General features: G+C 43.7%; 1 protein-coding gene across 2 annotated transcripts; it reads left to right on the top strand.

Moving 5' to 3' along the window:
* The first annotated feature begins 12,746 nt into the window (after window positions 1-12,746).
* Window positions 12,747-48,048, top strand: LOC120836257 (cytochrome P450 3A41). 2 transcript variants are annotated; one of them, XM_040208486.3, is made up of 14 exons: window positions 12,747-12,896; window positions 25,596-25,692; window positions 30,349-30,401; window positions 30,479-30,572; window positions 32,074-32,190; window positions 33,007-33,095; window positions 35,890-36,035; window positions 40,661-40,776; window positions 40,889-41,030; window positions 41,128-41,288; window positions 42,326-42,417; window positions 43,927-44,070; window positions 46,986-47,148; window positions 47,261-48,048. In XM_040208486.3, exons 1-14 carry the CDS (start codon window positions 12,883-12,885, stop codon window positions 47,339-47,341), a joined length of 1,509 nt encoding a protein of 502 aa, XP_040064420.1. In that variant the 5' UTR covers window positions 12,747-12,882; the 3' UTR covers window positions 47,342-48,048. The 2 variants fall into 2 exon arrangements, with proteins under 2 accessions (XP_040064420.1, XP_040064418.1); XM_040208484.2 differs by lacking the exon at window positions 12,747-12,896 and adding an exon at window positions 23,054-23,195.
* The last annotated feature ends 9,526 nt before the right edge of the window (window positions 48,049-57,574 follow it).

Raw genomic sequence — 57,574 nt, 5'->3', positions numbered from 1 at the left:
GCAAATCTCCATATAACAAATATATATTTCATCTGGCAATATCATAAAATCTTGTTAATGAGTACTTTAGTTTAAAAGAAAATTAGTCGACCTAGGTTGGTCCATTAAAATATTTCTTCAGAACTTAATTTGTTTATTTATTTAAATAAAACAGGCCGAGAAAATAACAGTTTTTTTTTAATATTATCTACGTCATTAATTATAGGAGACTTCCAGTCTGTGAAGTTCGATAGTTGGTGTACGAAACCCAAACTGTAAACTTGCCACTTCATATGTTTTTCGTGATTCAGTACATTTTTAATCGTGTAGTGGACCTGCTTCTTTACTAAGCACTCATGCATTATAGTCTGTTACAATATAAAAGGAGCAGTCGAATCTCTGAGGGGGATCGGTGGCCGAGTGGACTAGCGCACACCAGCTCGGAGCACGTGGGCGAGGGCTCGCGCTGCAGAACCCAGGGATCCTGGGCTCAATCCCCACCCCTGCCCGTTTCGATCTGGATGAGCGTCGTACCGGCGAGCGGTCGTGCATCACTACTGCGTGGTGCACGATAAAGACCCCAGGCCATTGGTTGTACTGCACTGGCTATATTACTCATCTAAGGCGAGTGACTCTTCGCAAGTTTAAATAACTGACCAGCTACACGCTGTATAAATATCCCCACAACCCAATTTTTTTCGAATCTCTGACATGAGCTCGAGCCCTTCCATACCACTCGGTGCACGCGCAGCCAAAGCCGACGGCAGGCAAGAAGCGCGTGCTGGACGCGTAGCTTTTCCAGCTCTTTATTTATTTATTTATTTATTTATTTTTAGCAACTAGCGCCCGGGGTACGGCCACGGTAATCATCTCTGTGCACCAGAGCAGTTGGTGCACCGCCGAACCTGGCCGAAATTGACAATTGGACGTAAACAGACGCGTCTGGTATTCATAAAAGTGCTCGCAATTCAGGCTCGAAACCACCTCGTGGTTCTCCAAGTGACTCAGCACCATTGTGTCATTTGCTGTATTGCACAAGAAAGAAATTTGTGTCAAAAAATTAAGCAAAAATGGCATGAAACAGCAACACAATCGCGTGCACGTTGGAACCAAAACCAACAAAATTGAAGCAACCTCATGGCGGCGAGTGCACCAGCGCCCTCTACCTGACGGTCAGCCAACTACTAAAATGAAAAGGACTATACACGGAAACGGCGCCTAATGGCGCGTTCACTTTGGAAGCGGATCCGCAAACGCGAAGCGCATCCGCGCGTTCTCAACCGCAAATGGGGATCGAGCGGTTGGAGCGCGTTTTTGTCAACCGCTTCGGGACCGATTTCTCCCAACCGCTTTCACGAACCGCAAAGCGGCAACCAATCACAACGCGACACTGACGTGACGTCACCGACTTTCGAAACAAGATTGCACCTGTCGCTGGTGAGGCGTCCAAGGCGCTGTAGTCCTAGCGTTACCGCAGACCAATCAACAGAGAGACGTGATGCTTACGTCCGTCACTTGAACCGGCCACGAAAATATTTGACTCATAATCTTAACGGGCTTCGCACAGGTGATTTGGTTCGGGTAAGAGTTTGTTTATTATTCCGGGTGCCACAGCCCGAAGCTCGCTACATTGTTAGTAGAAACCCGTCGGAACCCGCCCCTGATCGACCGAAATGTCAGCTTTTGTACCCACTCAGATGGTCGCCTGAACTATTGAAAGCTTTCGACACCGTGCATGACCACCACGAAGGCCAATAGAGACGTATTGAGCCTGATTGCGTAGCGGTCGTGCATCACTACTGCGTGGTGCACGATAAAGACCCCAGGCCATTGGTTGTACTGCACTGGCTATATTTCTCATCTAAGGCGAGTGACTCTTCGCAAGTTTAAATAACTGACCAGCTACACGCTGTATAAATATCCCCACAACCCAATTTTTTTCGAATCTCTGACATGAGCTCGAGCCCTTCCATACCACTCGGTGCACGCGCAGCCAAAGCCGACGGCAGGCAAGAAGCGCGTGCTGGACGCGTAGCTTTTCCAGCTCTTTATTTATTTATTTATTTATTTATTTTTAGCAACTAGCGCCCGGGGTACGGCCACGGTAATCATCTCTGTGCACCAGAGCAGTTGGTGCACCGCCGAACCTGGCCGAAATTGACAATTGGACGTAAACAGACGCGTCTGGTATTCATAAAGGTGCTCGCAATTCAGGCTCGAAACCACCTCGTGGTTCTCCAAGTGACTCAGCACCATTGTGTCATTTGCTGTATTGCACAAGAAAGAAATTTGTGTCAAAATATTAAGCAAAAATGGCATGAAACAGCAACACAATCGCGTGCACGTTGGAACCAAAACCAACAAAATTGAAGCAACCTCATGGCGGCGAGTGCACCAGCGCCCTCTACCTGACGGTCAGCCAACTACTAAAATGAAAAGGACTATACACGGAAACGTGTATAGTATTAACTAATAGCAATGAACTCACTACGGCGGAGCGAGCAGGGTACCTGCGCTAGCTCGACCTGTAACGTTTACTACTAACAAAATAAATAAAGGGAACATACTCGAGGAATAATGTGCACGTACGAGACGATGCAAAGGTAATCCCTACGGCGTTTATTTGAGCTTAATATCAAACAAACAGCAGACTCGACTGACGTGCGAGTGACGAGAGGAGAGCCCGCCACCTAGGAAGCCACGACCGGCTAGCAGCGAACACATTCCCCCGCAACAAAGTCCATCCCACCACTATTATCTTCGAAAATGATAAAAGCGTACAACGAGGGGGGAAAACTGGCCCTCTATCCCGAAGGCAAGGTCAGCCTATCCATGCGGGGAGGGTCCACTTCGAAGAAACGGTCGAGGGTATCCTCTTGTGAGTCAGCAAGGCGCGCCTAGCTGGACTTTGCTTGTGGGCGAAGTCAAGGGAATCGAAGTCAAATTTCGCGGGTCCTTGTCTCTTTTATCGCTGCCTGAACTCGTGGTGCGTGCGTACATCCCGAAGAAAAATATTCAGAGTGCCAAATAGCTCAATTCTGGCTTTGGATCGTGGATTAAAGTGGATTTTGAATTGTAAGACGGGGTTGCCAAACGCGAGTCTCAAAAGATCACGCATGGTCGCCGAGAAACCGCCGACCGCCTCTCGCCAACCGCCAACCGCCTCTCGGTGTGCCTGAACGGGGTCGCTCGCGAATTGCATCCGCAACTGCTTCGCGAATGCAAATCCACTTCCAGTGTGAACGCGCTATAAGAGCTGCGCTCTAAAACTACACAAGGTCGTGTCGAAAGGTGTTCTGCTTTTCTGTTTAATTTCTTCTGTGCAACGCAGAACAAAATACTCAACCGTGGGCCACGGGCTCACGGCCCCTGAAAAGGGCCAGTCGACCAGTAGAAGCATCGTCTGTGGCCCCGGTCAGACAGTGTCCCACGGTGGCGACTCGCTTTCGCAGAGAAGGCTTTTGGCGCGATTGCTCCGGCACCGACGACGGAGGCTCTCCTTCGGTGTTAAACAGTTCACCGTCAGGTGTCTACGCGTCGCGTGTTGTCGCGAGGTGGCTCTACCGCTTGGCTGAAGAGGAGGCGGTATTCCATTAGGTCGGGAAGGGTGAAGACAAGGTGAGAGAGCCACGCACAAAGGGTGAACTAAAGCAAATGCTAAATGCGTTTTCCGCGCGATGAAACAGAAAAGACAGAAGTAGAAAAACACCTGCCCTCTGCGCCAGCCCTTTGCTCCGACGAGAAGAGTTTTGAGTTCCTATTTTAATTTGTCGCGTCTAAACGGCCAAACGCACATTCGCGTTAGGACGCAGTGCGTTCAGTAGCGGAAAGGCGTTGTGGTGCGTTGCGCAGCGCGTACGCGCGAAGCTTGTTTGCACAGTTGGGTTGCAACGCAGCCGACCGCAGTCAACAACCAATAGAAGCTTGCTATCGGCGCATTCGCTTAACTAATAGCAATGGACCTCGGTGAGCAACCCAAACAAGCATGGCGGCGCCCCGCGGTAGCACGGGTGTGTCGGCCGTTCTTCAGTCTTCACCAACATTACTAGAACACTCAGTTGAGAAACTCACCGTTGAAACCTGGGCCGCTGGCGTCCACTGAGGCCAAGCTAAATACGATAACAGCGCCACCCTCTAGCGACGAGTTGAAACATGAAGGTTGCCTTATATGGCTACTGCTAGAGTCACTGAATGTTCCCAGGGTACCGAAACTCCCAGGCTCGTTTTGCAAAGATGGCGGCTCAATTTTTTTTTTCGTTCTTCTTAACTGTTGTTACCTTCAGCTTTCAGAAAGCATGTTTAGGCGTAAAACAAACGGAAAGAATTTTTTTTTACTCTTATTGGAGATTAGTACAAAGTAACAGGCGCGGGATGTTTTTAATATCTTGGAGTTAACAAGGTTTTGCGGCACAATTAATATTGATTTTGTGCAACCATGTTTCACCGGTGATTTCAGGTAGCGCGTCCCGACCGGGGCGCGTCCTAATTTTGGAAGTAATTCGCAGCGCGTAGGCAGACGGGGGTTGGCATCCCATCGGTATATGTTTCGACGCTAAAATGGCCGATTAAAGCCAAAATAGAACAGTCAGAGCGGACGCTATCGAATGCGATACTCCCGAACCAACACAAGCAGCCGCACAGTTCTCCGAGTGACCGCTGCGGGAAAAATGGCGGCGTCGTGATCGCCATTAGCCCGGTTCTCGAGTACGGATCGGTGCCACTTCTTCAGGACAGGCTCTATGGCAGTTTCCCAACTGAGTGGTTCTAGTAACGGTGGTCTTCACCGAGGATCACCTCAGCTGTCGAAAGAGAAAAAACTGGAGAATTTGTTCTTCCAGTGTGTTCGCGGGTATGTGGCACGGGCGGGCAGCGAATCCACTTGGCCCCTACTTGCGCGATCCACCGCATCGATTATGCTCCTCCTTCGTCGACATCCTTACCATGAGTGGCTGCGATATCTGCTTCGCTCCTGCTTTGCTGATGGCTCCCTTGACTCCGTTGCCTCCTGGTCTGCACACGCTGCCCTCGACGACGCCGTGCTGGCCATGCTCGCTTGCTGCAAGCTGTGCTCCACAAACCAAACGAAATGAAAAACCGGACGCAGTGGACCCGTGGACTCACGTGGACCCTTCGTTCGTCGACCAGATTTGCTCACGACGGACTTTTGCGCATGCGCTGACCCTTCTGGTTTCCTGGCTTATGATTGGTCGAACGCACCGCAACGCTTCAGAAAGTTGAGCGAGTCTCTACTCGCTTGCGTCACGCCACCGAACATCGCGTCCCGGCGCGCTTCGTACAGCAAGCGACCGCTCCTTACCGCAAGGACGCCGCAACGCACTCAGACACGTTCAAACGTGAATGTCTGTATAAGCCTTGTAAGGTGCGCAACCTTTGTACATGGTCGAACCCGCTGTATCATTTACAAAAAAGGGCCTTTTTTTTTAAATGTATCTTCATTTTTGCAAATACTTTTACTTAATTAAAATAAAAATTAAGTTATTGTTACAGTTACTTCACCAAAATGTATCGAGTTACAGTTAAAATTTACCGGAAAAAGTAAGGAGTTACCGTATCGTGATACTAGACATGAGTGGGTTAAGTTTACCAGGAAGCCGCGAACCGCACATGGGCCCCCGAAGAGCCGCATCAGGCTCGCGAACCGAGGTTTGGTCACCCTGAATGCAAATACGACTCCTTCAGTACAATTTACAAAGCTCTTTTGGTGCTTTTTTGTACAACCAACTTTCCGGTGTTCAAAAAAACACCAAAAGAGCTTTGTAAATTGTGCTGAAGGAGTCGTATATTCTGTCCCACTCTCATGTGGTAGAGAGTATGTAGACCAGACTGGAAGGTGTTTGAATGATCGTTTAAGAGAGCATTTTTATAACACCCACCGAGTCGTAGCTGGACACTTGGGAATCCATTGTCGCGATTGTCGCTGTGTAGCACATTTTGAAAATTGTTCTGTAATAGGTAGGAGTCGAAACGCAATGACAAGAAAAATAATGGAAGCGGAAAGGACAGTACAGCTGAAGGACAAGTGTGTAAGTAGTCCTTCTTTAGCGATGTCGACCAAAGAGCTCCAATTTCTATCTAAATGATAGCGATGAGGGAGAGGGACGATTTGTAAAAGTGTTTCGTTTATATTTTTTTTTTCGTTTCTTTATTTTTCTTCTCTTTTACTGTTCTTTTGCCTTGTCTTTAGAATTTTCCTTGTACTTCTACTTCTACTTATCACGTTCTGAAAAGTCAACCTAGACGTTGAAGCAAAAATGAAGTAGTAGAATACACAAGAGTTGTAAGTTCAGCGCGTGTGCTTGTCTTCCTGAGTGTCTGGTGGGAGATTGGTTTTCCCTGCGCTGTCACCGTCAAGTATGGTTCACCAACTCGCCCAAGCATCTATCGTATCAAGTTACTTCTGTAGGCTGTATATGTCTCGTAGGGCCCATTAACTGTGCTTCAGCCGGCGTTCGGGTTAATCTGAGTGATGTTCACTGTAAATCTGCGATTTCCCGACTATTGAATTCAAAATACCAAGGTTTAAATATCTCAAATTCGGCTTTTTTTAACTGGAATATTGAACTAATTCGCGGTACCTTTGCAGCAGGTGGTTTATGCTAAGGGCGGCGGCAGAAGATGATCGGGCGCTCGCCAAGATGCTGAGTATTCATTTACGGAAATTACAATATTTCGCAAACCAGCGGCCCTTTGCCATTGAAAACACTAATTATTACTAAGAAGCAATCTTGACCCAAGTCACGTCACCGTAATAATTGCTGTTGCTTTGCTTAGGGAAATTACAAAGTACTCCTGGGACTGCAAGGCTTCCATTCAATCGTTATATAAATCCCGTACGTTGTCTACGTGTTATCATCTAGATATTAATGTAATGTACGTCAGACAAATTTCAGCATGCACAGCTCCCTCAGAACATCTGAGTATGCAATATTGTCCACTTAAAGTAATCTTAACAACACGATAAAAACTACCACAATCGACAAGAGCAAGTCAGTGCAAAGACCAGTACAAATGCGTTGCAGCACTGCCGGTGACCGCCCTGGATAAACGTTTCGACGTGGTGCGATAAAATTGTGATCCGAGTGTAAGGAGTACCTGAATTGTGCCTAAATCACATCCTGGCTCTCCAATAAAACCAGCAGTCCCGCAAGTGTCGTTGATCAGCTTTACGCAAAGGCTTTACAAGGTTAACAGCTGCTTCCTTACTTCAAGCTGGCTTTACTACTCTGACAAAACTAAATAAAGAAAAAAATGCCGTCACCTCTATCTCACAAAGGTGGAGATGCGCCGTACATCCACGCGTGATGAGGAGTGTTCGACGCCATAAATTCATATTTTTCTTGCACAGAAATGCCATCTAATGGTGAGATCCGCTCGTAGATTTGGAGCAACCAGCTTTCACTGGAAGATCCAGCTCAAGTTGGTCATCTTCCACTCCAAGATTTGTGGCAGCGCCTGCCCCATGTAGCGCCTCCAACCCCGCCGAACTTGATCCGTGGGATTTCAGGGAGCTTGGCGGAAGTTGACAGAAGCGCGCTACGTCATTTCCTTTAACTCGGCGGTGCGCGTGCGCGGCGAGGTCGCGAAATCGCCGGAGCAGCCGAGCCGTCAAATTGGATCTGTTCGGATGCGTCGGTTGTTTACACACGATTGTGACACTCGAACGCCTCGCGTAGGTCAAAGATGCAAAGCAGGGACTGGAGCGTTGAAAAACGCAAGCGCTGACATCTGTGATCGTGAGAGGGAGAAGGGAGAAGGGTAAACAGGACAGGTAGCGCCTGTCCTGTTTACTTCTTGTCCTTGTTCCTGTTGCGCTATTTTATATGTTTTACTAGGGAGAAGGACGAAAAGAACAACAGAAAATCCGAAGGAGGCCGACGCAAGGTTAGGCCAGCTCATATGGCCGCCACTGATTGTTTACCTTTTTACACTGCATGCCGCAGCGTTTTCTCGAGCAATAGAGCAAGAACAGAAAGCGCAACGACCGTGCAAGTGAGGGTTTATCTTTCTGTGTTCATTAAAGTCTTACCAGCAATATGAACTCAACCGATGCCGATCACTGTGCGTGCCCCGCCGCTTCGAGGTGGCCCAAATGTATCTGATGGTAGCGAACGCGAACGTCTTCCTCGTTATTTGCGACACGTACGGACTCGGTGGTACGGATATTTTCGCCCGGCCTGTGTCGCGCGTTATTTCTGCAGGTAAAGTGACAGTGGTGACTGGTCATCGGAAGGCTCAGCCGGCTGAGGCGTTGGTTGGCTTGTCAAGTTCGGCCGTCTCAGGAGAATAGCGGGATCGCTCCAAAAATACGAATCCATCTTCCGCTTTTCGATTTGGAGCTGGTCCCACTGAAAGGAGTTTTGCCTCCCTCGCGGATTTTGAAAAGCGCTCAGGATCTACCAGTGGAATTTATCATAATGCTCACTCCCCGCGCCCTCCCCCTTTTAACCAAGAAAAACATTTCACCCCCAAATTTTTTTCAAGATTAAAAACATCTGTGAAATTGTTGTGGATTATAGGATGACCACAAAGCCGCTTAATTTCTTAATGTGAGATATTTTTATTTACACTTTGTACGCCTAACGGAAGAAGTTCACCAGGCAGGTAATAATGCTGCACCTGCTCCTGCCCCCGTGACCTTCCTGATTCACCAGCATTCATGGCCGCCTTAAACCATTTAATGAAATAAAGCAAGTTTCGTCTTTAGTTGTTTCTCGGAGTCCTGTTTCTGGTTGTTGTTTCTCGGCGAATTACTAGTGAAACATACCTTGTAGTTACATACATATAATATTTACTTAGCACTATGCAAATGTGTACATGTAAATTATTTTATCTGAAAGCGTATTTACAGCCTAATCGCTCAAGTGCGTTTGGCGACACAGAGTATTCGAAGCCTCATACACGAGAAGGGTGGCTTCTAATCGAGTCTTCTTTAAAGTAAAACGACATATAACACAGGTTCCAGAATTTTGTTTTTTTTATTGGCAGCCTAATGACATCTTCTTATTTGCATAAACTATTATAAAGTATTTCTTCCCACTTACTCACATTAGACTGCGGAGAGAGGAAAATCCCAGACGTAACTGTGGTATCTGAAAGCTGTGTGCCATTGGGTTGTCTTAATATCAAAATTGAAATTTGAATTATTCGCAGCATTTGGCCTGTTAACACCTAATAATATATGAAAAAGAAATTGCTGTCACGCTAACTTGTTTTGTGTGCCTTAACCAAGGCAACGACAAGTGCCCCACTAATAGTGAAGAAATCTGATATCATTTCCCGGCACTGTTATATTTTCTTAAAATTTGCGTTCAAATTATCAAAATTTTGTAAAATACATCAACACTTTGGGGCATCTCAAGCAACATGCCCGATCATTATAAACAATTCATTTTTAGTAGCTGCTTCACTATAACACTACACAAGATATGCCTACGCGGCTACGCCTAGAGCCATACCCTTTCTTGACGTCGGAGGTTTAAGAGTTTCGACCAAAATACATTGTGCCATGTGCAGCAGTCTTGTATGAAGTAAGATTTCCTTCACCTCAGCCGAAGTTTTAGGAGGCCCCGGTGCCGTGCCAACACTGGTAGGAATGCCTTAGTTCTGGTATGGTGCCTGGATCGCGTCTTCGACTGGTGTGTTTAGCGTCCTATCCCGCCCATACATCAAAAGTGGTCCCCAAGTGGCAAGAAATGACGTCACAGAAGCCGGAGTGTCATGCTGTAGCGTGTCGCGATCCTGGCGGTTCGCCGTAGAAATGCTGGCGAAAAGCACGAGCGAACGCGAGTGTCGCTGTCGTCACGGCTTCCCAGGCGTCCCAACTTCCGGCTGCACTAGCTTCCGTGAACTGTCACAGTGGAGAGCGACCTGCAGCAGAACAGGCGTCTGCTATATGTACCACAACTGTTCGGGCGCCGCCAGGTTCGCGACCGGCGACAGCATGACACTTTTATGACGTCATCAGGCGGAAATTGAGGGACCACTTTTTTGGCCGCGGTGAACACACCAGTCGGAGACGCGTTCCAGGCACCATAGTTGTGAAGCCACCACTGGGGGTAAAGATGGCGATGATCAGCTATTTCTCAGTTACAGAATGGGTGCTGGTTGTAGTAGCCGCTGGAGGTTTACTGTATATGCGAGGGTTGTTGCATTCCAACTTCACTTTAGCAGACATAGCAAAGAGGTACTTGTAGCTGAATAAGAAATACCTTACATATTTTAGGATAATGCACACTGTTATCGGTTACGAAAATAAGTCTAGGCTCAAGCATCTCCCACTGTCTAGCAACGTATTTTTTATATATTTTCTCTGGTGGGTCACTTATATATAAATCCGTACGTTCCTGCAACATTATAAACTAAAAGATATAAATAAACTATAGGTTAATAAATATCTTGCACGTTCTTGTGGCTGTCAATAGGTAGTTTTTATAGTAGAAAAAAATTGTCTAGACAGAATGCTTCCGAGACATTTTCAATCGTCCACATATCAGCTTCCTTGTCTATAATATACCCATAGTTGGGATTCAGACCTGAATCCATAGAAAATATAAAAAGAATAGATTATCTTAATGAAGATGTGAAAAGGTTCTTCAGACTCTTTTCCTGGTAATGCGAGAATAAACTGAGGGAGAGGATGAGACGAGAGCGCGCGGGACGTAAGAACATCGAGCTCTAGTTGGGAATCAGTGAGGAGACATTCTGGGAGCCGCTGGTTTCCCTCCCCCGATGAAGGCGTAAGCCGCGGACGTTCCGGCCGGAGCCGTCTGGCTTCGACCCGCTCGCTCCATATCGTATGGAGAGAGTACGCCACCCTGCTGGCCTACTCTCGCGCACTCCTCAGCGGGTCTCCCGTTTTCGGGGGACCAGCGAGATCGCGCGGGACAGCCGGGCGTTTCCCTCCTCCCAGTGGACGGCCGTCTGGTCGAGGAGTCCAGCATTGGACTCCGGGTGACGGGTCGAGTCACGATGACAGCTGTCTCACTGGCCATGACTCCACGCTTTGCGTTTTCCCTGGCTCTGACAGTCGCCGTCCCCTCCTCCGAGTGGACGTCCGTGTGCCGAGAGCTCTGGCCAAAAGTCCTGCGACGACGGGTAGCGGCGTGAGCTCGGCCCACCGGCGATGACTCCGCTCGCGATCCCTTTTGGCTCTCAGGTCGGCGGGCGCCGTGGGCACCCTGTGCCCACGGCTCGCTTGACCGCAGTTTCTTGATGGGGGCTCCTGTTTCCCAATAAACGCTGTAGGATACAGGGATCATCGATGTTGGCATGGTGTTGGCGAACCCGGCGCAGCGACCGCCCTCGCTGGTAGCCGTCGGCCGGGCGGTGGGACGGGCATCGGCTTCCCCTTTGAGCACCGTTTCCCGGACGTAAAGGTACGTAATCTTCCCACAATATGGCCCCCAACGTGGGGCCATGGCACCTATCCTTATTGTGGCACTGCTCCGCCGCGCCATGCCAAGATGGCGGCGCCTCCTCGGGGAGGCCGACTCCCTTTGTGAGCCGCCATAATGGGAATCCCATCGGTGCCCGGATTTTGGAACCACATCTAAGAGCCAGCTCGGAAGCCTGAGTGAGTCATGATTTGTTCATTTTCTATTCATGTCTTGCCACAGGAGACGCTTTGACAACGAATTCTGGAAGCTAGAATTTTTTTCCCTTAGCCTCTGGTGATGGGCTTCGCTAGCAAGAATCACCCCACTGCATGACAGTTGCCGACTCCGCTGCCAACCCTATCCTAGTTAAAGGACATCCGCATCCGGCGGCGTCCTCAAAGCCTTTGCATCATGGAAATTGCGTTGGAATGAGGACCCTTGTGGGCCTTACGATGAATGTTGTTAGCAGCTACGAGTTTCTTACAGGTCAGTGGTGCTGGGACAGCCTGGTTTTGTAAATATGCGCGTTTCTTTGGCACTGAGTTGTCCGACTATCAGGGCGAGTCAAGCGATGTGTCTGCCAGTAACGTCGCCAAGTGGCTCGTAATGCAACCAAAAAGCTCCAGAAGCCGCAGGCCTCGTATCCTCCGGCGTTCAGAGGCAGTTTTCATACAGTGGTCGCGCGCGCTGTACGACCACTTGTAGTGTGGTTGGCGCGAGGGTTTTCTTCGGTATAGATTTGTGTTGCTGACACCTCTGAGCTTCTGCTGATTTCCGAGATTAGCGCATTGTGTTATAAGAGCGGCACAACGCAATAGAGACAGAGCGGCCTTTTAACGGCCTCGTTCCGTGAGCTTTCCTGGGGATGCGTGCAACTCGAAGGCTCTACAGAGTAAGTTGTTTTCGCAGTCCATGGCCCGGCATTTGATGCAGCCACCGCTGGCAGCAAAGAGTCGCCGGCTCAGATTCCGGCGACAAGTGGCACCACGTGGTTTGCCTTCCAACTAGAGCCTCCCACCCTGTGGTTGGCCGGTAAATGTACGCAAGCAGCCCAATCCAGATACTATAAGGACCAGGCCAAGACCTGTTCTCACAAACCGTTGCTTCCCTTCGGTGGCAGTGTATCAACCGAGAACAATAAGCTCTCCCTTCGACCTCGCCGTACAACGGGTAGGTAGAGGGCTAAGAGATGCCTGCAGTATGCTGCGTGGGCATCTTCTTTCCGTCATTCAAGAAGACGTTCATGCCCCCCTGTTCCCTACCCTCCCCCACTACGTGCGACGGCGGGGGTCACGCTGAGCGGCTGGGCGGGGCCTGCCGGATGTGCGTCATCGCTGACGCTGCCAGCAGTTTGCGCACCCGACGGCGGCCAGGAGCAGCGGAAGGGGTAGGCTGACTTACGGTCGAGTCCAAGATGGGCGTCGCTGTCCTTCTGTCGTCGGACGTCACCGAAGCGCCCAGCTGAACCATAGCTTCCTGATGCAGACCTGGTCACGAACGTCACCTGATGCCGGCCCCGAGGTGCGCCTTCGAGTTCAATTCCCGCGTTCTCCTTGCTAGTAGTCTCCTGCAAAAATATTTGAAGTTGTGTGGATATTTACACGTCGTGTAGCTGGTCAGCAAACAAAACGCTCCTGCTCCCATCTTGAGAGTGACAACATGCAGACTTCTACTCGCGTCACCGCGTCCGCTTCGACGGCGGTCGGCCCACGATGGATCGACGACAGGGCAGAGTGAGTCGAGCAACACTGCCGAGCATCCACCTCTATATGTCAGTGGTGCTCGGTACAGTGAAATAGATTCCTGTCTGATCCTTCAATCCTCCGACATCAAGGAACTTTTCTCGGCTTGGTCCTACGGCATCCGGAGTGCATCGCCCAACCAGTGCGTCATGAACTCTGGTACGTTGAATATTCACTGCTGTGGTACACTCCCGGGTGTACCACCGCAGCCGAGCTGCGACCGCTGAGGTCGCTTCTCGATGAGTACGCGTCACATCGCCGTGAGATGCGCCCGTATCGGCGCCCAGTTAGATCTGCGGGGTGCATATAGTCGTCATTGTTGCGGTGTTGTTGGAGGATAACTTCAAAATAACGGGGTGGTGATTCTTTCTATACAACACGTTTAAAAAGAGCCGACATTGAGGGCCAGTCGCTGTGCCAAAGACCCAAACACAGTTGACGGAGCTACTCGTGTTTTCGCAAAACATCTCTGTGAGCTCGACGGCTTTTTGACACTCTTGGAGTCCACGCAAAAATCGTCACGCCATCCGCGTGCGCTAAAATACACCCATCTGTAGCTTCTAACTTAAACCTACGAATGAAATCACTCTGATAATACTTAGACGAGACGGCAAAAAAATGCAAAAAAGCAAAGGCGACAGTGAACAGCCTTGGCGCACCTTGAAAAAGGCGAATACGCTCGCTTACACACTTGTTTACAACAAGACTAGTTGCACAGTCTTGGTAGGCCATGCGTACACCGTCCCACAAAAAAAGACCCCAGGTTTAACAAGCTCTCTTATAGAAAAACGAATTTCGTGTAACACACGGTCGAACGTTGTTTTTCTAAGTCGGCCTGCAACATAGCGACTCTTCAAACAAAAGAGTCACAACGCACCAGAATGCTCGGGGTGACATGCAAATCTGTTACAATGCTCCTCTCTCTTAGTCCACACGTCTGCTGTAGGAGGAGGATAATGTTTATAACACTCTGCAAAGTTTCCGCTAAAACTTTCATTGGTATCTTATAGTCTACGTTAAGTTAGTCTGTTTAGACGGTACCACACAACAAAACAAAGTTTTGAGAGTTCCTCACTTTTTGGTATAAAATAGTACACAAAAAGACGCAGGTAAAGCTTTCAGTCTTTATTCTCTACTGAATACGAAATGCAAAAAAGAAGCAAGTTCGTCCTTAAACGCTTTGTAAAACTGAGCACCCAAACCGCCCGGTCCTAGAGCTCTTCCAAGCTTCAAATTGTCAATCGCATTTTCAAAGCCCGATAATGTGATAGGCTGTTCTAACCTTTTTTTTAAATCTCCTGCATATTGTGGCAATCAAGGCCACTTACCCCTCTGGAAACCTTTTGGAGCGCATGGTAACTGAAATGTTCTCTATAATATTCTACGAAACCGCGTTCGATGATTCCTTTATCGCGCTACCGTACCCCCTGATACACAATCTCACTGACCTCAGTCTTACTCACGTTTTGTTCTTCTTGCCTCTATGGCCCTTTATGTAAATATCTCTCTGGGCGATAACCGCTTCCAGTAACAATAACCTCAAGGCTCTCTTTTATACTGATTATTTCGTCAGAAAACGAACCGGGGGAAGTGCATTCCTCCTTCATCAGGTGCGTTTAAACCGTTCCCCTCTGTCTTTTATTCGTGCTTCAAAAAAAGAACGAGATGTTCAAAAACTATCATCTTAGTTTCGCGTTTAAAAAATTCTCATTTTATTCCGGACGCTTCCCTATTAGCTCTTGCCAAATCATCAAGATGTCGGCGAACCCTGTTTTTAAACCATTATTCATTAAGAAGCTCCGCATTATATTTTCATAAATCTCAAACAAGCATCCTCGGCGTTTTTTTTTCTTAAAGGAAGAAAGCGTAAAGGATACAGGAGCATGATCACTAATGGACACGTGATCAACCTCACACTTCTTGCATCCATTGACAAGGTCGAAGTGAAAGTATGCTCTATCCAAGCGCGCGTTGCTTGCACCTTTAAAATGCGCGCACTGTACACCTCGTCCCCTTGACGTGCATAGTGCAACATTCTCTAACTCACTGCATCATATTATTAAGACAACTCGCTGCTAGAGGCTTTATATCGCGCCCCATTTGCTTTGTACAAAAACGTGCACAAAAGCAATTAATATCATCCAAAAAAAATAACAAGTCGACCAGTTTCAATGTACTTTTCGATGTCTCAAAAATTATTAAACTTTTCTCTACTTTAGTATTAGCGTTCAGGGGTTTCCCTAGGAATTGAAATTAGGGGGGTCTATATTTTTAGGGGGGGGGGGGACCGGGTTAGGGGGGTAATTGAGAATAGAGGAGTCGTTGCGAATTAAGGGGGTGCCTTAAAAAAACAAGGGTTTGTACACCCCCCCCCCCCCCTTAGCGGGTATGTAGGGAAACCACTGGGGGCGTTTATACCCATCAACCCGCCTCGCAGACGGCAATATCGCCCATACTTTGTTTCACCTTTAAGTCCAGAGGCAGCTGACGCCTCGAGCTGATGGAACCATTTATACAACATCAAAGAGCACAGTCATGGCGTTCGTCATGTTTCTTCACGTGTTCTATCATCTACTTAATGTATATAATTTACTTATTATATATAATTTATTACATTTATATCATGTGTATAGACGTTTTCTGTTTTCTGTCGCTTTCAGTCGCGTGGGTTCCGTATGTGGTATGCGGAACGAAAAAAATATTAAAACATCTAACCTGGAATATGCGGGAAAATATAGCTGAGGCAAAACAAGAATGTGTGACAATCGCACATTTTTCGTACACACCTTCCAGTGGCGTGAAAGATTTAAACGATGTTTTACCGCATACCGGAAGTGAAGGCATTCAAGATGGCTGCGCCCTTGTGGAAAAGTTGTATAGGGCGCTTCTTTTAGGCTTTTGCATCGTTTTTTTTTTTTTTTTTTTTTCTTTTAATCCGGTAAGACTACAATATTGAAGTACATTCACGTAAGTTATACAGCCAGGGGGACAATATATTGGGGGCTCATCGTCGCGAGCTAATTTTTTGAGGATTGATACGTAGCGAAGATAAATACATTGTTCAAATTTACGTCAACGAAAATCAATAAATCAGTAAAAATTTAGAAAGAATCGCAGCACATGGAAAAAGCGGTGGTGCGCCAAGGTTAACACTCGTGCAAAAGGCTCAAGGCTGGCGATGCACAAACGCAGATGATAATTTTATAAACTGCGTCCGTCATGCCAAATCATCAAACATCAACGCATACCGAGCAGCATCTTCTCACATGGCGGATGCATTATCCGTTTTTTACGGATTCGTCTTTTTTTTAAGATGGCATTTGCGCGTCGACAGGGAACTATTTGAGGACAACTCAGTCCCCAGCCAAAGTCGGGATATCAAATGTAGAGCACTAGAGCCCATCTTGGTACTGTGCTAAGTACTCCAAAGTGAATACTTTTGAAACAAAAAAGGTAGCAAAGTGGGGATGGTTCCGTTGTTTATACGCATTCGTTCTTCTCCTGAAATTTAATCACCCGCACATCATCCAGGAACTTTTTGAGGTCGGCCGAAAACTTAACTGGTGATGAAATACAAAATTCAGGGCCCTCGACAAGAAGCTGCTACTATGAGAAACACTCTAAAATGAGCCGTATTTGCGGGAATTCGTCTCAAATTGGACATGGTTCGACTTTTTTCAGGCGTTCGTTAGTCATTTCAAATTTGGGCACCCGCGCCTCGTCAGGGAACTTTTTGAGGACAACCCAGTTCCCAGCTAAACGCGGACTAGAAAATGTAGCTCACTGTAGCTCATCCTGGTACTATGACAAATACTCAAAAACGAATTCTTTTTAGAAAAAAAATAAAAAAACACCTCTAACTGGGGATGGTTCGACTGTTTTAGCCATTATTTGTTCATTATTTGAAATTTGGCCGCACGTGCCTCGCCGGGGGACTTTTTAAGGACAACCCAGCTACCAGCTACAGGCGAAGTATAAAATCCAGAGCCCTCGAGCCCGTCATAGTACTGTGGTAAATGCTCGAAAACATATTCTTTTTGAGAAAACTGGTCTCAAAGTGGGTGTGATGATGTGACTCAGTGTGCAAATAAAGAAGTGCAAGTCAACCATGGATCGGCTCAGAGGGACAAGGAAGATGACGAAGAAGAGAAAAGATTGGTAGCGCGTGCACGGAGGGCGTGAAAAGGACTGGCCGGGAGAACGTGCTGGGTCGGAACGACACCATCGGCCAGGGAATCAGCGGCCTCCTACTGCCTGACCAGCAGCCTGTTCCAGCGAGGGCAGCGCATAGAAGCCTACGCTGCCCGGCTTCCTACTGCGCGAGCACTAGTTACGGTGACTCTTGGGTCATCGACGGAAGCCAACGGCTCCCGCCCCTGACTGCCTACCACAACCGTGGGCCGACAACGACAGCTCCAGACTCAGGACCCGCTGCTGCGCATGGTGACTCAAAGACATGGTACTGTTACGTTTTTCCTGTCTTCCATTTTTTTTAACTAAGTTTTCTTTTTGAGTATAAGCATATAAACTCTTTGATTTCTTTTGTAAATACATATTTCAAGAAAAACGAAGGACATTGTATCTTATCAATTATTAACCCCAAAGAACCTCGCAACAGTGGGGATGGTTCGGCAATTTTGACGCATTCGTCCATCATTTAAATTTGGGCGCCCACGCGTCGCCGGGGAACTTTACGAGGACAAACCCTGTTCCCAGCTGAAAACAGGATTGAAAATTTAGGGCCCTCCAGCATCCTGGTACTTTGGAAAGTACTACAAATTAAATTCTTTTGAGAAAACCGGTCCCAAGGTGGGAATCACTCGGCTAATTTTAGGCATTGGTTCATCATTTGAATTTTGGGCACTCGCGCCTCGCCAAGGAACTTTTTGGGGACAACTCAGTTCCCAACTAAATACAGAATATGAATTTTCGAGCGCTTGAACCCGTCTTGGTACTATTGTGAGTACTCGAAAACAAGTACTTCTTGAGAAACCTGGTCTCAAAACGGTCTCAAAGCCTCACCAGGGAACTATTTAAGAACGCCTTAGTTCCAAGCTAAAGAGCAATATAAAGCTTACAGACCTCGAGCCTATCCTGGTACCAAAGAAAATACTCAAAAATTAATTTTTTTTTTAGAAAACTCGTCTCGAATTAAGGATGGTTCGGCGGTTTTTATGCATTTGTTCATCTTTCGAAATTTGAGCACACGCGCCTCGCCAGGGAACGTTTTGAGGACAATTAGCCCACTTCACAGCTATAGGCAGAATATAAAATTCAGAGGCCTCGAACCCATCCTGGTACCATGGAAAATACTCAGAAACGAATACTCTTTGGGAAAACCGGTTCCGAATTGGGGATGGTTCGGCTGTTTATACACATTCGTTCATCTTTCGAAAGTTGGGCACTCGCGCATCATCCAGAAACGTTTTGAGATCGGCCAAGAACTTAACTGGCCATGAAATACAAAATTAAGAGACCTCGACAATAAGCTGCTACTATGGCAAATACTCCAAAATGATTCGTATTTGTGTAATCTTGTCTCGAAGTGGACATGGTTCGACAATTTTCGGGCATTTGTGCATCATTTTGAATTCTGGCAACCGTGCTTCATCCAACAACTTTTTAAGATCAGCTGAGTTCCTAACTGTTGACGAATTATACAATTGAGAGCTCTTCGCTACAAGCTGCCTCTATGGCAAATCCTCAAAATTGAGACATCTCTGAGAAAGCTTGTCTTAAAGTGGATATGGTTCGACTGTTTTTAGGGGTTCGTTCATCATTTCAAATTCTGGCGCCCTTCCCTCATCCATGAACTTTTTTGAGATCGGCCGAATCTCAACTGGTAACAAAATGCAAACCTTAGGGCCGACGAATACAAGCCTATGCTATTTCAAAATATTGGGCTTCATTCCTCTTTGAAGAACGTGATACAAAGAAGGGTATTTCAATAAGCTCTTTTCCAGATTTTTTTAATAATTTTTTGCCGTTTGTCTTTAGGGCGATTGGGATTATTAATTTATATATTTAGTACGTGCCTGAATATTACTTTTGATACCGGAATGTTCACAAGAACGATCAACCCCTTATAAATCGTTTATTCGCCTCAGTGCTTTCATTCCTAACAAGGAAAACATCACTGTTATAATCACATTAAAAAACTAACGAGTGAAAATAATTTGCAAAGCTTTTTATAATTTTATATCGTTATAAATACAGTTGTTTTTCTTTCTAGCTTATTTATGGCAGAACAATGGAAATGAACGGAAACGTCTAAACCAGAACGGAACCACCGGATTTGACAAATTGGTCTCAGGAACCCTAGAAAATAATTTTGAAAACAACAAAATGTACATAGCACATTATCAGTTATTGTGGTTTACTGTAGTCAAATGGCGAATCTTGTGGGTTTTTTTTTTTTTTTTAATTGTGCTCGTTTGAACTTTGTTGTTTCTTAAACATGGTGTCCGATCTCTGAAACATATTTTTCTACAGATGTAATACACATCTTAGATACTACAGACTTTGCAGTAATATTGGGAAGGGACCCTATTAAATTTTGTTTTTAATTTATACGATCATTACGATGTGTTTATACCCAGGAATAAAGTGTACACTTAGATTAACTTGGATACTATCCGTAGTGTTAATACATCAAAAGGCTTATTCGACTCATGAACCTGAAGGTTTCACGTCATCCTCTTGCAATTTTGGCAAAAGAATAGCGGTATGTGATAGAATAGAGAAGTAGCATGTCAAATTGCTCAAATCGTAACGTTTCGGCGTTGTAGCCATATTTGTATATGAAATACAAGGGGCTTCTAAGGGAGCGCTGCCGTAACCCGCCAGGAGATGTCGCAAGCATACCATGGCACAAATTTCTGCCTTTAGGACGTCCGTCAGTCGAGAGCTCTGGCCCAAACTCCTACGACGACAGGAAGCTCGGCCCACCGGCGATGACTCCGCTCGCGATCCCTTCTTTTGGCTCTCAGGTCGGCGGGCTCTGCGGGCCCCCAGTGTTCACGGCTGCCTTGACCACAGCTTCTTGTTGGGAACCCCTAGCTGTTTCCCAATAAACGCTGTTAGATACCGGGATCATCGTTGTTGGCATGGCGTTGGCGAACCCGGCGCGTCGACCACCCTCGCTGGTAGCCGTCGGCCGTGACGTTGCACGGGAATCGGGTTCCCCTTTGAGCACCGGTCCCCGGATGTAAAGGTATGTAAAATATCCACCACACAAAGCTAGCTGCCTTTCTTTCCACTGCACTATTTGAACGAGTTCGAACGCGAACGCCAGCCGCCGGCCGCCGGAGTTTCACGTTCTAACGCGTTCAACGAGTGCAGTGGAGAAAAATTGATAAACACACAATGCATTTCGCCAGCAATAAGCCCCTGGTGGCTTTACCCCCCCCCCCCCCCCCCCCCCGCTTCCCCATGCACCGAGCCTACAGTAACGGTAGAAAAAGACGCATTTACTTTGCAACTAAGATTGTGGTTTAACTGTAAGTAGGAGTAGCTTGTTGGACTTTTGAAATATATTCTGTCAAGACTGCAACCGATTTTGCGCAAGGTCTCTAATCTAGAACTGATACGAGAACCACTCAACTTGTTTTCGGTCCCACTTATCATTGGAGATTGTAAATAACGTCAATGATGTTTTTGTGCATTATCTTAGATAGATAAGAATCCCTCCAGGGGACTCACATTAATGGCGTCTCGTGACAAAGCGAATTGTGCCATAGAGGTACAAGGTTTACAAAAACAAATGTAGCGTTCAAAACAGCTCGTGCATGATGCAAAACATCGTTGAAATGTACTAGAGACCAGGGTCACCTAGGCGATGAATACTTTTTGCCATCTTTAACAAGGACTCCTTATCCAGAAAATAAATTATAGAAAGAGAATGTAATCGTAATTGGACGTACGACATTCAATATCACTTCAGGTATTGTTCTTTGCATTCCGCATATTTTTTCTATGGCTATAAACAAAACGAGCAATTGCGTACTTTATATTCGTGAATTCGTAGAGCGAAATATTTTCTTCGCATTTAAATTCCTCTAGGTTCATTAGGCTCATGCACTTCAGCTCCTACTTTTTTCAACCTGCTTTTCGAACTGTTCCTTGGGTTCACAGAAGACCTGCTAGTGTGAAATCTGCTTTTGAATGGTCTAAGGTGCGTTAAAGAGTAGGCCTAGGCTCCTTTTTTCTCTTAATTCAGAAGCTTTTTCCTACCTTGTCTGGCAGTGCAGCAAAAGCGTACGGATTGCAAATATGACAAAGTTCAATTTCCAGTCAAAACGCCCCGTGGGGCATCCGACCACGCTGGGGTTAGTTGGAGTCACACCCACTGTTGCACTCCAATAAATAATTTTCAAATTTGAATTGTTTACCAAAATTATTACGCGCACCTTGTATTTTAGCGAGCACTTTAGTAATCTGAAGGGAAAAGAATTACAGGAATTGCGGCCTTTCCCAACAGGGATTCTTTATTGTCAAAAACCATATGACTACTTATAATGGCTGTTTGGCTCACATTAACGTTTCTAAATTGAGTTATGTTAAGAAACGGCTTTCAGGAGGTGACTCTGTTTCACGCTCTTAAAGGGCACCTCCGCTCAACTACGAAAATTACGGGATAATTAATTAATTCCCATTAAAAACGCCCTAATAAAAGGCACCACGTAATTTGATTTGCGAAAAATGGGATAGTTATTGTTAAATATTACATTAAAGATAAGCATAAATCGAAAGCGGAACTTCCGTCTGGCAGCATCGGCCTCGAGACGCCTTAAAACATTCGTATCACGTGGTACGAGATGCCACGTCATCCTCGGCGCACGACGGGCGGGTGTGTCACGCCTCTACCACATTATTCACCAATTTTTTGTGTCTACGACATTTTGCGACGTCTGCATAAATGCGGCATCAGTCTGCGCACGTAGTGTGAACGAAACTTAGACAGGCAATAATCACGAACGGCGAGACGACGACAGCTGATATCGGAAACCGCGGGTCGGCCGGACGACTCCGAAGATGCGTGCTGCGCAGCGGTGTTAGCCCAATCACGTGGATACCGCTGAGCGCCGAGAGGAAACGTTGCTGACGTCACCGGTTACACTTGCCTGAGAAGTGAAAACAAACAAGGACGGGTAATGGTGGTGTCCTTTAGCTCAATGTTGGCTCCGCCAGCGCCGTAGCTTCGACTATACGCTGTTGGTTGCGCCGGAAGTCGCCCGCTAGTGTCAGCCGATTTCGGCAACATGGCGCGTTGTAAAGTTTGCCGGTCCGTTTAACAAACATTTAGACAGAACTAGGTAGTAATATTTGAAGTGTGGCCTTCCTAGGTTATACTAAAGAGGGCTGTGTTTTTTCTTCAAAAACAAAAATGAAGCAGAGTTGCTCTTTAAGAAACGAGATGCTGGCGTTACCTGTACCTAGTTACTGAAAAAAGTGCTCAGATACAAGTTACGCGTTTCTTGTAACACGTAATGTACAAGTTATTAGTACTTTGAAATGGGATTATAGTCGCAAGAGTTTTTCTATGGTTGAACACTGTTGGCAAGAGATTATTGTGTGAATCATAAGAAATGACTCCTTTTTTCAGCTCTTTATTTTTTATTTAAATAAATAAATCCATTTTTTTTTGTACAAATATAGTTAACGCAGACATCTCTCAGACCAACGTATAAAGGCATTCTGAAGGTATATAAAGCCTCCGTTGCCTCTATTACTAGCTACTCCACACTGACCTCGCTGAAATTGCCTACACGTGTCATTATGCTCTTTTTCACTTCCTCACTCTGGCACGAGGCATCACAATCTTCGATATCAGTTTGTCTTGTATCACGAGGCGTCATAATCTTAGATGCCACGTCGTCTGAACAAATAGAAAATCTCTTGCCAGATAAGATTTCGTAACTCGGAATTTCCATATAAGCGGGCTCGAGTACGGTCGACGCAATGTCACAACACCCTCAGTTGTGCAGCAGCCATCCGGAGCAATGATGCAAGTGTTCAGCTATTTTTCGATTCCAGAATGGGTGCCATTAATTTTGGCCGCTGGATTTTTGTTGTACCTGTGAGTGTTGTTTTATATTTATCTTCATTTTAAAAAAAATGTCAAAAACATATATTTTTACCTCAATGAAAAACTGCCTCGCAAATTTATGTATGTGCCTACTGTTATTGATTACGAGGATTGCTGTCGTTTTATGTTTCATTTGGTATAACTTTTTATAAAAATGTATATTTTATATATTTGATTATATAAAGATATTTTTCCTAGAAAAATACCAGTGAAGTTTATCATCATGACCGAAAAATAGTTGTCGGTCATCACAATTTACAACATGAAATCCTTAAAAGTGATGATGTTCTCGGGTCGGTGGTTTTTACTGCAATTTATGTTTTTAATGTCCACCCTTAATAAAAATTGATAATAACCATAAAACATTTTTTGCACACGATCCACTGTATAGTTTAAAGGAAATATTAAGTAATGGTGCAGTTGCTTTTGGTCTGTCAATGGTACAATATTTTCCAGTGCGAAAGCATTAATTATATCATGTAACAAAACGAACGGCGTCTGTAACAAAAAAAAACACGAAAGAAAAGCCCATTTCCTCATTATCTGAGCAAGACGTCTCCTAGATAGCCATTGGCGGCCTCTTCACGAGAGCCCGCGCTCGGCCGCCGGCCGCAACCTCGGCAGTAGCGAAACGTGGCCGTCCACGCTAATACACCGCAGACGAATTACGGGAGTGGAAGAAAAACATTCATGCTTTCGGATTCACAACTCATGAGAAGTGCTTAGGTGTCCTCAGATTTTTTTTTTTTCGTGTACACTTTAAGAGATGCCTGCCCATCTACTTACCTGCAAAACACTCAAAGAGCCAATCTCTGGGATCTACGAAATCAGCTAAGCGAATGATGACGCGCAATATTTGTTTCAACCTCAAAATTAAGTCTGCACTGTGGCATTTCGCAATGCAAGCATGACGCTTTACATTGCGTAATGCCACGGCGCAGAGTTCATTTTGAGGTAGCTGAGTTGGTTGTTGATTTCCTCTTTGAGTGCTTTGCAGGTAAGTAGAAGCGCAGGAATTTCTCAGAGTGCAGGTAACTACCCCGAATGCCGTCCAAGTAACATAAAACATTTAATTCGCTATTCCATCAAGATAGTTGACTAAACTAGCGATGCATTGCTCTCGTAACAAACATTACTTAGCCCAAGAGAATGTTTCCACAAAAATATTCACAACGTAAACAAGTTCATGTCTCTTTAGTCCTGAAGAGTGCCAGCGAGGTAACTTGCCTTATAAGACAAATTACACACCCATCAGCATGCGTTCTTAAAGAACTGGCTCCAGTTACTGATTTCGCAGAGCTAACATAGATACGTTTTTTGTTGTTGTTGTTGTTGTTTTTTTTGCGAAACACCGTTACATTGACGCAAAGTGCTTTCTTTTTTTTTTCTGAGGTTACTGAAATAGACAGCAAGTGTGTAATATCAAGTACCACAACATTCTCTCTCAAGGCGCGTTGAGTGGAACAGCGCAATTTTTGCCCATTCCTACTACTCATTTGTGAGGCCTGGAGCGCCCGAGATTGTTTTATATATACCTGTTCGTCTACGAAAGTTCTCGCTCTTTGTGACAATCTCAGTATCTATATAAGCTGCCAATGAATGCAATTTCGCAAACCTGTCATGAAGCGCTTCAGAAACACTGTAAAACCTTTATCAATTTTGTTTTCCTACCATCCAACGTGTATACCTAATTATTATTTTGTGTCGCGAACTTGTTTTTACGAGTCTATTTTTGGCAAATGTCTTAGTCTACTTCTGTCTTATGGGAATTCATATCAATATGATTTCCCGTGTCACTCAAAAGTTGATTCGTCTTATTCTGATATCTTCATCTGATATTAGACAAATTTGGTTTATGTAAGTGATATCACTTATTTTCTTCTATTACACTGAATCACCTTAATATATTTTTCACCAAGTTATCAAAGTTAATAGAAATTTGTTCATCTACACTCAATAAGAAAATTATTAGGCATATTGGGAGATGCTAAGAGAAATTCGAATAGCAATAGAGTCTTTAATACACAGACGTTTCGGAAAGTCATTTCATCTTAAAGTATGTACAGCCGGCAGCTACAACTGCCTGTTGACTTCATTAGAAGGAGGAAAGACCCTCCGAAATGTCTGTGTACTAAAGTCTCTATTGTTACTCAAATTTCTCTTAGCGTTTTCAAATATGCCTAAGAATTTTCTCTTTTAGTGTAGGTACTTTCATTTTAATTCTTTTCATCGTTCAAGTATGAGCGTGCCATAGTGCTTGACCATGCAAAACATATTATTTGCATAACATTGCTTAATCTTGTCTAAGCTATGATGAAGAACATTATTAAGTTTCATGTTTAACATAAACAAGAACCCTATATATTTTTTGCCATTCCTTTTGCTTTAAAGGCATGCAAGTAGGTACCGGAACTACTGGAAAGATCAGAATGTGCCCCATGAAAATTTTTCACTTTTCTTTGGATCTACGTTCCAGTTGATATTCAAGGTGAGCGTCCTGTTTCCTAGTTGTGTTTTTTTTTTTGCTGGTAAACATGATTTACCATGTTTCTATTGTACCTGGAAATTTGTTTTAACCTAATTAAGAATATGCGGGATTAAAAAGGGATACACGTTTTATTGCAATAAACACCGTAACATGCAGTGGAAGGGGAGCGAAGTATCAAAGTGTTTCTGGTTAAAGACATTTGTTCTATTGTAGAAATCAATTTAAAACATAACGCGATGACATGACTCGTGTTACTTTGACAGTTTAGTTTTGTCACTGCCCAATTAAAGTACAAAAATCGTTGTAAAGAAAACAATATTTACAGACAGCCGCTTCTAACTCTTTTTCAATATTAATAGGGCGTTCCTTTAAGATATTAGGTACGAACACCCTTGTTACAAAAACACTTTGAGCTGCTGTTGAGCCAACGACCATTGGCTCAAGTTTCAGTGATCAGGACTACACGGTTGCGCTCTTGTTAAGCCGCTAATGGCAGAGGGACTCAACTGAGCTTTTTCCCACGTTAGCTCTAAACTGGCTGGGTTTCGCTGAGTTCAAGGTGATGCCGACTGCGGCGTTGTCATCGATGAACACCGTTACGGAATCGCGTAATTCTTTGGAATACAGGGGGAGATATCTAGAGACGGTGGCAAACATAGTTAACAAGACATGTACAGAGGACACAGGTACTCTTAAAACGATCAAAGCATTTGCGGACCTTGCCACCATTACGACCGTCACTTGCAAGGCGCATTCTCTGAAATATCTCTTGTGGGCATTCATCCGATATATTTTGATACTCGTTTTTATAACGCCCCCTTCCCCCCTCCCCCCCCCCAAAAAAAAAAAAAGAGATGCACGCGTTATAAAATTAATATTTGCTTCTCAGCATAAAAATTACACCTAGAATTAATCTACATTATTATTTTAAAAGATTTTGTGACGCCAAACTTGATTTTTCCTGTGTTTTAAGCTCAGTTAAGTCTGGTCACGATTGAAACGTTTAACGGCCGTTGGGCTAAAGACTTCTCCAACAACACCTGTAAATATAATATAACACACTTTAATTACCACACTATGACAAGTGCAGTCAAAATATTTGCGAATGATTAGGTAATGAACGGATTACGCATGTCACGTGTACATTTTGTACTTTTCTACGCTCTTTCAACCCAGACTTTCGTTGGTGGGGAGATGCAGAGCGTTATTTTTATAACAATTTATTTGTGCTTTATATGTTATGACAAAGTAGTATAAAATCACGGTGGATGTAAATTTAATTAACGGCCATCTGTTTAGAAAATTATAGGTGACAAGGTGGTAACTATAAACATATCAGATGCAGAGTCAACTCGCCCGTCTCGGCAACTACCAAAAACAAGGCAATGCAATGACAATTAAAAATATAACATGAGTATTAGAGTAATAATAAAAGAGATACACAAAAACACTAGAGTGAGTGATGGAAAAAAATATATAGACTGCTTATAGTCACACATTGTCACGCATGAATCTTGAAGTGTTGAAAAGTACCGTAAACGGTCTTGAGTACAAAACTTTGTAAGTACTACTAACTTTATTTTGTATTTTCCACTAAGAGGAGTGTAGAAAAACTACACCTTAGAGTTGCCAATTAGATATCTTCATAACAAATAGGGCGCTTCTGAAAAATGAATTATAAAAACTTTACTTGGTGAGGTTTTCCCACCCAGAAAAAAAGGATGAAAACAAAATGTATCACGCACGAGTCATGTTTCTACAAGGTTGTTCGTTGGAGGGTGGATCTGTCCACAATCGCCTATGAAAAAATGTGACATCATGAGATCCTGAGCATTGTTTAGACATCAATAAAGCGTGGAATTATACATATTTCATGCCATTTAATGACACTAATGAACTCACGTTTCCAGTGATCTGAAATTACCTTGATTTCTCGCAGCATTTTATTGCGTACATTTACTACATTTCCGTTCGCATAACAATTATGGAATATTTGAAAAAAAAAATACTTGGCTTGATCTTTCTAATAAACTCGAGGAGCACAGAATATGTGGTTCGTGCATTACTCGCGCGTTATTTTTTTTTCTTTTTTTATGCTTAGCTGCCGTGGGAGTTTTAGGGGGTTTCAGATGCGCTGCAGAAACGACATACACATGTATCCTTCTGTTTATCGAAATGATCTAGACAACTTTAATTTTATTTATAACCGTAGTCTGAGGAATCTGCTTGAATGAGTTTTAATGGGTTCTGCTTCGGAGGTTTGCGTGTTGTGCCTTTCGCTATTAATATTCCTGAATTGCTAAGAGCCCCTTGCGGTATCTCACGGGAGCCTGCGTCAGCTCACGCGCCATGCAAAGACATCGGGGTGCGGATCACATGGACCGGGGTTATTCATGCCGAGCTGCGTCGTAAATATCTTCTGTTATTATTAATTACACCTAATTATGATTGCGCGTGGGTAAATAATATATAACTTAGTATGGATGATTATGCATTTCAAACTATACGTTATGTATTCTTTATTTTTCCTTTACCCGTGTGCAACGATTTTTCTTCGCATTCGAACGTGACACTTAAAATGGGACACATGAAATGCAGTTCTAAAATACATTCGGGGTTAAATTGCAACAGACTCTATTGAAACAGAAAGAACTAGATGAAGTGGGAACCATGTGTTCTCCGCATCCCTATAGGCCTATCTGAGGCAGGCTTTCCGCGCTAACCGGGTACGAGATAAGGCTTCTGCGGACGGCTCTCCCTCGCCTTTCTCGGGTGACCTGTCACTGGCACAACATTCGGGAAGATTCATAAATGGAAGCGCCCGTCCCTCCGGGGGTGAACCTAGAATACTGCGTTCACCCATAAGCTGAGACTGAAGTGGGAGCTACGTGCTCGCCAGACCAATCAGCCGCTTCTTTTAGAGCGCAGCTCTTAGGGGCCCGTTTCCGGCTTGAGCGGCGTCGCCGTCGCCGTCGCCGTCGCCGTCGGCGTAACCAAGGTCATCCCAAGGTCACGTGACCCCCAAGGTCACGTGACCCCTCCAGGTCACGTGACCCCTCCCAAGGTCATCTCAAGGCCACGTGACCCCACGTGACTCCCAAGGTCACGTGACCCCTCGAGGTCACGTGACCCCTCCCAAGGTCATCTCAAGGTCACGTGACCCCAAGACCCCACGTGACCCTTTGAAGGTCACGTGACCCCCGTCACGTGACCCCTCTGAGGTCACGTGACCCCGAGGTCACGTGGTCTCCTCCCCAAGGTCACGTGGCCCCTCCCAAGGTCATCTCAAGGTCACGTGACCCCAAGGTGACCCCCACGTGACCCCCAGGTCACGTGACCCCTCTGAGGTCACGTGACCCCCCGAGGTCACGTGACCCCCCTCCCCGAAGTCACGTGACACCCCCCCCCCCCCCCCCCCGAGGTCACGTGACCGCCCCCCCCGGAGCATATTAAAGAATGAGGGGAGGAGGAGGGGTCTACCCTCCCCTCAGTACCCTTCACTCCTCCTCCTCAAGAGCTGCGCTCCAATTCGGCGTTACAGGGATTTGTAAACGGCTTTCACTTTTTTTCGTCACCTGACCCGGCTCTCTACGGGTGCATATCATAGAGATCATAAACTAAATTTAGAGGAAAAGGTCCGCCATTTTCCCATACATTCTGGCTGCCGCAAGCGGCGGACCATGCAGGCAGACCCTCTGGGTCCCAAACACGGTTACATCATCAGAGCAGTTTCGTGAACTTCAACAATCCACGAACTTACCGGTGGAAAAATACTCGCGTTCCTTTCGAAGGTTTCTTTTTGCATAGCGCGCAGATGTACGGCTTCGCGTTAACGCTAAACTAAACCATATACCCGGCTTCGCTGGTGGGGCGCGGCTGGGCGCGGTTGAGGAATACGAAACTGCGCAACCACCAGATTTCCGAGATTTCGACAGAAGGGAAGTTAATGCAGCGTAATGACTTTATTGCTTTTTATAAGCGTTAGAATAGCTCAGGATTTAGTTTACAACGTTAAATTATCACTGTTTATATTGCTGAGAGTTTACACTCTTCGCGTTTACCATGGCAACGTTGCTTTCTTTCTGTCGTGTTCTGTCGCTCTCTTTCGCGATCGTTCACTCGGGACCCAGGATGTCGGCGCACGGGATTTGCCACTCCTCCTCACCCACCTTTACCCCCCTGGTGCATATGGGCGAAAGCGTGACCACGTGGCGAAAGAGAGACGTGTGACTGGTCCAACGAAGACTTAGCTTCTACCGTCGTCTCAGCTTAGGGGTGAACGGAGTATACCGTCAACCACGGGCTCCTCCATTTCCCGCAGGCTATATTAGCCCTCCCTCAAATAACCGATAGGCCCTCGGCGAGGAAGGGCCTTGCTCCATGGGGCTCTGCTTGAGGCTCGTCCGCTTTACGTGAATCTGCCTATTGCGGCAGCCCGACCGGTGATCTTCTCACACTGAGGCAGCACCGATACTTATGACTTTATCGAGGGCAAAGCGTGTTGACACTTGAGTCACAATACACGTCGTTCTATGGACACGCAGACATACTGTGTTTCTACGTTGTATTCTTCCACTCCACCCCCCCCCCCCCCTTTCCACAAAGGGAAACCCACTGTGTTAACCGCGTTGTTTCATGTTCTGCTCTATATTTCAGCCGTTTCAAGTTGTCGAAGGAGCTCTCTACAAAAAATACGGACGCTTGTTTGGGTAAGTTTGGTACAAAAGTTTGTGCTTTTATGTCATATTTAATTTGATTTGTCATGAAAATATCACAAATATTTCAGATCCTTTGAAGACGGCAAACCAGTTCTTTATGTAGCTGAGCCGGAGCTCCTCAAGGACATATTTGTCAAGGACTTCGCGCTTAGCCAAAGAGTTGTGAGTCAATACTTTCTACCATCTTCTTAGGTTATGAAAAGGTTGGGGGGTCCATGAGATCATAAAAGCGCTCACCCCAACCGTCATTCATATTGGAGAAACTGTTCATAAGGATTCATAAAGTGTGTCTCAGCTTAAACGTTCAAACGAATTTGGGGATACAACTATCACTAATAATTACTGTGAAGAAAGAAAAATATATTAAAGATCATTCCATTTGAATTAAAAGAGAGCTATGCCTAAAGCGCCGCACTGCCCAGAACCTCTAGAGACCCAAATGCGATGTATACATTGCAGCCACTCAGAAGACGGAAACACCAGTTTTATCCCGTGTATGTGAATATTACGTTTGTTTTCCTGAAAGGTGCACCTAAACGCGAGAAAACACGAAAATCCTCCAACCAGTCGTTACGCAATATATCAGGACATTTCGGCCGCCAAGTGCGTGTCGCTCCTGAGGGCAGCGCGCAATTGCAAACTTACCAGGTGTATTCCTCGGCACAGGCACCAGTAGGGACGTCTTTTTCTAAACTTTCTGAATATAGCATGAGTGCTTAGCTTTGACAGAAGCTGAAGATGCGCGAAAGTCGAGATTCCGAAAACTCTTGATATCACGTCACGCACCCCCCCCCCCCCTTCCCCCCCCCCCCCAAAAAAAAAAAGAAGCTTCAGCGGTATTTTGAAAATACTTTTCTACAACCTAAATGCACCAAACAAACAAACCAAAAAAGAAAAACCTGATATTTGTAATTTTGGAGGCCACATGAAGACGATTTATGTGTTTTTCCATAAATAAAAAAAACGGTTCAGCATTCTTTTAAAAACATAAATCTAAATTATATACGTCGCATTACGCCTTGATACACGCCTATATGTTGGTCAACAGACTTGCATTTTTTAGATCTACACACAAGGTGTAAATCTTTTTAGTAACTCTGGAAAGTGCCTAGCCTTCCTCTATAGCGTATTCGGTGCAATACTTTTTAAACGTATGATACAAAATTCCCTCAATGTACATACACTCCACAGTAAATAAAGTAGGCTCTGGCCTAGCGAACCTATCAACAAACATATAAATCAATTAGTATTACTGCCATGGCATACACCCTAAATTATTGCCTTATCGCTGGTTGGATTTTCCTTTCTATGCATAACATAAATCATGCTTATCTATGCAACAGTGTAGAAGGGGGGGGGCGGTGTCTTATACATGTTACATGCCAGTGCAATGTTTTTGTCATAATTCGAGCTTTCGCAAATAAAGCTTTGGCGGATCAACACAGCACTTATTACTGGCAGCTGCGCACGTGTCTAATATACTCGAATGTGTAGAAACCTGTTATTAAATAGTACTATATCTAGAGTGCGATAGTACGTTTGAAGTGCAGATCGTGTAGCAATGTCATAAAGGTTATCGATGCTCTGTGTATAAGCTAGTTGTGTAGCGCGAAAAATCACTTCAACACTTCAAAGTCTAAATTACTATTGAATAAATTCCTAGAATCCGAAATTCGACGACCCGTACTTGGCCAACATGATGACAGTGGTGCCCCCCAAGGAATGGAAGAAAATTCGTTCTGCCACAAGCCCGGCTTTTACAACAGGAAAACTGAGAAAGGTAATGAACGTGGCCGTTCTGTAATAAGTAATTAAACAAAACCTGCGCCAGAGGACACATTTTTATTATTCTTTACGATAACTAAATGAAACGTGTCGCAGTTTATAATGCTTGAGTTTATATATATATATATATATATATATATATATATATATATATATATATATATATATATATATATATATATATATATATATATATATATATATATATATATAAACTCAAGCATTATAAACTGGGACACGTTTCATTATATATATATATGATGCTAGTATCAATATAGATTTTATTTTGTGTGCTGGATGCAATGCTTATGCACAAAAAAAAACATGTTTTTGCGCACTCAGTGGCTTTATCAACATACTTAAGAAAGCCTAATAAAATAATTTCATTTGCTCCTTTTAAACCCCGAAGTGCAGCGAACAACAAAAAAATGTTATGTTTGTGATACATACTTTATTTTAATATAATTGAACGTTCCAGAGACGCTATCCTCGATAGGCGTTTGTAACAAAGGTTCCTTATTTTTTTATAAAGATAAAAAATATAAATTCTAACCACTGACAACTTTTGAGATCATAATTGTTCCTTGTAATCCATGAACCCAACATATCAAGGTTCAAAGATTATTACAGACCATAAAACCTGAATTGACCTTTCTTTTTTTGCAAAATATGACGTTTTTCGACTTGCATCTCCACAATATATGCGCCTAGCAAAACGGTAATTACCTACCCTTCAGTCAAGTCCAGCTCAAATTGTAAACAAATTGTCTTGTTCCTTTGTTCATTCTCCTAATTTTTTGTTTACTTTCAGATGCACGACCTAATTGAGCAAAGTGCCCAACACATGTCTCGCAAGCTGAAGAACGCAGCAGAAAAAGAGCTTGACGTTGACATGAAACGGTAGGTGCGTAGTTGTTTGTAATTTGGGAAAGAGGGCCTGGGGTGAAGCTCTATTATTTTTGGGAAGTCATTTGTCGAACAGATCATGCTCTCAGAAATAGGGAGTGTAGTATTTCCACGCCTTGTGTAAACTACAAAAAAAACTACAAATCGACGTTCAGTCCGCTGACGTCGAATCGGTGATACCAACTTTTATGAGTGGCTTGTTAGTCGAGTAATGCAACTTATTGAAATAGTAAATCTAAGAATTAAATACTACAAAGAACACTTAAGGTTCTGTCAACCTGCTGCAAAAACCTCAGTGTGCTTTTTTTTATATGTACATTCGCTATTTCGTAAGTTCTATCATATGGCTATCAATCCGCTAGTACAAGTTGGTAACGTCAGTTGGACGTGAACTGAAAAACGTCTAAATGTAGTTTTGAGTCTTATATATGGGGCCAGGGGTGTAAGTACTGCACCCCATATTTCTGAGAGTGCACTTGTAAAGCCCCCACTAATGTTACTGCAAAGCTTGATCCTCTCAGGTGTCCACCTCGGGGTAGTACTGTAGTCGATGCCAGGGTTTGGGACCTTTTTCTTCCATTGCAACCCCTACTCTCATTCTCCCAACCTCACTATGGTATAAACAAATAGTGAACAAATATGCTTAATGCTGTCCGAAAGGAAAACTTCCACGACTAGGAAGATTTTTATATCAGCGGTTATAAACAGGAACGTCAAGCTTCGAAGAGCGTTTTCGTATATCCAAACCACCCACCAAAGGCGCATCGCACTTTCAATTCATGACATTCTTGATGAAATATAAAAGGATGTACTTGCCTTCTGAGCTAGTATTTTCTTATTGCCTTCTTTACTGTATTCCTTTACAGTAAATACGTTATCATACGCATTTCGAGCTCCAAAATCACTTTGAAACATAAACATTAATAACACAGATATGATACAGTCCGGCTATGAAGTACGTCATTATCACCGTTATTATGTCAGTGTTCGACTTTTGGCTTGTGTGCTAATTTTGCAATGACCCCAAGCACCCTTCATACGAGTGTTCGTGTCGTTGTTTTGCATAGCATCAAAAGAGTTATTTCGGGTCCTTATCGTAAGAAGTTTATTTATTTTAGTTCTTTGATCAGCTTGCTTGCCTTACCGTGTCAAAGAATCTACGGGAGTCTGGGTCTACATTAGTAGAGTGCCGTTTAAATGTTAGTTTGAGTTTTGTGCCAGTACTTAGTATTACGCAAAGAAGCATGATCACAGCATCACGAACATTGCGGACACCTCTACGTCAAGAGCATCCTTTGCGCACAATTTCAGAGCAGAATTTCATTCGCTTATTTCCGGCTGGAACGAAACACCATTCAAGATATTATGAGTTTATTTGCGAGCCTAATGACTGGTCACAGTTTTGTTAGTTCACTTGGCCATTTCGCACAAGGGACACAGGTAACATGAAGTCGGCGGTGTGCGAAGGCTTGAAAGAGTATTTTTATGACGTCAAAATTCATTACGGTGTTACTTCGGCAGCTATGGATGTGTCCCACCGGTGTGCGTACGGAAGTGTGTCGAAACGCACCTTTCTGCTGTCATCGTGATGTGTTATGTGGCGATCTCACAACTCTGTTTGTTCTTTTCGGGTTTCTGTGTTTTTGCGTATATAACCGATATTCACTGTGTTGGTTCTAACATCCTTGCGTTCAGCGAAAACAAGCGTTAACGGCTTTCCGCAGACACATGCCTTTCAGAAACTTCGTAGTGATAACAAACCAGATGTTCTGGCACGGACAGCCAGGGACTGCGGGCAAGCTGAGCTTGAAGCACGAAGAAGTATAACGGAGGCAGCAAATTGGAATGAACGACTACGTCGTGCATAAGACCAGTGCGATCCTGTGCTAGCTTTACAAACCAGCACTCGCTCCCGTCTTTTATCATAAAATTAAAACGGGGAAGCTAAGTCTTGATTCGTTATACACGTATACACGTGTATAATTCATATTTACAGGTAAGTAATCCATATTATAGACGTATACATGTGTATAAGTCATATACACGTTGTACATCGGGGCAACCTGTTAACCATACATGCACCATATATGCACCTACTGCGAATGGCAGCTTTCTGCTAGAAGTTAGCCGAAATTCGATCTCTCTCTTCATGAAACATTCCTCCGCGATACTTGAATACCCATAAATAATGCACTAGAACAGAAAAATGTTGCTACCGAGACCCGATTTTTATGGAAATCCTTGAAGCTGTTCTTTTGGAAAAGCTGGAGCTGCTGGGAGCTCGAGCCTATATGGATTCATCATATTGTTACGTTTTTAATTTACAAGAGAACGTCCATAACCAAATAACACCAGATTAGAAGGGTGTCACAAGCAGTCTTCACGCGAATTTTCTTCGTCTTCCGTGGTTCCCGGCACGCGCCTCAGGAGTACCGCTATAATATCAATGCTACAACGCCATATTTTCGTATTCGCCTGTTCGACGCTGGGCACTGTTTTCTGCATTAGTAGCATACCGAGGATATCGAACTACCAGGGTTGTGTGCACAATGTGGGAAATTTAAAAAAATAAAAGAGCGCCACTTTCCTGGAATCCCGAACATGGCTCAAATATGTATTGGCGTTCAATTATTTTCGTTTTATGATTTATTTATTTTCTTTTTATTCAGCGTCGGCCAACTGCAAAGTGTCTAGGAAAAGCGTATTACAAAATGTGTTCGTACGCTTTACCTTTTTCTCCATGGTGCTGATTTATTAACATCAACTTTATCCTGCATGTTTTTCGTAGATTTTATGGTCACTTCACTCTAGACGTCACAGCCAGCTGTGCATTTGGAACCAAATTAGGAAATGATTCTGAAGACACATCCAACTTCGTCATTTCAGCAAAAAACGCGTTTTTTGCGAAGATAACATTCCTAGTGGCCATTCAAGGTAAGCAAATTAGCGATACCACTATGCCTTGTATTTTATATATCCTCTGACACGTACAACATTTAAAAGTTATTTACCACTCTTTTGAATACACGTATGTATGTGTATGTATGGTTTAAGACCACTGCTAGTTCCGAATTGCGGCAGTGCACTGGTACGTCATTTCAGCTCGCAAATGTCTGAAAGGGCCCGTCTTCCAAGATGTCTTGGGAACCACTCCTCCCTATAGGGACAGGCTTCACCGTTTATATAATGGTAATGAGTGAGAGTGATAAGTGCAGCCGCAGTAATATTGTGAACGAAAAGGAGAGAAGGCGTTTATTGCATTTTTTGCATGAAAGTTAGGGAACGGTAAAGGGAGCTGGAGAAAAATTGGGCCAGGAGCGGGTACCGAACCCGCAACTTTTGCCTATCCGGGGCGACGCCTTAACCGATTAGACCATCCCGGCCACTGGTTTCGGAGGACTCAATTTTTTTGACCAGCTTTCTGTGCACTGCTAATTTCAAATTCGCTCAACTGGGTAGACGACAGCCATTGCTGATTTAAGGCACATGCTAGTTCCGAAATGCGGCAGTGACGTGACGCGTCATTTCAGCTTGCGAATATCGAAACGAAAACAGGGAAAGGAACGTCGTATCGCAAGAAAATCGTATCACGAAAAAGAAAAGCCAAAACAACTTTGCCCCTAACAAAACAAAAAAAAAAAACTAAGCTGTCTTTGTTCTAGTAGGGTGGGATTTTCCTAAAAAAGTTGTTATAATTGCTGTAGTTCTTGTTTTTCGCATTCTTGTAACTGATCGGAAGAATTGATCAAACAACCAGAAAATCAAAGTCAAATTGGATGTTTTTTAGCCTTTATACAGCCTAAGGTCGGTCTGCCAGGATGGGGCGACACTGGTTTACACTGTAGATGAGCAATTTTGCCAGTGCAGTGCGACTGCTAACCTGGGGTCTTTAACGTGGTCACGCAGTAGTGATACACGACCGCACGCCGGTACGATGCCCATCCAGATAGAAACTGGCAGGGGTGGGGCTGGAACCCAGGATCCCTGGGTTTCAGGGATCCTGGAACCCAGAGATCCTGGGCTCCAGCCGTGTTTAAAAAGGCATATAATGAAAAATAATCAACATTTTCTAGCTACAGTGATATTAGTTTGATTTAAATAAATTATATCTAACATATTTTTAAAAAGTTTTTTAATAATTATTTTTCACATTTTACTTACAGCTGAGCCACCTGATGTGGAGTGTGTACACTTCGTGACACAATCGTATGAACGAATGATGGGCTTTTTATTTTTTTTTCTTCTTTACACTTTAGCCATTTCTATGAAAACTACTCGTTTATGGAAATTGCTCATTCGGGGCACAAAGTTATCGATAAACGTTTGACGCTGATCAGCCCCTACTGCAAGTAAAATGCGAAAAATCGCTTGGCGCTAACTCTGTTGCACGGTGTACCCCCTGCGTGAGAGGCGCCTTAAGCATTGTTATCACTACTGCTATTAAATGATAACGACCACTTTACCAAAGCAGGGAGCTGGGCTAGTTGGCGCAAGTTGAAAATAGTGTAGGTGTAATAGCGCGTAACAACGATGACTAAGAAAAGGAACAGACAACACAGGACTCGCACTGACTCGCACTTAGCTTTTTAATAGTGAAAACAAGAACCAGTAGAACATTAAAGGCACACTAACCACACATGCGCCACCAAAACTGTCTCGTCGTAAAAAGCTTCATCAATCAGCGCATCGATAAACCCTCCCCCCCTTTTCAATGTTAAAAAACTCAATTATTTTTCCATCGCTTGCGCTATGGGAGAAAGAAAAACATTTTTTAACTACGAATGGGGTAGCGATGCGCTGAAAGATGAATTCGAGCTGAGCTTCCCTCCGGGTCCGTCAAAAGACTGGTGAGCGTTTCTCCGGACCCGCACAAAACTGGGTGAGCTTTGCTCCGGTGAGCTTTTCTCTGGGTTTGCAATTCATGGAGGCCCCTGCCCTCGACACCTGCGCGCGCACCACCGTGTTGCATTTCCTTTTCACGCTGAAAAACTTGTCTCGATATTTTTTATCGCACCTCGTAGAACAGTCTTTTTTGTATACGCCGGTGTGTACCAAAGTCAAAGGAAAAAGGTCCTGACACCAAAGAAAGAGAAAGAGAAAATAAATGATGGTGTTGGGGAGAGATTGGCGGCCTTTAAAGCGGGTGTGACACTTAGTCACCCCATGTTCAAATTAACATCTATTTAGAATACGAGCTGGCACACACACACATATTAGACAAATGCTTTTCCTAGATATATAGGACTGAGACCGTATTCTAAGTCGACAAAAAGATCCCCCGATATGCTTACAAACTGACTGAAAACATATTCAGAGAAATATTTGAAATGCTTTTGTTTCTGTGTTTCAGGTTACATAACCGTTAGTAAGAACAATATGTAGCGCTACTTACCTTACTCGTCAAATCTCATTCATATGGAGCACCACATTGTAGACTAAGAAGTTCTTGGTGACTCAAGAAATAAAATAATTCAATATGTCATCTTAAAACAGCTTGTTTTAAATAGTATCTCTGTCGCATACAGAGGTAACTCTTATATTATGTCTGTCGCGGTATGGCTTCACGATTCCATTGTACTGATGGCATGAATGTTTGCTTTCACATATAAATATCTATGACGCTCATCTAAGCTTTTTGTTTCTGTCTCTAAGTCTCATTAAAACCAAATTCCCAGTATTTTTTGTTTTTTTTATTGATACATTAACAGTCTCGCAAGTACGTAATAGGCAAGGTTTTCGTAATATAATTCTGCCGAGTTGTTTGTGGCCTATACCTGGGTTCCGGGTTTCCGGTTTCGGGAGAACTCCGAATCCAAGATGTCATCGAATAAAAAAAATCCTAAGCTTCAGGGGAAACAAATCTGTCTCTAAATCAGTTTTTTACCTGGAACACAACCCCACAATGAACTGACCGCGAACTTCCAGGGCTTTTTCACCGTATATCGTATCTACTTTTGTTCTGGGTATTAATACGGGGACGTCTTCAAAGTGTTTGGGTCACGCGTATCTTCCTTCGAAATTCGAAGATGCCGCGCCGGTGATCTGTTTGTTTCAAGATAATCCAGGATAAACCCGAAATTTTATGTTCGACACCAAACGTTGATACCGAAGAACACCGAATCAAGAACACTGAGCATAACCCATAAAAATCTTTTGTACGCGATGCGTTTGTATCATTAATTTTTAAATGGGTAATAAAGAGGCCCTGAGACGGGATTTATGCTAGTGGAAAATTTTTATTTGAACATGACCTATAGGAGCCCAACTAAGAACACAATGTACTGCTCGAAATTCATTCTCTTTCCGCCTGAAAACAGCCGCTCGAAAATCGACCTGTTTCAGTCGCGCTCACTTTTGCTTCCATGGTCACTTGGTGTTTAAACTATTTGTACCAAATACATTCAAAGTAGTGAGTGATCTAATACACACATTCAAAAGTAAAATTAGAAAAGAATACGGACCGCTATTTTTTGGCCTAAAAAAAACTGCAAAAACGTTGATCGAAAAAAAAAAATGTTGCACAGATCACAGGAAGTGCATGTACACGTCCTTCTCAATATGGTGACGTACCACGGGCTGGACGACGCGATGGCGCGGTACGTACCCGCCAATCGATCTTTAAGCGCAGGACACGGAGCAGAAGGAATATAAGCGCCAAACAACCGAACTACAAACGGTTCACGCACGGTCGCCGTCTTCGTCGTCTGCTTCAGAGGCCGGAAAAGCAGAGGAAAGAAAAACCGCTGTCGGGTGTAGCCACGTGACTTCTGGCCATTAGATTCGGCGGTTGTGTTTCGGTTTTGGTTCAAAGCAGTTGAGTTTTCTGGCTTTGTTAAAGACATACGTCACCCTTTAGCAAAATCGTTCTTGGGTAGTCTCCTGACACCTTATTAAAACGGCTAACAATTTTTTGGGGGGATGTCAGTATTTATTTAAGGTTCTTCTCAAATACCCAGACCGGAGTTTGTAGCTAACAGAATCGTAAAACATGTGGATAGACACGTCGCATATATCAAAATCATAGAGTGAAAAATACAACTTATATAATTATTGTCATCCTGGTCTCATGCGATAAGTAGATTGACGTTAAAAAAGCAAGCTCTGGTGTCACTCAGCGTAGTTCATTGTGGCGTATTTTGCAGCGTAGGCAAGTATGGCGGTCTTCTAGCTAATACGGCCGTTGCCTTCCCAAAGAAAGTTGTTCGAGCAAGCCCCGTTTCTCCAGAAAGTCACGTGTATTGAGAAACGAAGAGTTACAGAGAGACAGGCTGTCTTTCTGAGCGTAAAATGCATCGTGAACATAGCAGTAGTGATGGAATAGGATGCTAACCTCAAAAATGTGAAATGGCTATTAGAAAGAAAAGGAAAAATTGTACCATTCATTGTGTTTTTTTTCTGCAAAAATAGATATTGTGCGCATATATCTAAATTTGTAATCATGCTTGTTTGTGCATGCTCTATCTCCGTACCTCACACGGGGATATTTTAGCATCTAAGGAAGATTTCAAGAATGCAGGGGCTTCACTTACCGGCCAACATTCACTCCCTCCACTTCACAGTCTTCTTTCAACGGTTTATGAAGACCCTTCGGAAAAACATATTCAATATGGATGCGTTTGAGTTCTACAAGGAGGCGACAATGAGCATCATTCAGAAGCGAAAGGAAGGAAAGCAGGTAAAGAACCGTGAAACATTGCCGTAGGTTACCATAACCCAATTTTTAGTCTGGGCTTTGTTCGAGAACATCACTCATTTTCTTTTCGTTTGTAATTTTTTAAACATGGCAGGTACATGACGATTTTCTTCAAATGATGCTGAACGCTCAAGACGAAGCGGTTTCAACTGCCTCAGAAATAACCGAATCCCGAGACCAAGAAATCTTTGATGTTGACTCGGAATTGCAGAGCAAAAAGTCGACAGCTGTCAAAAGTGCGTATAAGCAACTACTCCTCTGCCCATTTATTAATTCCAATAAACAATGTTTTTTTTGTATTTTTTTAATGTTTCATTTGTTTATTACCCACAGATTTAACTGAAGAAGAAGCGCTGGCTCAGTGCGTTCTATTCTTTCTCGCTGGTCAAGACACGGCCTCCACACTGGCCTCATTTACTTCGTACATTCTGGCTGTCAATCCAGAAGTACAAGAAAAGCTCAGGAAAGAAGTGGACAACTGCTTTGAAAAACATGTGATTACTCCTAAATTTATGTTCCTTGCATGCAGTTTCCATTTCATTATAAGATGTAGTAGATGTTTGCTAAACTTGTGTTGCAACCATAACTTTGGATGCTTAATGGATATTTCCTTTCATTCTTTCTTGTTATTTAAGCGTACAGAGTAGATTACAGTTATTTACCTTTTCTTGTTTTATAATTTAGCGACTAATATGTACAATATGCACTGATAGGAATAGCTCACCCATCAGATGGATATTCATGAGCCATTGTACTATCAAGGAAATAAGTGCGAAGGTTTCATTTTGCAAAAGAGACCTATTATTTCATTACGTTTGTCCTAACATGCCACTGTTTTGTAAAAGATCCTCAGCGCCTTTAGTTTTTAAAATGTGTGTTCGTTAAAAGGAAATAAAAGCCTAATTAAAGACACGACATTGCTATCATACCGAAGCTTCGTAACTAGAGAAAAGCGCGGGACATGCGACGATGGAAAATTGGTGGAATTCGTTTACACTTCTGGTTTTATAGAAGTAAGCTGTCGATAGTAAACGGGTATTAAAACAATGTTTGGGTTCGTCCTTTTTGGGTAAATAGCTCAACTTACTCGTTTTAAGCATCCTAGAAATATCGGTGTTACTCTCATGTGTTGTCGTTTTTTCTATTAAAAACGCGCTCAAACTTCGCGACACGTTACTTTTCTTTATCTCACTTTTCTTTGTCTCGTGCCACAATGTTTGGTCGCGTTTTAAATTGGTAAAGGACCACTCTATTGCAATTTTCTGCTCCCTAAATGTCCATTGGGTGTATCTTAAGTTTGCTTAATGAAAACGCAATCTATAGAGAGCACTTTACTGCTCCTTTACATATATTAACTTTGTTCTAAAGTCTATCTGCTCGAGTCAAGAGGCTATCCAGAAATATAATCCATGGAATGCTGCACGGGCCAGTTTTTGAAATTTATATACTTCTCAATAAATACTTGTCAAGCGTTCATACTGGATATTTCAGTTCCCATTATGCAAATTGATTTGCACACTTTCAATTCTAGGGAGGTTCACCAACCTACGACGCTATATCAAAGCTCAGCTACCTCAACGGAGTGATCTCAGAAACACTTAGGATGTTTCCTCCAGCCCCACGGTAATATTCAACCTCCGAAGTCCCCCTACAATTATAAACATGCTTGAGGAGTATCTCGCATTAATAAACGCTACGTCTTGGCATCGCCATGCATGATGTTTAACATAAACTTGTACCATTTTTATAAGAAAACAAACAAGCGATAATATATATATATTTTTTTCATTATACATCCTCGAGCTTATTACTTTCAAGATCCAGAAACTAGTATTTTTATATACTTTCCTTGTGTTATTCATTGTTAAAAAAAACGAAGTCATCTTGTGTGTATTTGTGTAAATACAGGATAAACAATTGTTTTGGTAGAGATTTCATTCACAGCATGCTAGCTTATACGTATACTATAAAATAAATTCAACTTATTAAAATAATATTATCAATGGCAAAGAGAATCTGATTTTTGAAAATTCTGAAACTATCATTTATTTATTTATTACAAATAGTAAACAGAAGACAGTAACCTAAATTAGGGGACCTCTGAGAACACTGTAGCGCTTTCTGACACAGACAAGAGGGGAAAGCAGGACAACACATGCTCTTTTCTCCCTCAGATTTTGTCTCTTCTGCCTTAGTGCCCCTTGCTGAAATTCAGTTGCAGAAATAGTACAAGTGCAAAAAGCGCAGAAACTAAATTATTTATGTAAATTAATTCGTTTGATCATGAAGAGTGGTTAAGAGCTGAGTAGGACTACCGTTAACAAGAGAACGAACGCCGGTTACCCTTTGAATATTTTTATTGGTATCGCCGGCAAACATGAAAAAAAATACTCTCCATTTAAATCACTCAGCGTTCTAGATCAATTTCAGAAACCGGAGGTGCTGCATAAGACAATTTCTGAAATAGAATAAGAAACATTCTCTACTAAGATTTGGTAATGGTGTGTGCTAAATTAAAATAAAAATATAATATTTTCAGTAGCACTTCAATTACACGTTGTGGAACTATAGGACGCGGCGTTACCTCACTTTGAAATGACATTCATGTTAACTGATCTGTATCTCGGCATTGTTTGAAGTTAAGTTATGATGCGCTGCACTCTAAAAAATGTCTGTGCGTCTGCATTCCCACACAACATTGGAAAGCCAATCACCGCAACTTACGGAGGCAGCTCAGCGAATGACGATGCCGAAACATATGTTTAGACCAAAAAACGCAGTCTGAGTTGTGACATTAGGCAATGCAAAAAGTCATGCTTGGATTGCTTAATGTCACAACTCAGACTGCGTTTTTTGGTCTAAACCTAAGTTTCGGCATCGCTATTCGCTGATCTGCTTCCGTAAGTTGTGGTGACTGGCTCTCCGAGTGTTGTGCGGGAAAGCAGACTCACGGGCTTTTTTTTTACAGTGTGTAGCATTCCGTTAAAACACCTTGCGGCGGAGGGATGCACATAATAAACCCCTCTCTTACGTCACTGAAACCTATGAATCTGTCAGGATTGTACGAAGATTACCAACAAAAATAGTTTTTTGTTTACATATTCAACGCGTTTTTACCTTGTTTATTTTCAGATTGGAAAGGAGTCCAATGGTTGACTATGTGCTTGGAGAAACAGGAATCAAAGTGCCTAAAGATAGTGTAATAGCCATTCCGGTCTACTCAATGCACCATGATCCGGAGTTTTTCCCTGACCCTCATACGTTCAATCCGGAACGGTAAGTAAGACACATTACAATTTGACTCTTTTCATTTGGAACCTCACCGTATTAATGTTATTCAAATAAAGAAAATACAAGAAAATGTAGAGCTCCAAACTCAATGAACGCTTTGCAAAAAAATTTTGCTTACCTGCTTACAACGTTGCTCAGCTATATTCATAAAATGCATACAACTGTGCTTTGTTCATTCACGGTTTGCCCTAGTACTTCATGGGTCAATTTTCCAAGATAAGGGTTGAACAAAAGTCCTACGTCATGTCAAATTGATGTACTATTTATTGTTTATTAAAATGAGTAGTCTAACGATCTGTCACTTGTCTAAACGTCCACAAAAAAGGATGTTAGTAAGCAACGACCGATCATAACACTTTGCGAAAATAATAAAACACGACGAGAAGATTCAACAACTGAGCACGATTTTAATTTCTTTCACCAAAATGCATAAGTCGTTGGATAAGAACTACGAAGATGTGGTAATTAACCAAAAGTGTTAAGTTTACGTCTTTTTTAACATACCTTTTTGGGAGACAAAGAACTTAAAGAACAGCGTATTTTGCGTGTTTTCATAAAAATATTGCGCCTTTGAGGTTGAGAGAAAAAGAGAGAGAGCAACCACTGAGCAAAGCTAACTCCCAAAGCCAATAGTGATAGGTCGCCTTTGTGTTCTTCTAAGCAGCTCGCTCACCTAGTGCACACGTAGACATAGCTCATCGCTATATTGTTTGACTGCGTTGGGAACAACCTCGTTCGCCTTTTCCTGAGTTCGCTAACTCTGTCACGAACTTTCAGCTGCAGTCCTGCGGTTCTCTAGAAGGCCCTATGCTCGCCTCAAGACTAACCATGATTGTGTATTTAATTAGGGAGCCTACCATTTGTTTGGACAAAAAACAACTCCACTCTCTACTTCGGGGTGCTATGGTATAGGTAGTGTCCTAGCGGTTCTGCCCAGTAGGTCTGGCAACTAACATAGATTCAAAATGGCTCTCAACGTACATAAACGTGTATTTTGTTTGTTCGTGAAAAATCCGCGGACTCAACGCCTTATAAACAGGTACACCGCTACAATATGCGCGTTTATAACATAGCTAAATGTAACTCAAACAATCTTACCTTTCTCGTTTTAATAAAAAATACATCAACAATTAAGGCAAAAAAATGCATAACCAATTGCTAGGCAATTATGTTGCACGCGAAACGAGTGGTTTCAGTCCGATTCTTCTGGAATGGACGTCTACGCTCTCTGTGCTGTTCAGCGGTTAGTTTAGCGACTGCCTTAACTCGTGGCATGTTACTCTATAGCGATTTCTGGAACAAAATTGCCAGCGCTAATCCGGGATTTAGACCTCTGGCGCACTTCCGGAACCCTCCATAGCCGCAGATGTTTCTCCGACGACATCCAACCACCGTCTGGCGGTCAGGGGGTTCCGCGTGAGTGATTGCGCAATCATCACTGTCACGTTCCTCCAAGGGGACAAGGGCGAATTGGAGACTGAAGTGACGCATGAAAGTAGAAGGAAGAAATCAATTTAATCAGACACACCAAAATAAATTTGGCCGTAAAGGAAATCGAATAAAGAGAAACAAATGTTGGAGTTAAGTAAGAGAGGACTCTAGATGCACGAACAGCTTGGTGTCCTCTCAAGGTCTAATCGGGGTCTGAAGTTCACTCAGAGATTGAGTAATGATGGATTCGAAGGCGCCTTCTTTTCGCTTGCGTCGGAGCCACGGTCTCCCGGGTGAAATCCTTGAGCTCGGCAAGCTTGCGATGGGCGAACGGCAACCGGCCGTCCCTCGGGCTTGATGGTGCTGCCTTTCCTGTGGCGAGGCCAAGGTTTCTGGGAGGTGCGGCAGGGGATGGTCGTCAGAGATGGGATGCCACTCCGGTTCGACGGTGCTGCCGTTCCTAGGACGGGGCCAGGATCTCTCAGGAGCGTAGCCTGAGCTGATAGGAGTGCTGTCGAATGTCACTCCGGCTCGACGGTGTTACCTTTCCTGGGACGAGGCCAGGGTTTTTCAGGAGCGTAGCCTGGGCTGCCGGGAGCGCTGTCCGCCACAGTCGTTTGCTTTTTCCCCCTCAAGACACACATACCTCGTGCCCTCCGCTTGTCTTCAGCTCGCCCTTCTCCGTTTCTTCTTCTTCACCCCATTTACACTCCAAGAACGTGACATCCCTCCCCCCCCCCCCCTTTCGAAGAGCCTCGATTTATGAGGCGCAGTATCGTTATACTGCTGAGATGTCGAAGAGCAGACCTTGGTGTCGACGAGCACCATAACCGTACTCACACACGCACATCCGAACACAAAAATCACCATGAAGCATGGTGCTAAGCATCATGCTTAGCACGTTAAACTATGTGGTTGTAAACCGCTTTTGAAATTGCGCAAGTTCCTGAAGAGAACAAAGAACAAGACAAAAAAAGAAAGTATAGAGGCGTTTTTTGTCAAAAAAGCAGGAGACAGGGGCGTCAGCACGCCGTCGGTGAGTCTCATTGACAAAGAATGTCCTTTTTTATGGTTTTATCTGAGGGTAGGCGCGTGGTAGACATATAATATTAATGCACAACTATTTCTGTGTTTTTTTTTTATATTTGCAGGCGATAATATATATTTCTTGGTTGGATAATGCAATAAACTTAGTTGGAAGTCAGCACCAGTAGTTCGTACGCGTGCCTTTTAACGTCTCTGTCCAGTTCGCGCCATTTTAATCAGGTGTACTATCCTAGTAGCTGCAGCTTATGGTCACGAACTACAGGTGATAAAACCTAAACAGGAATGTGTTTTGGTGCAAATAATAACTGCTCTGGCACACAAAGTAGCAACCGCCAACCATGTTCCATATTAAAATGTAAACGTTTTTAACTAAGCGTGTTTCTCAACGACCTCAATATTCACCCAATCTGCATTCTCCGCAGGTTTATTGGCGAAAATACCAGCTCAATTCGTCCCTACACCTACCTTCCGTTTGGTGCTGGTCCACGAAATTGCATCGGCATGCGGTTTGCTCTGCAAACAGTGAAGACCTGCATCTTGCACGCTGTTCACAACGTCGAATTCATACGCACTCCACGAACAAAGGTAATCTACTGAACGTCGACGTTATTAATTCGAACGCTGCACCTTATTCTGGCTTAGTCTGTGCGTTTCTACCACCGATTCCTAAAATCTTTGTTTTTCAATACCTCTGCAGGTTCCACTTGAGCTTCATCCTGGCTTTGGACTTTTAAATCCCAAGGACCTTACCGTAGGACTCCGCCTGAGAAAATTATAATGCTTCTTCTAATACCAGAAACATCTTTGATGCAGCGCTGCTCGACAGTAATGCCAGAGGAAAATCAATAATTCAACCTTAGACGAAACATTTTACCAGTGTGAAATTACATGTATATGTTCTTTTGTTTGCGTCGAATATAATATTCTTTTTATTTAAGCTAGGGGCGGACAGGAACCAAATCAGTGAGTTTTAATCACTTAAGTTTGTCCTCCCAATAATAAACAAAATCAAATGTTAATTGACAATGCCATCCTGATCTGAGATTTTTTTTTCTTCCTTTAGCTTGCGATTCTGTAGTTGTTGTTTTTTTCCGCACTTTTTTTTTTATTTGGGGAAGTTGACCGTAACAGTTGATTATGAGTTTTTATTACCTAAAATTGACTAAAATATGAGGAACGATACGGAGTCTTTATGCCAATGTATATCTTGATGGAGCTTTCAGCTTTGTAGCTTCACTCTTATCTTTGTCATTGTATATTTTGATAGGTCATTTTTATAACCTTGTGGTTCACTAGATTTTTATATATGTATATTTTGGATATCTTGTATTTCTGTGCAGCAGTTTTTCAACCGTTGTTTTCTTGTTTTATGTGCAACCATTGTTTCTTTGTAGCGTTATTTATGTTTACCGCCCACCCTGCTTGGACCTCGAAGAGTCCGCAGTATGTACTAAATAAATAAATACCTAATCAGCCACGACTATATCAAGGACAATGTGCAAGGTTTTGGGCCCACCGAGAAACAAGGGTGCAAGAGAATATTACTACAAACGTTTCCACGTTTTCATTTCAGTCGAAATCCTCAAAGTGGAGGGCGAAGTTGGCTGACACCCTGGGGGTTTTATTTTTTTTTTTTTTAGAAGTTACTCCTACCAGCCATGATTAACCTCGTGTCTTGTTTAAATACCTATCTTACAAAACCTTCACCAATAAGCCCAACGTCAAGCAAAACCGAATCCACAAAAATTTCAAGTTCTGGCTAATTTTTGTTACACAAGTTATAATTACATTACCACAGAAAATACTATATTGTGCAATATTGTGATGACCTGAGACCTAAAAGCCATCAAAGCAAATACCACAATTCACAATTTAATTCACAATTTTCATATATATTTCTGTTTCTCAGTCTGGGGTATTTAAATGTGAAAATTTCACTAGCTCGCTTGTCTCCTCTATATATTTTTTGTTTTCAAATTTTATATGCGCTTTAAAAATTTGTTATTCCAGACGCGAAATAATTTTTTTCTCGAATTCTATAAAATGTTTACTTATAAAAGATTTCATTCATCTTCGCAGAGAGAAGTCATCGTATGGATCCCTAACGTCTAAATTGCCTATCTTAGCTTTTACATAGATATTTATTTTCATCGGTTCTTCTTTTATGCCTATGATTTCGTGTGTGAGGGCATGCCCCTCACACATTTTCGGTTTCTTTGTTACCCAAAGACTGCTCTGTCTAGCCAGCTTCGTAGCTTACTCTTACATGGACTGCTATAGCGGGTTCGTCCGATAAGGGCCTTGAGCTTCCGGTGGGAGGACAAAAGAAGCAACTCAGTGAGTCCGTAAAAAATCTGTTTATTGACTCCATACAGAAACACGCTTTCTTCTCACCAAAGTATCAAGTATCGGCGCTGCCTCGATTGACAAGATCACAGCCACGAAAAAAAAAAAAAAAACTCCATGAGGGAATGCCCTCCCGCGACGAGGTTCCTTGTCTGTTCTCTCGGGTCAACTTTGTACCCTGCAGGAAATGGATGCATTGGGTGCGTCGGCAGTAAGGTCGCCAGGAAGGGGCAGACACGTCAAAGTGCTTGGTTGCTCCTATATGATGTACCACAGGAAGGTTAACCCGGCACGACGAAAGACACCCGTCCCTGGAGAGCATTCTCTCTTCTCTTGCACCCAAGTCTTGACAGACCGACATACTCTAAATATCGTGGGCGTGGTTCTCCGTTTTTGGCTTCACCTACCTATGGCCAACGCGGGGCGCATGTTACGCACGAGCTTAACGCCAGCGTTCGACTGGAGCTCGCATTCAGCAGTCTGTCAGCACCCTAGTACCAGCTGAACGATGAAAAACAACGCATGTTCAATATGTGACCTGCGTGTGTTTCTTTTATGTGACGCCGAAATTGAGCCCTGCGTCCTTACGCTCTAGGAGGTGCACGCCCGACACGGAGACGCGTACGTCCTCAATACGTTAGGCCTAGATAGGGATTCAGATAGCTTGTGGGTCACACATGCCATTACTACCTCGCAGACAACGCATTAGACCAGTATCTACGACTGGAGAAAAATAAAGCGAATGAGACGGCCTAACAGGGATCGTGACCTAAAAACACCATCTGTGCTGTAACACTGCGCATCCAAAACGCCATGCTAAGTGCACCTTTGGATATATCATTTCAATACATAAATGTTTCTGTTTTTTTTATTCACAAAGCTTCCTATCAAGCAATGCAAAGGAATTTAAACGGAATTCGAGTTTCGGCATCGTAAGGTCGGTCTGCCTGCCCTTGAGGTATGGCAAAACTGGTTTAAGCTACCAATAAGAAATTTATCTAGTGCAGTACGACTCCAATTTGGTATCCGTAATAACCCTGAGACGAAGGAAAAATAAAAAAAAAACGGACAGTATACAACGAAGTCTCTACTAGTAGAGACTTCGTTGTACTGTCCGTTTTTTTTTTTTTTTCCTTCCTCTCAGGGTTATTATGGATACCATTCACCAGCTCGCCTGTGTTTTTTACCTTTCTTCTCCAATTTGGTGTTTTTAACGTACATCCGTAGTGGTGACCGTGATACGCTACCGCACGCCGGTACGGTGGTCATCCAGATCAAGGCAAATATAGATGGGGCTTTGAAACCGAAATCCCAGGATTCTGCTGCGCGATATTTCGCACCACGTGATCCGAGCTGTGATGCGTTAACACTCACGGGCGCTGATCTCCCTACGCTTTTTTCCAGAACACTGGGAATGCCTCTTTAAGCACAGTTGCGAATGTAGGAAGCGTAAGATAACACTTCCAGTTTTACCTCGCGCTTTCAATTTGTTGCTTACCTCGGCCAATTCAAAAGCCACCGACGGCAAGTTGGTCTACCAGAATAAAGCCTTCCAGTAAATGTCAATCGTCAAAGAGCAAATTAATAAGCACCGACAAACGTCTCACAGCTGGTTGGTTGAGGAAAGTATGTCGGTGTTTGCAACTTTCATCTGGATCATGACCACGAAAGTTTTCGTATTTTTATGCCCCGTATTTGGTTGTAATTCACAAACAAAAAATTCACCCGAAGCCGGTTCCGTGCCCCCATGTAACGTGCTGGCAAATGTATCTTCAGTTGTTGGGGCAGCCAACATTGGGTGAAGCATATTGCAGAAACTAAGGAAACAAAAACAATAGCTTTACGTTCAAAACCCTAATTTGCAAACGTCATTCTTCAGTCCTTTCTTCAAAAATAAGGCAATACTCATGCTCGACAGCCTTCCTATTTGTCCCAAAATCACAACAGAAGGACAAACCGTGAGACATTCTAGACTCCCAAGATCGAAGGGGGGCACGCTGGTCACGGTCGAAATGGCGGACGAAAGGGGGTTGGTTTCATTGTTCAGCAGGCGTACAAACCTTTCTTCTTGCACTGTACCGTATAATAAAGGTAAGATGTACGATCACCGTGCATGTTCGACGTTATAAGCATTCTAGCAGGGGCGAGAGAGTGAGGGAAGGGTATTTTGAAAATAATTTCCGTCTGACAGGTGTGAGAATTGGCTTACAAAAGTATCTCGACATTAAAATAACATTCGAAAGGGATTGTCATGAAAACACCTTCATTAATTTATGTTTAAAACGCGTATAGCTCTAATTTATATATCTATATATACAGCAGGCACCTCCTGATTATTTACGTAAAACGTTTTCTTGAGAAGTACCCTTTGGACATTTTTCATCTTACAGCGAAGATGATAAAACTCGTTGATCGGGTTTTTTCGTGTCTGCCGACAGAAGAGAAGTCGACAGAATAGTCAACAGAAAACCATCGCGCGCGCCTTGTCAGTACTTGCGCGAGCCTTACCATGTATCAGTGCTCTTGGCACTTGTTAAATCATATTATAGATAATGAGGCGCGCGAACAATGCGAAGCACCTAGCGCTCCCCGCATGCGTTTCGCGGTAGACTGCGGTTGCATAACCTGCCGCGGCAGTGGCAGATTGCGAAGTGGGAAGCGACGTCACTAGCCCCGCTAACAATGCGGAGCACGTAGCGCTCCCGCATGCGTTTTATCAGTACCCTTTTAGGTTGCATAAGCGGGCGCGGCAATGGAAGCCGTACGAAGTCTTTTATATATATAAACGTTTTTGTAGAGTGCATTTACTTTTCTTTCGTTAATCATTTGGAATCCCGCAGAAAAGCTCACCGGAGATAAGCTCACCGAAGAAAAGCTCACCGCAAAACCGGCGGATGCGGAGAAAAGCTCACCGGCCATTGAGCGTATGCGGAGAAAATTTGCTCACCGATATTTTTTCTTCTTTTTATATGGAGGCTGTTGGATCGAGCGTAACATATATCAATTTATTATCATTAAAATTTGTCAGCTTTGTAAAAAATAAAATGTCCTCTTTTGTAATATTTGTTAAGCTTATTGGGTATATTGCTCCCAAATTATTAATTGCGGGAGTGTGTTTTTTGTGGCTTTTTATGCAACGAAAGCCTAACTAAAATCTTTATAAACTTAAAAACAGGAAAAAGTAAAAAAAATCGTAATGATGACTGCCTAAAACATAAAAATCAAAGGTGTAAAAGCCGAAAATCCAAAAGTGCATGCGCAACAACACGGTGCCTGAAATTCTCTTTGAAGCTTTTGTTAACATTTGAAAGCAGGATAAAGCTGTCAATAGGATATCGAGGCTTCTTTTTTTCCACGGACATGCACGCTTTCTAGCCGTTCGTGCTGCATGGTGTTTCCACACGTTCCCTTTGTGTGATAGCGCCTTCTACGGTGAGCCACCCATGGCCCTCAGAGCTGCGCAATGTCACCGTTGTTACTCGTGAGCTATATAAGAACTATTTTTTTTTGTAAGGTAGGTAGCGAATTGGGAGAGTTGGTAAACGTTATACATGATGAAAACCGCTCAAACGACGACGACCGAGTGAAGGCAACAAACACGACACGACGAAGCTGTTCTCGCAACTAAAGTTTTGTTAGTGAAATTAACAGAAAGAAAACAGCGTAGCCGACACTGATGACATCAACAAGCATCTACTTATCTATTAGGCACTACACAATATTTGGACCTCAAGCGATTCACACACTGCTATTCATATTGGCTCGCAAAAAAACAAACCTCTTTATCTGACAGAAGTACCGACGGCGCACCCTCAGCTGTCAATAAATTGTTGCCTTTTTTACCGGTGTACGATGTTCTGATTTTAAACTTGCGGCTTCAATAATTTACAGAATGGGTGATTACTAATTTCTGAAGAAATAGTAAATATGCCCAATGAACCTCAAGAATATTACAAAAACGAGGACATATTTTTAATGAAGTGACGACCAAGTTTGACGCAGAATCAAGCTAAGCTAAGAAAATATCGGTGAGCTTTTCTCCGCATCTGCCGGTTTTGCGGTGAGCTTTTCTCCGGTGAGCTTATCTCCGGTGAGCTTTTCTCCGGTGAGCTTTTCTCCTGTGAGCTTTTCTCCGCCGCCCAATCATTTGGCATAGACACTTTTGCTGTTTACAAACATGAACCGCCGCTTGAGTAACAGGCGACTTCCGGTCACACCGCCTTCGCAAGCCTGCTGAGCTTGCTTATGCCACCAGTGCTAGAAAGCATTAATGCTACACAATGGCCTTCAGCTGTACGATGTTACATCTTGGAGGAGGCAAGCTGGTTTACAAGAATACTCAAAACATTTTAACAGATCTCGCACTCCTTCGTTCTTTCGGCGCTCTCGTTGAGAATCGGCGGTTAAATGTTTCATCTACATTTCAAGCAGCGGTGTTAAGGTGGCCTTTGTTCATTATCTTTATAAAGCGGACGTTCTCTGGCACGTCAAAGGCTGGAGAACCACCTGGTGGCGTTTGCCATAAAAAGGGTCTATCGTGCAGTGGGCAGTCGCTGTAGGTGATACCTCAGCTTCGCTATCCAACCACCTTCACTACGTAAATTGAAACCCCAGTTTCTTTTTTTTAATTTTTATTATGTTTTTGTTGGCGGTGCCGCCTTTGGTATGGTTGTCGGAGGGTAGCATGCATATTTGTGGCATTTCGTTGAATTCAATTTCGAAGATCATCAAAATGCAACTCTCTTAAACTGTTTTGATGCCTGCTTTTGTGTTTCATGTTTCTGTGGCATTGGATAACCGTGATTTTATTGTTTGTTTTAATGAAAAAAGCACATAAAGCAACGATGTTTCCTAAACCGAGAAACCAGAAAAGTGCGGCGAAAAAAGCTCCTCTCGAAGCTTCTTGGTACTGCAGCTAGGTGGTGTTGATTGCTTCGGAGTCGCAAATATTTGACTCGCATAAACCTGCCGTTCAAGTTCGCTGTTAAATATTGTTCTAAGTGGACATGGAGAACCGAAACCGTTTACAATACCAAAATCTGATTACGAGCGCAAGCTCTGACTTGCGTGAGTCTTGACGTCTGCAAGATGGTGACTGAAGAAAGAGTAAGTAAATTCAGGCGAGCTGGTTGATGTTACACATATTTGAAAAAACCAAGATAGTATTTTGTTTACACAGTGCGGCAACCAAAGAGTGTTGCATCTGTTAATCACATAGCTCATTTAAACGAGTTCATTCATTTAGCCGCCTTTAGCAAAGAATACTAATCTACAGGGGTTGCTATATACAAAGTGTGTTTATATATTTTATCAAGGGGGACAATAACTTTGCAAACAAAGGAAACCGGAAATATATAAGCGATTTATAACGAATGCCTCTATGAACTGCGGCGGATGCCAGATTACGCGTGTGAGGTGATAATAAGCAAATTAAATACATTCAACGTTCTAATTAACTTTTACTGAACTATTTCACCCGGCACATTCCAGTTACGGATGTGTCGCTCGTCGTCAAAATATGGCATTGCAGTCGTTAGAGTTTAAACCACTCAATTCTGCTCCGTGCAATCCTACCCCATATTTCAGCCCTCAGCAGACGAGATAACGAAACTAGACACAAAAAGAACGCCGGAAGTCTCGCACGGAATCGACGTCAGCCTCTGCAGCGGGCGCAGATAGCGATCGAGTCATAGCGAGCTGCGAAAAATCACGCGGCCCTTTCGGCGTTCTTTTTTTTTTATGCTTTGCATGGCAGGCTTTAGGCTGACTAATTTCGCCAGAGGATAGCGCTTAGCAGAATTTAGTCGTCTGACTTTCAACAACTGCTACGGCATATTTTTACGGCATGCAACAAATTTCTAATTGGAATAAGCCAGCTGAAGCGAATGTTGGAAAGGGTAAAGAATTGAATTTTAGGTAATTGATTTACTAACTATTTCGTTACACTGTCTACCTGACGTCCGCCGCGGTAAATAATGTTATCCCGAATAAATTTTTTTTTTATTATCATTTCTGGTATATTTGGTTGTACTACATTCTCTCAGAAAAAACACTGAACGAGGGTAGATTGAAAAGTTTCTGGAATTAAAATGAAAAAAAAAAAAACACGGATCTAATTTAAGTCTTACTTTACTTACTAAATAATTCCCACCAAGCGCGACACAACTGGCCCAGCGTTCCTCCAACTTTTCGGTTCCCGCATAGAAGTCACTTTCTTCGAGATCCCCAAAATAACTGTTTAAAGCCTACATCACCACTTCATTCGGCAAAAATCTCTTTCCAGCCAGGAAGGTTTTGACGTCATGACGGCGCTTAAAAGCCGACGTACACTTCGCGCTTTCCACTTTTGCCCTCCCCCTCCTTTCCTATATGCTCTCCACTTGTAAGCTTGTACCAACTTGGCTCCCCTCGCAGATTAGGAGAGGGGGGCGCTAACAGGATTATCTTTCCTGCAGAAAACCGAGGTTGTACGTCGGCCTTTAAGACGAGGACAAAAGGGAGACTAGCAACACGGAACGCTACTTCAATTTTTTTTTTTTTTTTTTTTTTTTTTTTTTTTAAGGGGGGGGGGGGGGAATATATACACTCACACCACTTCACCTCAGCCGATTCCGGGCCTCACCGTCGCTCCTATCTCTTTGTATAACAGGTCAATGAAGGCAACGCTGACACATTGTGCTCCAGACTGTTTTATCAAGTCTGCTGCTATTAGTTTCCTGACCGTCTTATCCTTGTGTCTGGCTAGAATCGCGCACGTGTTGAAAAAGGGCCTGCATCCACAATCATGACAATGAAGTGAAAGATGACCGTCACGGTGGTTATTAACATTCAAGTTGTGCTCTCGTAACCTATCATTTAGGCATCTGCCAAGTTTGCCCGATGTACTTTTTATCGCATAACAACTGAATCACGTACGCGACTCCCTCTGCGCAACCGACAAACGGGTTTCTATGCTTCTTGCCACAGCACAGGGGGCCTCCGCTAAAGGGTTTCGTTAATCTGTACAACCTGGCTAGCTTCTCCCAGAGCCGAGAAAACAACCTTCGTATTCACTCGGTTAGCTATTTTCTGAAGGTTGTGTGCAGTTTTGTGCATATAGGGGACAACCGCTATCTTTTGTTTAACTTGTTTCTCCTTGACTAAACCCGGACAAGGGTTATCTTGAACACTCAGCCCCCTGAGAACGCCTTCCGCAACAGACACTAGCACACTGTTGGGATAACCGGCTGATAACAGGCGCTCTGACTGCTTCCCCAAACTCCAATGTGTCATATGGTTACACGATCTGCGAAGGGCGTTCACAAAGCGCAACTTCACAATCCCACTTTTTACGAGTTTATAACGGGATGACTTATACGGTATCCCATCCATTCTACAGTTGTGTTTTGTGAACGCCCTTCGCAGATCGTGTAACCATGTGACACATTCGAGACTGGGGAAGTAGTCAGAGCGCCTGTTATCAGCCGGTTATCCTAAAAGTGTGCTGGTGTCTGTTGCGGAAGGCGTTCTCTGGGGGCTGAGTGTTCAAGATAACCCTTGTCCGGGTTTAGTCGAAGAGAAACAAGTTAAACAAAAGATAGCGGTTGTCCCCTATATGCACAAAACTGCGCACAACTTTAAGAAAATACCTTACTGAGGGAATACGAAGGTTGTTTTCTCGGATCTGGAGAAGCTATCCAGGTTGTGCAGATTAACGAACCCCTTTCGCGGGGGCCCCCTGTGCTGTGGCAAGAAGCATAGAAACCCGCTTGTCGGTTGCGCAGAGGGAGTCGTGTACGTGATTCAGTTGTCATGCGGTAAAAAGTACATGGGGTAAACAGGCGGATACCTAAATGATGGGTTATGAGAGCACAATTTGAATGCAAATAACCACCGTGACGGTTATCTTTCAGTTCATTGTCACGATTGAGGATGCAGGCCCTTGTTCAACACGTGCGCGATTCTAGCCAGACACAAGGATAAAACGGTCAGGGAAATAATAGAAGCAGACTTGATAAAACAGTCTGGAGCACAATGCGTCAGAGTTGCCTCCATTGACCTGTTAGACAAAGAGATAGCGTTTTCGCGAGCGACGGTGAGGCCGGGGATTGACTGAGGTAGAGCGGTTTGAATGTATATATGTCCCCCCCCCCCCCCTTTTTTTTCAAAAATAAACAGTTCAAGTAGCGCTCCATGTTGTCTAGTCTGCCTTTTGTCCTTATCTGAAGCACCATCATGACGTCAAATTCCCAGTACCAACTAGCCCAACGGTCTGCATTGAAGGTTTTGAGCTTTGGGAATAAGCAGTAGTCCGACGAGAACCAAATGAGGTGAATATAGTGGATGCGGAAGGGAGTTATACTTCAGTTCTGCCAGTTTTTGCCGAGCGGCATCACTTGAAATGCACTGTCGTGGTGAAACAACACCTATTCCTTTACCATTCCTGGGCGTTTCTCTTCTATTACTTGTTTCGGCCTCCCCAGAAGTGTTTTGTAGTATTGGCCAGTAACATTTTTCCCCTTTTTAAGTTAATGCGGAAAATTTGTTTGGCGTCCCTTAAAAACTGATGCTATCACCTTGCTAGCCGACTGAATGGTCTTCGCTTTCTTCGGAGCCGATTCACCGGGCTCATTTCATTGTTTCGATTGACTTTTTGTTTCTAGAGTGTAATGGTGGACCCAATTCT

This window comes from Ixodes scapularis, unplaced genomic scaffold (assembly GCF_016920785.2).
Source record: "Ixodes scapularis isolate PalLabHiFi unplaced genomic scaffold, ASM1692078v2 PGA_scaffold0__279_contigs__length_252992795, whole genome shotgun sequence".
Lineage (NCBI taxonomy): Eukaryota > Metazoa > Arthropoda > Arachnida > Ixodida > Ixodidae > Ixodes > Ixodes scapularis.
The sequence above is the reverse complement of the archived record's forward strand: the minus strand, read 5'-3'. Positions and strand labels throughout refer to the sequence as shown.

Bases quoted from the DNA above. Each gene is read 5' to 3' on its own strand.
- LOC120836257 (XM_040208484.2), top strand. From the start codon at position 23,119: ATGATGCAAGTGTTCAGCTATTTTTCGATTCCAGAATGGGTGCCATTA. The intron at 33,096-35,889 runs GTAGGTGCGTAG...TGTTTTTCGTAG, and splicing joins CTTGACGTTGACATGAAACG to ATTTTATGGTCACTTCACTC. The intron at 40,777-40,888 runs GTAAAGAACCGT...TAAACATGGCAG, and splicing joins AGCGAAAGGAAGGAAAGCAG to GTACATGACGATTTTCTTCA.